The following is a 72,089-nucleotide window of genomic DNA, read 5'->3' as shown; positions in this document are numbered from 1 at the left end:
TGGAGATATATCTCCATGTCTACTCTTATATATACTCCATTCGTTCCTAAATATTTTCTTTTTCAGATTTCAAATGGACTACCACATATGGATGTGTATGTAGACATATTTTAGAGTGTAGATTCACTCATTTTGCTCCGTATGTCTTTTCAGGAAGGGGTCAGATTTGTCCTTGATTTATTTATAAGGTATCTAGATGGCACTGCACCGCAAAGAAAAGAGGGTAACATCAAAATTATGGACTACTTTCGTTAGTATGTTGGTAAGGTCCGGTCATAGTCACTTGTTGAAATCTCTAAAAAGACAAATACTCCCTCCGTCCGGAAATACTTGTCATCAAAATGGATAAAAGGAAATGTATCTAGACGTATTTTAGTTTTAGATACATCTCTTTTTATCCATTTTGATGACAAGTATTTTTGGACGGAGGGAGTAGAAAACAGAGTTGGTGATGATGGTGTGTGTGCCATCCTGCAATATAGGCCGTCGTATTTATATCTAATGGATAGGAAAAAAACTATGGCAATTTTACAAAAATATACCCACACGTCTCTCCACGTTCGCAAATAAGGCCTTCCCTCGTTCAACCTTTTCTCTCACAAGATAAACTACTCATACAAATGGATCTTGATGTTCCATGCAACGCACGGGCAGCTAGCTAATTTCTTTTAAAATAGTTGCTGCGATAATTGGGTTGAAGTGATATATTTTATGTCTGCCCCGAATGATTTCAGATTCACTAGTAGTAACAAAGAAAAGGTTGCCTTGTTAATTAACAGAAAAGAGGGTGAAAACTATCACATGAGGCCAGTAAAAACAAGGCACACTGGGTTCAGCGTCATCGTCACTACAGCTGTGCGCGCGCGAGAAGTCTACATATCGAGGGGGCTACCGAGCGAGGCACCGAGACACAATGTTTGAGAGAGAAACCAATTGATAGATTATGATCTGATCGAGTTGTCACCCTTCTGTTGTCATTGTTGGGGGGGGGGGGAGGGAGAGAAAGACGTATCGAGAGTGTGCGCGGTAGGCACAGAGGCACAACTAATGAGTGTGTGTGTGTGTATGTTTGAAAGAGGAGTAGATAGATTATTATCATGATCGATGTGCCACCCTACTCCTTCGGTGTCAGGTAGTGTGTGTGTGTGTGTATGTTTGAGAGAGATGCCAGTCGATAGATTAGTATCAAGATCGAGGTGTCACCCTACTCCTTCGGTGTTGGGAAGTGTGGGTGTGTGTGGGGGGGTGGGGCAGTGACACTCACATATCTCTACTCATATAAAAAAACAGAGTTGGTGATGATGGTGTTCCTGCCATCCTGCAATATAGGCCATCCGATTTATATCCGACGGACAGGAAGGAAACTATGGCAATTTTGCAAAAAGATACCCACACCCCTCTCCGCATTTGCAAATAAGGCATTCCCTCGTTCATCCTTTTCTCCCACAAGATAAACTTCTCATACAAATACATCTTGATGTTCCGTGCAACGCAGGGGCATCTTGCTAGTAGGGAGAAGGAGTTTGTGTGACACATATCTAGCTATATTAAGGGATAGGTAGATAGCATATGTGTGAGAGACATTATTATACTTTGAGACATTAGTGGCTGTGGGTGGGCGGAATTAAAGGGGTGGGCGTGTTAGACATAGAGAGCCTGTGTGTTTCTGTGAGAGAGACTTGTAGGACGGGGTAGAAAGACGAATTTAACCCTGACGGAGGGAGAGAAATACATGAAGTGCGCGTGTGTGATTCCGATGCCCACGGGGAAATGAGATATGTATGCGTCTGAGAGAGATTGCACAATTCATTCACGTATCACTATCTAGCGATCATGGACGTGCATCGCTTGAACATAAGTCAATATCTACTTCGTATTGTGGCCAAAGGTACAATATCGATTCAATGCTATAAAGATTGGACACTCACATATCACATTTTTTCTATTTAAATAAACCTTTTCAGTTGTGCATGCCAAAGTTACAGTGATGTTTCTTCAAACAACCAATGTAGCTATCATGTATATGCACCACTGTTACACTTGCATTCAAATTCATTAGTCTTGGATGATTTAAGTGTCTATTTTGAAGGAATATATGTAATATTCATATATGAATTCAACGGGTACGCAATTTATGAAATGGAGGCTATGTAATCATATTTTGAAGTAATATATGTAACACTTTTAAGTAGCTGACTACAATATCCATTTCTTTTTGTGCGCCTCTACACTAACACGTCAATGCATTATGTTTAAACTAAATAACCAATGGCACTAAATTATCTATTTACACGAGAAATACATAGGCTGAGCGCTTGATTCCTTTTTTTGTGAACGCGCCACTACACTCGTACGATTGGCCGCGCCCGTGTGAACGTCCAAGTTATCGGCGCATCATCCCGAGTTATTGTTTTTTTTTCTGGGGTGGACTTCACACCAGTTACTAACTGCTAACGCGTGCCCCGTGTACACAGTCTAGCATGACCTTCCCGCTAGCACGGTCCAAACTTAGTTGAAACTGGATACGAACGATCCCGCGGGCGGCAAAATCTCCCGCCTCCTTCTAAAATTTCCGCCACCTCAGTCTTTAGCATGCGAAATCCCCCTTTTGTCCTTGGTGCATGGAGACCAACAGTTACAATACCGCCCTCATCTACATGATAGGTCGGGGCTGCTTTGGTAACTTCCGGTTCCCCCACTCACTACTACAAAAACAGCTATAGCCAATATGGACACTAATGGCGCACTGTACATGTGGTGCGCCATTACTAAATACTAATGGCGCACCATGTGTTGGTGCGCCATTAGTGTGAAAATACTAATGGCGCACCACATCCACGGTGTGCCATTAGTAAATTTTTTTCAATTTTTTCAAAACTACTAATGGCGCACCGTGGGATGGTGCGCCATTAGTAGTTCAACTAGTAATGGCGCACCATCCCACGATGCGCCATTAGTAATTATGTGTCAAATTTTTTTTTAAATTTTTTTTATTTTTATTTTTTAAACTACTAATGGCGCACCGTGGGACAGTGCGCCATTACTAGTTCAACTACTAATGGCGCACCACTCCCACGGTGCGCCATTACTAGTTGAACTACTAATGGCGCACCACTCACAGGTGCGCCATTAGTAATTTTGTTACAAATTTTGTTTCAATTTTTTTTTTGAAAAACTACTAATGGCGCATGGTTGCGGTGGTGCGCCATTACTAGTTGAACTACTAATGGCGCACCACCCCCACGGTGCGCCATTAGTAACTTGGCCCATTCCACCGAATGCACCCCCCCCCCCACGTGGACCGCCTTTTCAATTTAAAATAAAAATAAATGAAAATGACGGAAATGTCAAAAAAATAAAATAAAATAAGTTTCCCATGTGATATGTGGTCTAGTTGTTGGGAAAATTAACAAATATGAATTTCGACTTTATTTGCAAAATCTCTCTGGAATTTCTTAAAATGGGCATAACTTTTGCATACGAACTCGGATGAAAAAGTTTTTTATATGAAAAATCATCTACTCGAAAAGTTACATCCGAATTTAACCGGGGGAACCCCGTTAAACATTTTCAAAATCCTCAAAAACCTAACAGAAAAAAATACGGGGCTTTCAAGATCTAGAGGCAAAAAAATTCAAAATTTTTCAAACTTACTAGTGGCGCACCGGTTGCTAGGTGCGCCACTAGTAACAGAACAAAATATTGGTTTTGAAAAAAAATTGGATTTTTTTTCCAAAAAATGATTCGTAATATGACAGGGAAGTTTGAAATATTTTTCAAAATTTCATCATACTCATGAATATGAACAAAGTCCTAGACATCAACAAGGTTTAATAGGATTGATATGATAGATATATCAACAAGTGGCTGTTAAGTGAGGTGGTGCTAGGGTTGGATAGAACCGCGAAGTTAAGCGTGCTCGGGCTGGAGTGTGTGAGGACGGGTGACCTTTCGGGAAGTTTGACCACTTAGTGCGATTTGACTTGAAATTAAGCATATTGACCTGAGATTAAGCCATAGTGACCTGAGATTAAGAAAAAATTGAAAAAAAAAAATTAATTTTTTTTTTAAAATAATATTTCTGAAAAAAAAAATTTGAAAATTTTTTTTTGAAAAAAATATTTCTGAAAAAATATTTGAAAAAAAAATTGTTACTAATGGCGCACTTCTATGTGGTGCGCCATTACTAAGTCAGATAGTAATGGCGCACCGTGGCATATACTAATGGCGCACCACTGGTGCGCCATTAGTATACCAGATACTAATGGCGCACCAGCGGTGCGCCATTAGTAAAAATTACTAGTGGGTGATGCTAGTGGCGCACAAGTAGTGCGCCATTAGTAGGCAAAACTGGTGCGCCACTAGTAGGCCTTTTTCTAGTAGTGACTACACGGCACCCCCATTTCCTCTCCCCCTCCCGCAAAAACGACTAACTCCATAGCACCAGATCATCTTACATCACGCCGTCCGTACTTCATCGCCCTTTCTCCCCTCCCCTCTCGAAACCCTAGACTGCTCATCCACCGGCATACCATAGCCCATTCACTACCAGCGGCGTCCACCTCGTCGGATCTGCTTCTGCGGCCGCATCTACCCCTCCCACCACCCCTAGAAACAAGTAGACTGCTCATCCACCACTGTACCACAGCCCATTCAGTGTCGGCCTTGTCCACGGCGCCGGATCTGCTTCGCCGGTACTCTCGTCAACCGCCGCGCATCTGCAGCGGCTCATTCGTACTCCCCACCGGAGACGCTTCGTCGACACCCCCCGGAGCCGCCCCACCGACGCCCCCGTCGACGGCCTCTGATCCTCTTTGCCGACACCTTCCTCAACCCTACCAGAGCCGCTTCACCGACACCTTCCTCAACCCTACAAGAGCCGCTTCACCGACACCATCGTCAACCCTACCGGAGTAGCTTCGCCTATACCATTCTCAACCCTACCGGGGCCGCTTTGCCAACTCACAAGTCCACGGCCTCAGATCCGCTTCCTCGCAGCCTCATCCAACCTACCGGAGCAGCTTCTGACGCCCCGTCCATGGCCGCAGATCCGCATCGTCTACACCACCCTTAACCCAACCACCGGAGCAGCTTTTGACGCCCCGTCCACGGCCGCAGATCCGCATCGTCGACACCATCCTTAACCCAACCACCAGAGCAGCTTCTGACGCCCCGTCCACGGCCGCGGATCCGCATCGTCGACACCATCCTTAACCCAACCATCGAAGCAGCTTCTGACGCCCCATCCACGGCCGCAGATCTGCGTCGTCAACACCATCCTTAACCCAACCACCGGAGCAGCTTCACCTACGCCCTCGTCCACGACCACAGATCTGCTTCGCCCACACCGTAGTCCACCCTACCGGAGCCGCTCCACAAACACCCTACTCAACGGTTCTAGATCTCCTTACCGGACCCCGACAGCCAGCGCAGCATCATCACCCTCTACGTTTCTAACCTGATTCCCACCGTCTGGAGAGATGCCAAGCACCTGCCACGGCCTAGGTACTTGTCACCTTTAAACCCGTCCAGCATCACCTGCCCGATGTACTTCAAATATACCAACCGTTCGCTGTTACTTGTTATGCAGCTAGAATAAACTACAAGGACGATGTTTCTTCTGGATCTAACAGCTTCGCCAACCAAGATCCTGGACTGAGGCATTTGCTATGATCTTGTAAGCGCGTCTCTCTCTCTTGTATTGTTCTGTGCCTGCCAGCGTGCTTTGCTAGGATTTTCGACCAGTAATCCCTTTGTGCAGACAATGATTTCTACTACTGGCTGCTAAATTAGATATGTAGATGTCATACATGATACTACCTCGTACCTTCGTTCCTAAATATAAGTCTTTCTAGAGATTCCACTATAGGCTACATACGGAGCAAAATGAGTGAATCTACACTCGAAAATGCATCTATATACATCTGTATGTGGTCCATACTGGAATCTCTACGAAGACATATATTTAGGAACAGGGGCAGTACATTACACAAAATCGTAGGTGGCATGTAGGAATTCCAGTGCACTACATTAGGATCCCTTAGAGTGCCTGCTAGTCCAGCATACAGAGTCATGGCTAGTTTATGGTACGCACACAATCGTTAATTGGTGGTTTAAATATGCGCAAGGGATATGCAATGTAGTATCATGTACAGATGTCTGAAATTAGCCGTGTCAACTTGCAGATAGGGTTACACAATGAAAAAGTAAAAGATGTATGTGGCAATTTCATGGAACATCGCAAAAAAGGAGAGGCAGCGGTGAGCCTATACAGTGTGCTATGGTACGTCACTCCTCCATTGCAATCATCGTGACATGTTATTTGTATGCCAGTTCTATTAGCCAAGTTTCTTAGGGACAGTTATTACGAGTTATCCTAAGAAAATAAGCACCTGTGAATATAAGCTCCATGTAATAAGCCAACCAGTTCTTTTCATTGCATTTTCAGCTTATCTTTGGTATGATCAGTGGAAAGTCTAGATTGCATTATATTTTTTCATTTTGCTGCCCATATGGAAATTAATTTGACTTGCAAACATCACAAATTGAACCCAGTGCCGTAATTAATATGATAGGAAAACAGACCATCACTATTTGCTCAAAATGCAAATACAAAGATATCATCTACTTGGCACAATCTACTTTGGTCAATGTTTTCCATAGAGATCCCGTTGCCTAATTTAAACGAAGAATGCATGACCCACGTTTAAATGAAGAACAATTATTTATCGAAATTCGATGGTCCAAGTGGCTGGTTATTATCGTATAGCAGCACCACTTGAAAGCATCATATAGGAGCAGCAGCAGCTCATAGCAACTCATCATACAGCAGCAGCAGTCTGTAAATCATCATATACCAGCAGCAGCTCATAGCAATTCATCATATAGCAGCAGCAGGAGCAGCTCATAGCAATTCATCATATAGCAGCAGCAGGAGCAACTCATAGCAATTCATCATATAGCAGCAGCAGGAGGAGCTTGTAGCAACTCATCATATAGCAGCAGCAGCTCATAGCAATTCATCATATAGCAGCAGCAGCTCATAGCAACTCATCATACAACTGCAGCAGCTCATAGCAATTCATCATATAGTAGCAGCAGGAGCAGCTCATAGCAATGCATCATATAGCAGCAACAGAAGCAGCTCATAGCAATTCATCGTATAGTGGATTAGAATGAAAATTTGGCAAAAAATCAGAGGAGATCCTCACCTTTTTGGAGGAGCTCATCCTTCAACAGCACCTCAAGGTCATGGCCTGGGAGGAGGGGAGGGGGAATAAGGTGCCTTCTGCCGCAGTGTGGCATCAGCCGTAGTTGTGCAGCGCCCGCCGGAGTAGTGCGTTGGACGAACCACAGTGGAGCAGCTGCTGGAGACCATGAGAATGAGGGGCGACGCCAGAGGGAGGAGCAGCCAGGAAGATTTGCCCCTACCCACTGGCCATGTAGCCTAGCTGGACATAGCATCGTCGAGGACCAGGCCAGATGGGACCAGTGGTGACGGCTCGCTGGAGGAACCCTAGTGCTGCAGGCAGGGGATCGAGGTAGAGGGAAAGGGGAGAGGAGATGCAAGCGGGCAGGGCAATGAATGCTTGCAGGTTTGTTTTTACTTGAGGGTCAGGTGTGACACGGGCGTCAGCAGTTGCATTCTGAGTGTAATATAGGCAGACAACAGAGTCATTTCACTATTCCCCTTCCCTTCAATTTTTAGTGAGGTTCTACCCGAAACACCCCCTCCATAGCGAAATTAGTTAAGCCCAAGCCCATAACTCAAAAATGACTTTTTTACATCTTTTATGGCTTATTTTGACAATATGCCCTGAAAAGGCGGAATTGAACTGGCCCTTAACCTGCAATTCAATTGTGCGTGCAATGATGAATCACTCCTGCCTGCTATCTGTACATTTAGGCATCATCAAACATGGCATAACCTAATGCATGTGCATTCCATTGTAGAATCTGGAATATGCAATGTTTATGTTAGTTCATATGTTGCACATGACGTTTAAATGCCCCTTAAATCTGGTCAGTCAAGTGATGGTCTTTAAGCCTCCTTCTTTGCTTCTTTTCTTGATGTGTAAGATTTGCTCACACATCTGTTCAATTGCTTATTTGCATCAGCCAGCCATACTAGGACTGTTTGCTCTGATTACATGTTGTTCTTGACCTAACACTCTAACAGAGCTTGTCAACGATTTAAACACTAAGGGCTGCTGTAGTGGGCCTTGTCTAACTCATAGGTGACATAAAGGTTTGGCTGTACACTACAGTAGGCTCTCCAAGAGTACCTGGAGATCCAGTTCGAAGGTATGCCTAGTTTCTACATAGTGCAGACATAGTAAATGCTCATTTCATTGTGTGCAAGTGCAAGAGATGCGGCATGTTTCATTATGTGGTGTTGTTTTGTTATAATCTCACCCTTTTGTGTTCACAGACTGGAAAGTATGCATATTTATCTTCCAAGGAGACGAGTAACTAGTTTGTGTCACCTTGCAGAGGGGGTGCAATGAAGATAAGATTGAGGATTTCCAAGTACAAGATGTTAGGAAGGAGCCTTGCAAGAGAAGTAGGAGCTGCGCTGAGCCTCTTCAACCTGCTAAGGTAACTCACTGTATGCAACTCAACAGTTCAATTCCTTGTTTGTTTCAGGCATAGTTAATTTTCTCTTTTCAATTGCTTTATTTGTCCTCAGTTAATGAGATGCCCAAATAACCATGCCTGATGTTCGGTACTTGTATCACTATTAGTTGACATAATTAAAGGCCTTACCATTTAATTACTCTGCCGAAGTGTGCCTGAAGCTTTGAACTCTATTAACCAACTATTATTGCATGAGGCTCAACAGGTAACTCTAGTTTATACTACGCTAATGATTGCATAGTTTTGCCTGCTGTAGTATGTTTGTATGAAACCCTCTGCTGTTCATTATGCTCCCTAAGACTTTAATTGAGGCACAGAATGGCCAACTGCTTGCTTACTTATACGCAACGTGATGTCTAAATTTGTAACTTGTCTGTGTTTTCGATTGGGCCCCAACATCATGCTCCTCTGGTGAGCTAAGAGGGATTTCTGTATGCAGGCTGCACAGACTATCTTTTTTATACTTTTTAAAATATCACATGCTTATGCTTCATGACGTGTAACATTTTTTTTTGAAAGTGACGTGTAACATTATTGTTAGTCCTGTTTTGCCATGTAGTACATAATAGTGTCTTGTTCGCTTCACTCTTGTAACTATATTTTTGCCCTAGTCATGTGTACTTACAGAAACATTTCAGGATGAAGTGACATCAACACAAAGATCTGCGAGCAGTGCGGCATGGGCGTTACCGAATGATTATGGATTGGAATTGGAATGTGCTGATGTTCTCGAGCATCAACTAGAGGTGGCAAGACAACGTGTACATGATTGTCAACGTATAATCAACAAGTTGAGACTAGATATGCAGGTATTAGATGCAGGAGTCAAAAAAATGAAACAAGACACTGAGGTAACCATGAAGGAATTGGAGATTTTGCAGACTGAAATTTGTGCTATCTGAATCTGGCCAATCCTATTTTCTGAAGAGATTATAGTTCAAATGGAGTTAAGTTGATGCGCGTCCATGATGTATGAGCTGTATTTGCCCAGTGTATGTAATTTGATGTTTGTGTATGCTTTATTATCACCTGTGCTGAACCATAATGCCCAGTGGGTATAATCGGCTATAATTTCTTTATTGTATAGTGTAGGATAATTTTACCTTTCTATGCCTTGATCTCTTTGTTGTATAGTGTATGCTTTTTAGAGGTGATAGTATTGAGTAGGATAATTCTTTGAATATGCTATATCTTTCAAACGGGGGCCAACTCGCTCGACCATGGCCCTTCACGGGCCGTCGGATCCATGGGCCTTCTACGTCTCGTAGGATCCATGGGCCTTCTACGTCTCGTAGGATCCATGGGCCTTGTACGTCTCGTAGGATCCATGGGCCTTCTACGTCTCGTAGGATCCATGGGCCTTCTACGTCTCGTAGGATCCATGGGCCTTCTACGTCTCGTAGGATCCATGGGCCGCCGACTCATTTATGGGTCCTGTACGGGCCTTTAATGGGCCGTAGACGGGCCTTTAATGGAAATCGTACGTTTTATGGGCTAACCATAACGAGCCGTTAATAGGCCGTATATGGTGATGCTATGAAAATGGCCCAACAGACTAATGGTCCACAAACGGGCCGACTGTAACGACGGGCTAAATTTGGCCCACGAGCAGAAAATGACAGTAACGGGCCGTAAGTAACCGAATGCTACAAATGAGCCCAAGAATAAATGGGCCCTCAGAAGGCCGAAAGTTAACTTGGGCTGGAAACGGCCCAACGGAATAACAGGCCGTTAATGGGTATAAAGTGATACACTGTTCATTACGGGCCAGTTTCACCACGGGCTGTTAATGGGTGTAAAGTAATACACTGTTCATTACGGGCCAGTTTCAGCACGGGCCCCTAATGGGCCAAGAGTTACAAAGGGCCTCATATGGACCGAAAGACGTCATGGGCTATACATGGGCCAGAAGTGAAAACAGGCTGGAATCATATTGGATGGCCCAGATGACGCTACTGGGCCTAATTCGGATAGGGCGTAACGGGCCTTGGGTTAGCGGGCTGTAAATGGGCTATATGCGAACATGCCGTTGACAGGCTTTCCATGGGCCGGCCCGCCAGCTTTTGACCAAGTCAAACGGGCCGGCCTTTTCACAGGAATGGGCCACTGTTGGGCCGTGCCACGTGTCGACGTACCATAGGCGCCTTCTGTCCAGTGAGTGGATGACATCTGTCCCAACGATGAGCCGACACGTGTTTCCTCTAGCCAATGATGATTTTACACGTGGAAAATCCCCATTGGTCGGGGCTGTTAATGGGTTATCGGATCCAAAACCCGACCCGGTAGCTTAACGGCGTTCCATTACGGTGGATCCCACGTGTCGGTCACCCTTGACGAAAGCACTTCTGTGACACGCGATTTATCGTCATGGAAGTGGACACTTCCGTGATGACAATTTTGGTAATGTCATGGAACACTTCTACGACAGCACATGTATGACTATCTTGATTCTGTCATAAATTTGTCATGCATGTACATGCATGACAAAAAACGCGACCTACTGTGACAAACACGTATCATCACGGAAGTGTATTTTTTTGTAGTGTATACCATGCTCAATAAAAAGAAACTATGTTAGAACTGCTTTATGTGATCTTGGAGCCGGTGTTAGTGGTATGCCCCTCTCTTTATATCGTAGACTTGATTTGAATAAGTTGACACCTATTGAAATATCTTTGCAAATGGCCGACAAATCAACTGCTATACCTGTCGGTATTTGTGAGGACGTGCCTGTTGTGGTTGCAGACGTCACTATTTTACCGGACTTCGTTATTCTTGATATTCCTGAGGATGATAATATGTCTATTATTCTTGGATGACCCTTTTTGAATACAACAGGGGCTGTTATTGATTGCAATAAAGGCAATGTCACTTTTAATGTCAATGGTAATGAGCATACGGTACACTTTCCGAGGAAACAACCTCAAGTCCATAGTATCAATTCTATTGGAAAATTTTCAACTATTACTATTGGAGGTTTTGAATTTCCTCTTCCTACTGTCAAAAAGAGTTATGATATTCTTATTGTTGGGGATGTGCATATCCCCATTGAGGTAACATAGTGTTATTCGAAATTTCTCCGGTTCCATGTTATTCGGAATGAGTTTGTTAACAAGACTTGATCAACCTTGTTAGTGGATTCCTTTTGATGAGCATGAGATGGATGAAGTTAGAAGGCACAACCTTCTGTAGCCTCCTTTTATTTTCCTTTTGATGAGCATGAGATGGATGAAGTTAGAAGGCACAACCTTCTGTAGCCTCCTTTTATTTTCTGTTATTTAGATTAAGTAAAACAAAAATAGTATATTCTATCAGTTTTTTGATTTATCCGTGCAATAAAAAATACCCCAAAAATAAAATTTCTTCAAATGCCCCGAAAGTGGAATATGATTTTTTTCTGGAATATTTGAGAATATCTGGCACAGAGAACACAGCAGGGGAGCAAGCACCTGGCCACGAGGGTCCAGGGCGCGCCCACCCCCCTGGGCGCGCCCCCTGCCTCGTGGGCCCATGGTGGCTCCCCTCCACTTATTCCAGCCACCACACACTCCTTCCTCCCAAAAAAATCACCAACCAGCTCAAGCACGAGTTCTAGCTCATTTTGCTGCGATTTTCGATCTCCTAGTTCAAAGCTCCACTCACAAAATTGCTTCGGGGGATTGTTCTTCGGTATGTGACTCCTCCAATGGTCGAAATATTTTTTGTTCTAGTGCTTTATTCATTGCCAATTTTTGCTGCCTAGGTGACCCTGTTCTTGAGCTTGCATGTCAAATTTATAAGGTCCCAAGTAATTCTAATGCATGATATAGTCTCTAGGCACTTGTGGGAGTAGTTGCTATTAATTTTGTTGAGTTTGGTTCACTTTATTTGAAGTTACTAAAAATTTCAGAAATTTTTCAGAGGAAGAAATATGTTTAGGAAAATGTACCAAGGTGGTTCTTCAAGGAAGCAAGGACCCAGACCCGCAATACGCGATGCGGACGATGAACCACCGAGGGAAGCTCAAGTGCGGCCTTGTGAATGGCCGTTAGACGATTTCATGGTCCAAGCAAGAATTAAGGAGGAAATTTATGCATATGTGCGTAATGCTGAACTCGAGGGCTTCATGCTAGATAAGTGCCCTCAATACTATCACCTAACTGATTCCTTTGTGAGAAAGTTCAAATTTTCATCTTCACGTAATTCTCACACTGTCCTATTTGATATCTATGGCCAATCTTACACTATGGACTTAGAGGATTTTAATACTGCTTGCAAACTTCCACAATGGGGTAGTGCTAGTGAACCTCGCAAATCTGAGCTTACAGATTTTCTTGCTGGTATTACAGTGGGGGAGTGTAGATATATAACACAAGCTACCATAGGGAGCATTGATTTTCCTGCTATACATTATTTTGCTTTCTTCATAGGTACGTGCATAAATGGTAAGGATGAAGCATGTCCCATGTGTGTCCCTGACCTTAGTGTTCTCAGGAGTGCTATTTTAGTAGATAAACACTATAACTTGGGGGCCATTGTTGCACGGAGGTTGCATAATAATGGTTTAAGTGGAGACTTTTTTGGGGGAATTTATGCAGCCCGTGTAGCTAATTTTCTTGGGATACACATACATGAGAGTGATATAGAATTGCCTCCCACTTATCTAGGATATGAGGCTATGGTTCGCCATCAGTTTATTGAGAGGAATGAACAACCTCTCCAGTACCGACTAATGTATGACAGGCGCAACATTTTCCATGTTGCTCTCCCTCCTTGTAACGCCACGGATTCGATGCGCCAGGTGTCTTCCAGTTATTCGTCGTTGTTGCCATGTCATTTGCTTGCGTGTTGCATTTGGCCATGTTGTGCTCCTTCTCGATACTTCCCGTTTTGTTGCAATCGTGAGGATTCGTTCATCTACACTTGTTTCGTCTTCGTGGCTTCATCTTCTTCATGGACTCATTCTTCTTCCTAGCGGGATTTCAGGCAAGATGACCGTAACCTTGGATCTCATTACTATCATTGCTATGCTAGTTGCTTCGTTCTATTGCTATGCTGCGCTACCTATCACTTGCTCTTCAAGCCTCCCAAATTGCCATGAAACCACCTCTAACCTTTGTCACCCTTCCTAGCAAACCATTGTTTGGCTATGTTACCGCTTTTTGCTCAGCCCCTCTTATAGCGTTGTTAGTTGCAGGTGAAGATGAAGTTTGCTCCATGTTGGATTATGTTTATGTTGGGATATCACAATATCTCTTATTTAATTAATGCATCTATATACTTGGTAAAGGGTGGAAGACTCGGCCTTATGCCTGGTGTTTTGTTCCGGTCTTGCCGCCCTAGTTTCCGTCATACCGGTGTTATGTTCCTTGATTTTTCGTTCCTTATGCGGTTGGGTGTTATGGGAACCCCTTGACAGTTCACTTTGAATAAAACTCCTCCAGCAAGGCCCAGCCTTGGTTTTACCATTTGCCTACCTAACCCTTTTTCCATTGGGAGTCGCGCTCCCGAGGGTCATCTTTATTTTACCCCCCCCGGCCAGTGCTCCTCTGAGTGTTGGTCCAAACTAGAGCCCTTTGCGGCGCCACCTCGGGGAAACTTGAGGCCTGGTTTTAGTTGTACGGATTGCTCATCCGGTGTGCCCTGAGAACGAGATATGTGCAGCTCCTATCGTGATTTGTCGGCACATTCGGGCGGCTTTGCTGGTCTTGTTTTACCATTGTCGAAATGTCTTGTAAACCGGGATTCCGAGACTGATCGGGTTTTCCCGGGAGGAGGAATATCCTTCCTTGACCGTGAGAGCTTATAATGGGCTAAGTTGGGACACCCCTGCAGGGTATTATCTTTCGAAAGCCATGCCCGCGGTTATGTGGCAGATGGGAATTTGTTAATGTCCGGTTGTAGAGAACTTGACACTTGACTTAATTAAAACGCATCAACCGCGTCTGTAGCCGTGATGGTCTCTTTTCAGCGGAGTCCGGGAAGTGAACACGGTTTTTGGGTTATATTTGACATAAGTAGGAGTTCAGGATCACTTCTTGATCATTGCTAGTTTCCCGACCGTTCCGTTGCTTCTCCTCTCGCTCTTATTTGCTTATGTTAGCCACCATACATTGCTTAGTCACTGCTGCAACCTCACCACTTATCCTTTCCATACCCCTTTAAGCTTTGCTAGTCTTGGTACCCATGGTAATGGGATTGCTGAGTCCTCATGGCTCACAGATTACTACAACAACAGTTACAGGTACAGGTTTTGCGATGATCATGACGCGAGAGCGATGTTTCTTGTTTTGGAGTTCTTCTTCTTCGATCAGGGGATAGGTTCCAGATCGGCAGCCTGGGCTAGCAGGGTGGATGTCGTTTGAGCTTCTGTTTGTGTTTCATCCGTAGTCAGATGTTGTTCTCATGTATATTGATGTATTCTTGCGGCATTTGTATGCCTTGTATGTATCCCCATCTATTATGTAATGTTGATGTAATGATATCCACCTTGCAAAAGCGTCTTCAAGATGCGCTTCTATCCTTGGTGGGACCTTCGAGTTCCTTTAGGATAGGGTCTCATCTTGGGCGTGACAAGTTGGTATCAGAGCCTCGACCGACCATAGGAGCCCCCTTGATTGATCGTCTAGTTTGGCCGTTGTTGAGTCTAGAAGAAAACTATTTCTGAGTCTAGCTATATCGGAGAGTAGGAATTCTTTTTACTCCTCAGCCCCTTCACCGCTCTGGTGAGAAATCTTGACATAGGTGTTTTGAATTACTCCTCTTCCCCTTCAAACTTTCCTTAGGATCACGCGGTTAGTTTTTCGACCGTTGGTTCTCAGCTCTTTTCATCCGGTGCATTTTCTCGTCAAGTCGATTCGACCTCTTTGTTTTTGCAAGTTCAATCCTCAGTTCTCTCTCAACGAAGTTGTTTCTCTGTCCTCATTTGTCTTCTTTTCCCACCCACCCTTTTTCTTCTCGGAGCCGGAGCCCGTAATCGAGTATCGATCCTACTAGTGCGAAGCCTTTGCATTCTTTCCTCAAATATTTCAACCGGTGCTTTCTACTCAAGTTATTCGTCGGTTCTACCTTCCAAGTTGCCTTTATTTCCCACCCTCCCACCCTCTTCTTCCCAGAGTCTGAGTCTCTTTCGAGCATCAATTTCATTCATACAGAGCCTCTTCAGTCTTCCCTCAATTATTTCAACCGATGAATTCACGTCTCGTTTGACATTCTTCATCTCTTTTTCTTTCCCGTGGATTCAATTCAAGTTTTTTGGGTTGATTACATTATTTCCCTCAAATCAAATGTTTCCCTTTGATCGCTCTCCTCTCGCCATTTAATCCTTTCGGAGTGCTCAAGACATCTCAGAAGATTCGTGGTTGCCTTCAAAATTAATTCGAAGTTGTCACCTCATTCAAATACTTCAATTGTTCCAGTGCATCATCTCCTCTTCAATCCTTTCCAACGGTGTTTTCTTTTTAGTGGGCCCTAACCCACAGGTCTTTTCCCAGGATCTTACCTGACTCTTCTAATTATTCCGGAGCCATTCCCAATTCTTTCAATTCTTCCGGAGGCTTTGCGTTGTTGCTCTTCTCTTTGCGTTTCCTGTTTCACCTCATCCTTTTCTCTTCCGTCTTGTTCTTAAGATCTCGGGACGAGATCTCTTGTTAGTGGAGAGTGTGGTAACGCCCCGGATTCGATACGCTAGGTGTCATCCAGTTATTCGGCATTGTTGCCATGTCATTTGCTTGCGTGTTGCATTTTGCCATGTTGTGCTCCTTCTCGATAGTTCCCGTTTTGTTGCGATCGTGAGGATTCGTTCATCTACACTTGTTTCATCTTCGTGGCTTCATCTTCTTCATGGACTCGTTCTTCTTCTTAGCATGATTTCAGGCAAGATGACCATAACCTTGGATCTCATTACTATCATTTCTATGCTAGTTGCTTCGTTCTATCGCTATGCTGCGCTACCTATCACTTGCTCTTCAAGCCTCCCAAATTGCCATGAAACCACCTCTAACCTTTGTCACCCTTCCTAGCAAACCATTGTTTGGCTATGTTACCGCTTTTTGCTCAGCCCCTCTTATAGCGTTGTTAGTTGCAGGTGAAGATGAAGTTTGCTCCATGTTGGATTATGTTTATGTTGGGATATCACAATATCTCTTATTCAATTAATGCATCTATATTCTTGGTAAAGGGTGGAAGGCTCGGCCTTATGCCTGGTGTTTTGTTCCACTCTTGTCGCCCTAGTTTCCGTCATATCGGTGTTATGTTCCTTGATTTTTTGTTCCTTATGCGGTTGGGTGTTATGGGAACCCCTTGACAGTTCACTTTGAATAAAACTCCTCCAGCAAGGCCCAACCTTGGTTTTACCATTTGCCTACCTAAGCCTTTTTCCCTTGGGAGTCGCACTCCTGAGGGTCATCTTTATTTTACCCCCCCCCCCACCGAGCCAGTGCTCCTCTGAGTGTTGGTCCAAACTAGAGCCCTTTGCAGCGCCACCTCTGGGAAAATTGAGGCCTGGTTTTAGTTGTACGGATTGCTCATCCGGTGTGCCCTGAGAACGAGATATGTGCAGCTTCTATCGGGATTTGTCGGCACATTCGGGCGGCTTTGCTGGTCTTGTTTTACCATTGTCGAAATGTCTTGTAAACCGGGATTCCGAGACTGATCGGGTCTTCCCGGGAGGAGGAATATCCTTCGTTGACCATGAGAGCTTATAATGGGCTAAGTTGGGACACCCCTGCAGGGTATTATCTTTCGAAAGCCGTGCCCGCGGTTATGTGGCAGATGGGAATTTGTTAATGTCCGGTTGTAGAGAACTTGACACTTGACTTTATTAAAACGCATCAACCGCGTGTGTAGCCATGATGGTCTCTTTTTGGCGGAGTCCGGGAAGTGAACACGGTTTTTGGGTTATGTTTGACGTAAGTAGGAGTTCAGGATCACTTCTTGATCATTGCTAGTTTCCCGACCGTTTCGTTGCTTCTCCTCTCGCTCTTATTTGCGTATGTTAGCCACCATACATTGCTTAGTCGCTGCTGCAACCTCACCACTTATCCTTTCCATACCCCTTTAAGCTTTGCTAGTCTTGATACCCATGGTAATGGGATTGCTGAGTCCTCATGGCTCACAGATTACTACAACAACAGTTGCAGGTACAGGTTTTGCGATGATCATGACGCGAGAGCAATGTTTCTTGTTTTGGAGTTCTTCTTCTGCTTCTTCTTCGATTAGGGGATAGGTTCGAGGTCGGCAGCCTGGGCTAGCAGGGTGGATGTCGTTTGAGCATCTGTTTGTATTTCATCCGTAGTCGGATGTTGTTCTCATGTATATTGATGTATTCTTGTGGAAGTTGTATGCCTTGTATGTATCCCCATCTATTATGTAATGTTGATGTAATGATATCCACCTTGCAAAAGCATCTTCAAGATGCACTTCTATCCTTGGTGGGACCTTCGAGTTCCTTTAGGATAGGGTCGCATCTTGGGCGTGACACTCCTCCTACTTTCTTTGACTTTCAGACAAAAGGGAGATTTATTATAACGAGGGAGGAGGCGAACGAGTATAAGAGGAGGATGGAGACAACTCGTCTCCAAGCGGTAGCTCATGAGGCAATAGCTGCTGCATCACAGTACGACCCCAACTATAACTTTGGATATCCGCCAGGCCTGCCATGGCCATAGACCAACTTAGGCCAAAAGCCTAAGCTTGGGGGAGTACATATTTCTCACTAACATTACATTCATATTCACACACTCATGATAGTTGTCGGTGCTCATACTTTTTCACTATAATATCCATGCTAGTTTATTATCCTTTTTTATGCTTTCTTCTTGTGTGTTCGAAAAACCTTAAGAAAAATAAAAGAATTAGTTTGTAGCTTTTAGCTAGTTTACTTTTCCTGCTGTAGTAGTAATAATTAAAAGAAAACCCAAAAAGATTTCCTGTTCTTCTTTTGTTTGTTGGGAGCTTTCCCGTGTAAATAGTTTTATATCTTTTCTTTTCTTTGGGGGTCGATAGGATAAGACCATAATGAAAATGTTGAAGTGGCTCTTATATACATTATTGTTGATTTAACCAAGAGCCCATATTACCTTGTCTTCTCCTTTGTCTTAAGTGTTTGCAGATTCCAGCTTAGTCCAAAGCAGGTGCACTATTATTATTATCATTGTTCGGTCGTGCAAGTGAAAGGCAATTATGATGATATATGATGGACTGATTGAGATGAGAGAAGCTGGTATGAACTCAACCTCTCTTGTTTTTGTAAATATGATTAGTTCATCGTTCCTGATTCAGCCTATTATGAAGAAACATATTTGCAATGACAATTAGAGATTATAGTTGCTGATGCCATGGTTAATTAGCTAGGAGTTTATAATGGTTTACCTTGCATGCCAACATGCTATTAAAATGGTTGTGATGTGGCTTGACTTGGCACATGTTCACGCAAGTAGTTGAAACAAAGTCAACATAGCCTCCTGTCAGGACCGGATTTTCAGGATATTAATTTCCCAGAAAATGGCCCTTGTGCTCACTAGCCCCAGGATTACTGTTAGCTGATGAGGCACCAACTTGATACAGGAATTCCAAGCAAAGTACAAAATATGTAGTACAAGACCATTGTGGCCTCTGAGTACAACAATTGGTTTCTAGTGGTTGAAGGCGGAAGCGGTTTGGAGTAGGGTATTACAACATAACGGTGGCCCGAACCAGTATAAATCTTGTGTTCTTTATGTTGCGATTTCGTCGAGTTAGCCCTTGAGATCTTAGCAAAGGTAGGACGTGGATCGGTAGGGGGAGAACTTCGCGTGCACCCCAGAGTTCGAACCTTAAGGGTTTTGCCGGAACCCGAGATCCGACATTTGGCGCGCCAGGTAGGGGTGAGCCGAAGCTTCCCTTCCGTCACTCTGCGTCCCATCGCTTCATCGTCTCCATGGGGGACGCACGCCGCACTCGCGCCGAGTGCCGGGCTGTCCTTGCCACCCGCGTTGCTCAGGTGGCTCCCATCCGCGGGCCACTCCGTTGTTCTCCGTCACCTGCAGCCAACGCCGCCACCGGCCCGGCGGGGAACGAGCAGCAAGCATCCTCGCTGCACCCCTCGGTGTGGCGGGACGGCCGCACCGCCACTCCATCACTAACCCCAGCCAGTTCGTCATCCCACGCTCGTCGCGCTCCTGTGGACGCGCAGGCTGCGCTATGCATGGCGCGCGAGCTCCTGCGCTACCGCCTCGTGGACGACCTCTACGGGGACCGGCTTGACCACATCGCCGAGCTTGTCAGCGCCGCAGGGGGCTCTCCTGTGTCGTCCCTCTCACTGCCTCGCTCCCCGCCAGCCACGGGCGGCTTGGCCCATCGAGCGCCTCCACCACCTCTGCCCCAAGACGGTGTCTTGGCGCCAAGGCGCGCGGTCCCATGACGCGACCTACCGCGTCCGGCTCCCGCGCAAGAAGAGAGAAGCTGCCAAGAAGTCCCTCGACCTCAAGAAAACGCTCCAGCACTCCCCGCACCGCCATTCCAGGATCGCTTGCTGCGGGAGGGCCCCGCGCAACTTGCCGTGGTGGCGCGCGGGCGCCAAGACCAAGCCCCACCTCCAAGACGGGCCCCGGTGACCACGGCCGGCTGCCGCGCCTTCACCCCCGAGCTGCGTAGCGTCGCCTGGCCGAGCGAGTTCAAGCCGGATCTGCCTCCTCGCTATGACGGCACCCCCGACCATGTGGAGTTCCTACAGCTCTACGAGCTGAGCATCGAGGTGGCCAACGGCGATGAGAAAGTCATGGCGAACTGATTCCCTATGGCTCTCAAGGATGGCGCCCGCTCCTGGCTCCTAAACCTGCCTCCAGGCTCGATCTCCTCCTGGGACGGGATGCGCGACCGCTTCGTCGCCAACTTCCAGGGCACTCGCGACTGCCCACTGGCCGCGGGTGACCTACGCCGTGTTAAGCAACAACCAGGAGAGACCCTCCAGAAGTACATCCAGCGCTTCAACAACGTTCGCCTCAAGATTCCCAAGGTGATGGATGAGGCCATCATTTCCGCATTCTCTGATGGCGTCCGCGATGTCAAGATGAAGGAGGAGCTCGCCATCCACGAGGAGCTATGCACGTCTCTGGAGCTGTTCAACCTGGCGACCAAGTGCGCGAGAGCTGAGGAGGGGCGCCTCTCCCTCCTTGAGCTCCCGGCTGCGGACCCGGAAGAGAAGAAAGACAAGGCCAAGGACGTAAAGCGCAAGGGAGCAGCCGTGCTCGCGGCGGAGCCAGACACCAAGCGCGGCAGGGACCAGCCCGAGTCATCCAAGAGCAGTCGACCATTCTGTGCCTTCCATAACCTGCATAGCCACATCACCAGCGACTATCAAGAGCTCAGAGTCATTCGAGAAGGACGCTTCGGTCCACACCTAGAGCGCAACGACCGGGGTTATGGCAGAGTAGGAGGACGTGGTGGCGGACGCTGGGATGACCGTGGCCCGCACCAGGAGTGGCGCGAACGGCCTCGTGAGGACCGCTGGCAGGATCAGCCTCGCGAGGGTGCCTGGAAGGATCAGCCTCGTGAAGATCGTCCTCTGGGCAATGCCGGTCTTCCTCCACTACCGCCACCACCAAGAAGGAATGACGACCACCATCAAGACGAGGGGGCTGGGGGCTTCCAAGAGCCGCGTGCTATCGCCTGCATCTTGGGTGGAGCTCAAGCCCCAGCCTCTCAGCGTGTCTTCAAACAGTTTGCTCGTGAGTTGAACGCAGTCCTCCCCAAGCTCGAAGCCACACGCCCGCTCAGGTGGTCCAAGTTCGCCATCACCTCCAGTTCGGTAGATCAGCTCAAGTGTGCGGCCACTGCTGGCGTTCTCCCGATGCTTTGTTCACCAGTCATCAGCAACATGCAGGTCACCAAGACCCTCATCGATGGTGGCGCAGGGCTTAACATCTTGTCCATCGACACGTTCGACAACCTTCAAGTGCCCTACGACTAGCTTCAGCCTACCAAGCCTTTCTCAGGAGTGATCGACGGTTCCACTACACCGATAGGGCATGTTCGCCTCCCTGTCACCTTCGGAGAATGCAACAACTACCGCAGCGAGCTCATCAACTTCGACGTCGCGCACATCCGTCTGCCATACAATGCCATCCTTGGGTATCTAGCCCTGGCCAAGTTCATGGCGGTGACCCATCACGGCTACAATGTCCTCAAGATGCCAGGAAGCGGCGGAATAATCACAGCCCCATGCGAAGAAAGAGACGCAGTGTGCTCCCTCGAGCGTGCCTTCCAAGCTGCAGCAATCGACGACCCCGACAGCAAGGGCGAGTGCCCTCCTGAGGCCACCCCCAAGAAGAAGAAGTAGCCGCTCCGCACAGGACCTCAGGAGGGTGGCGTCGCAAGTAGAACCTCGTCAGGATCAGCGCCCGCACCTGGGGCGCCTCCCTCCCTCGCATAGGAAGGCGCGCCCGGTGCCCTCCTGCCCTCCTCGGGCAGGGCTCAGGGGCTCCCTTCTGGAGGGCCTCAGACCTTGCCAACATCACGAGGGAGACGCTCGGGCACCACTTGGAGGCGTGCTTCACGACACGTTTCCCTCAGGAGAACATAGGGCGAGGAGGGCCCACCGCTCAGGAGTTCATCTCCAGGACCACTCAGGAACTTCAAGACGCAAGGACCATGCGTGGTGACCACCGCTCACCAGGCGCAGCTCCCCATCCAGGCGAGGATGTCGGACTGCGCGTCTGCATTGACGTCCCAGGGCTCAACAGGGCTGCATCTTAGGAGCTCTTCTGGCCTTCGCGCGTGGGAAGCTGCGAGGGTCCACCGCACAGCTACATTCGCATGCCTTTTGGCCTACAGAGCGTGGTGTCTTCCTATCAGCGTAACCTGCGGCGCGCCCTGGCGACTCAGGAGGCCAGGCACCACGCCGTCCTGAAGGAGATGGAGATGGTCCTCAAGGAACCGCCTGGACCCCCAGAGCCTCCCGAGGCTCAGGGTCCCGGCGGCTCGTGAGGATCAACCCCTTCACTACGTACTTCCTCGCGCACCTTCAGCTGCCCCAACATCCCTTCATCAATACAACCAGGTGACATCTTTCAAGTTTATTTAGCTGGGAGCGCCCCCCGGGCTGCATCATTCCTAGGCCACGTGGGTCCGTCCCTGTGGCGTGTATCCCTTTTTATATCTTTAGCTTACCTTGCTGGGGGCGCCCCCTCGGGCTGCATCATCCCCAAGCCGCTCGGGCCTGACCCAGTGGCATGTATCTTCCCTGCATTTACTTAAGCCAGTATGCTTTCCATGTTTAATCTACCTATGACTATTACCTGCTCGATCGCCACCCACCACGGGAGCCGCGCGCCGACCGTCTTTCTTCAGGATCCTTCGTGTGAGTAGGTTAAGCACGGTGTATGTGCTCGGGCCCGTCCCTACAGTGTCGATAAATCCAGCGGCTGAGCTCTGTCTGGTGGGCCGGCCCTGTTCATGTCACCTCCTGGGGCCGTTGGTCGTTGGCCTTCTCACGCGATAACCTCAGGAGATTCGTTCGGTGCAGGTTGTCTAACCACCTCGCAGGACTAGCACAGCGAACAAAAACCTAGACCAGGCGCAACCCGCCTTGAGGTAGGGCCTCGTGAGTCCCGCACTAGCTCACGAGTGCCCAGATACACCTCGTCTAGCCCTGCCGTGCAAGTCACGTGTCAGGGCGGGGCTGTACACGCCCCGGGGGCTCTCCGCAGTAGGGAGTCCCCCTCCCACATACCAGTGGAAGCACCATGCTCCGCACTGGCCGTCGACACTGCCGAGGAGCGGCTATGCCCGTGCACAAGCGGAAGCACTATGCTCCACGCTGGTGATAAACAACTGAGGGCGGCCTCGCGGCCGCACCAACCTCAGGGAGGCCTAGAGCTCAGTGCCGGTCTCACCACAACACCCTCCCCTCGGGAGAGTCGCGCGAGGGGGCTGGGCACGGGGGCTGCCCTCGGGTCACGCCCAAGCGTACGCTACCCAAGCCAACTCCCACAGACCTGGTCGTCGCACGTCCCTCCTGAGCCGAGCCTCAGCGAGGGCAAAGGTATGGAGATTGTTTGCACGTCAAGGGGGACTACTGAGCATCACGACTCAGGAGCCTAACTGGTCACGTAGCGCCTCACTTCTTGGGTCCGTCCTGGTCTCCAGTCGGCCCAACGGAGGCTGAGGTATGCGCGGGGCCGGGCTCTCCCGACATAGAACAACGAACCTATCCCTGCATCTCGTTCCTGTAAGTTGTTTGCGCGTCAAGGGGGACTCCTGAGCATCGCGACGCAGGAGCCTGACTGGTCACCTATCCCCTCACTCCTTGGGTCCGTCCTGGTCTCCGGTCGGCCCAACGGCGGCTGAGATATGCGCGGGGCCGGGCCCTGCCGACGCAGACCGCAAAGCAAATAGGAAGAAAAATCGCAAAATCTCAAAGCAAATATTAGAAGACATATTGTTCTCACAGTATCAAACGTAAGTTTAATGCCTCCACGAGGCATGGTGCATGTTACAGGAATAAAACAGGAAAGGAGCCGCAGGTCATCCCTGAACACCATCGACGCCTGCGAGAGGCATCCTCCCTTGATGACGTCGCCTTTGTCTTGGCCACGGGCTGGAGCTGCAGAAGTGGCGGCGCCTCCGGTCGAAGGCGCGGAATCGAAGCCGCGGAACTTCTCCAGCAGGGCCTCCACCTGACCTTTCACGGCTGCGGCGGCAGCCGTGCAGTGTTCATCAGCCACAGGCTCCAGCAGCTCGTCAAGACGAGCGCTGGGGTCACGACGGTGCAGATGGCTGAAGACACGCGTCAGTGCAGCTGAAGAAAGGACACGAGCCTCTGCCTCTGCCATGGGACCAATGCCGTCCACAACTTCCTCGAGCACCTTCACCAAGTAAGGAAGTAGCTGGGCGGGGCCATCCTCATCGGTGGCCAGTGGCCTCTCCAAGCCCTTTTCATAAAGTGACTTTAGAAGCGCGAAGGCCGCGCGGTCCTAAGCCAGGATCTTCGCCTTAGCGTCAAGATCGACCTCCTTCGCCTTCACCTTCCGCTCCAGCTTCTCTAGCCGGTCGCGCTCCGCGGCCTGTGCCTTCGCCAACTCTCCCAGCTCGGCGTCGCGGTCCGTGACGGCGTCCTCCCGGGCCCTCATCTCCTCCTCCTTCGCCTGGCGGCCGCGGGCTTCTTTTGCACGCTCATCACACAGAATCTTCAGCTCGTCCTCCAGTGCCCGGCAGCGGTCATCGGCGGCCATGGCGTCCTTCAGCGCCGCCTGGCGATCGGCTGCAGCCTGTGCAGAGGCTCGCTTCTTCTTCTCAGAGGCCATTGTGGCCTGGGTCAGCATCGCTTGGACCGCCGCATCAGACTGAAGCCAGCCGGATGCCAGCTCTAGGCGCCCGGCTACCAGGCGCGGATCCGCGCCCAGGAGATCTTCCCGTAGCTAGGTCATCTCTGAAAGGGCACGCTCCAAGACACCAGAGGAGGCAGAAGAACCTGAGAACGATGGAGCGGCAGGAGAAGGAGGCGACACCGTCACCAGGGCCTGGGAGACCAAGGGCTCCCACGCCTTTGGGACCTCGGCGGCCGAGCTGGACATCAGCACTTTCGGAGCCAGCGGGACCTCGGAGGCTGACTCCTCGTGACGACGCCCCTCCTGGTCTCGCGAGGGCGACCGGGCCGGGGAGATGCGAGTGATGTCGCCTCCGTTCTTCACGGAGGGGGGCGCGGCCGCTGCATCCTCCTTCCTCTTCCTCGCTGAAGGCAGCGACCTGGTCAACCAAGGATGAACGTTAGGAGGCAGCAACATAAGCAAGGGCAAGGCGAAGCTCGAGCACTTACTGGTCCACCGCGGCGTAGTCCACCCTCCGCTTGGTGAGATTGAAGCCCGAGAGCCTTGAGGCCTGAGGTGTGGGCGCGCAGGCTCCGGGAGCAGAAGGCGGCACAGCAGAGGGGCCGGTCGCAGCTCCAGATGGCGCCAAGGCGAGGGTAACGTCTCGAGAGACCAGAGACGATCTGCCCCTTGTCGGGATAACGGGCAGCTCCCCCTTCTCCTGGCGGGTGTCGGCCTCGGCGTCGTCAGGAAGGGCGCGGAGGATGTCAGCTTTTCTCAAGGGGGAGGTCTCCCCCGTCCCTTCGGGGGTCACCTATGAGTCTTCCTCCTCCCCCTCTTCCTCCCCGTGGGACTCGTCAGAAGACAGCGGCTTCGGCGCTGCAGGGGCCCCGGTAGGCGCCGGCGGCACCAGCCCGCGACCGTCAAAAGTCGGCCTGGAAGCCATGATCTGCTCCCAGTCCTTGCGGTGGAACAGGGGAACGAAGGTGCTCGGCAGGTGAGGGAGTCCTGGATTAGGGGGTCCACGGACGGCCGGACTATATACTTTAGACGGACTGTTGGACAATGAAGATACAAGATTAAATACTTCGTCCCGTGTCCGGATGGGACTCTCCTTGGCATGGAAGGCAAGCTTGGCAATACGGATATGTAGATCTGCTCCCTTGTAACCGACTCTGTGTAACCCTAGCCCCCTCCAGTGTCTATATAAACCGGAGGGTTTAGTCCGTAGGACAACAACAATCATACCATAGGCTAGCTTCTAGGGTTTAGCCTCTACGATCTCGTGGTAGATCAACTCTTGTAATACTCATATCATCAAGATCAATCAAGCAGGAAGTAGGGTATTACCTCCATCGAGAGGCCCCGAACCTGGGTAAACATTGTGTCCCCCGCCTCCTGCTACCATCCGCCTTAGACGCATAGTTCGGGACCCCCTACCCGAGATCCGCCGGTTTTGACACCGACATTGGTGCTTTCATTGAGAGTTTCACTATGCCGCCACCGTAAGGCTTGATGGCTCCTTCAATCATTAGCAACGATGCGATCCAGGGTGAGGTTTTCCTCCCCGGACAGATCTTCGTATTCGGCGGCTTCGTACTGCGGGCCAATTCGCTTGGCCATCTGGAGCAGATTGAAAGCTACGCCCCTGGCCATCAGGTCAGATTTGGAAACTTGAACTACAATGCCGACATCCGCGGAGACTTGATCTTCGGCGGATTCTAGCCCATGTCAGGTACGCCGCACGATCATGACGAGCATGATTTAGCTCTGCCGTCGGACAGTGTTCGGGAGATCACGCCTGCAACTACTTCGACCCTTAATCCGGAACAAATTACACCATCGAAGGACGGGTGGATAGACCCCGCCACGAAAGCCGCACTCTCAGTGGCGATAGAGCCGAATACTGACTTCACTTCCCACGAGACCCGTGTTGCCGAATCATTGGATTCGTCCCCGGCCACGGACTCCGAGCCGCTTGTGTCCGTGCCCATCGAATCTGATTGGGCGCCGATCATGGAGTTTACCTCCGCGGATATCTTTCAGCACTCGCCTTTCGGCGACGTGCTAAATTCATTAAGGTCCCTCTCCTTGTCAGGAGAACCTTGGCCGAACTATGTCCAGCTAGAATGGGATGCGGATGATGAAGAAATTCGCTCCACACCCACCACCCCCTTAGTAGCCATTGTCGACGATTTAACCGACATGCTCGATTCCGACTCCGAAGACATCGACGGCATGGACGACGATGCAGGAGAGGAACAGGAACCATCGCCCACAGAGCGCTGGACAGCCACTTCATCACATGACATATACATGGTGGATACACCCAAAGAAAACAATGACGAGGAACGGAAGGATGTAGCGAAGGATAGCTCCCTCGAGAAGCAAACAAAGCGTAAGCGTAGGCGCCGCTCCAAATCCCGCCTCAACAAAAACAGCGATAACAGCGCAAGAGAAAATAACACCCCAGTCGACTCCAGAGGAAACGACGACCACATTGACCCAGCGGCAGAGCAGGATGAACCAGCAAACGGCGAACATAGTACGGATCCGCTGTCCGAACACGGCGACGCCGAGGATAAAGTTCATCAACCTCCCTCTGGAGAGGAAAACGGTTCGGACAAAGATGCACACATCATCCCGGAAGGGCACTTGGAACAAGAGAACCTCCGCAGAAGGCTTATTGCCACCGCGAGGAGTCTGAAGAAGCAGAAGCAAAGGCTTAATTCCGCGCAGAATACGCTCAACAGTAAATGGGACAAAGTGCTCGAAAATGAAGAAAAGTATGGTGGTAGTTACCACACAAAGAGCTATCCAAAGCGCAAGCTGTTGCCTGAATTTGATGATGAGGCCTTAGAGCCCACACAGCCGAAAAATAAAACGGTGGCCAGTCGATCAACCACCTTGTGGCCGCGATAGAGTGGCTAACAAGGCCGCACATAAGTTAGCACATGCTTCACGTGAGGACTTGCATCAAAAGATCGGCGCGACCAGATCCATCTACGGATCAAGGAAACACGCTCCAGCGCACAACCAAAACTGAACACTACAACAGTCAGAACGCCACGAGACATCCAAATACAAGGGTGCCGCACACCCCCTATGTTTCACCGATGAGGTGCTGGACCACGAATTTCCAGAAGGATTCAAACCAGTGAACATAGAGGCGTACGACGGAACCACAGACCCTAGGGTCTGGATTGACGACTTTATCCTCCATATCCATATGGCTGACGGAGATGATCTCCACGCCATCAAGTACTTGCCCCTCAAGCTGAAAGGACCAGCTCGGCACTGGCTGAAAAGCCTCCCCGAAAACTCAATTGGAAGTTGGGAGGAGCTTGAGGATGCGTTTCGGGCTAATTTTCAAGGGACCTATGTCCGACCTCCGGATGCAAACTATTTAAGTCATATAATTCAACAGCCCGGAGAGTCAGCCCGAAAGCTTTGGAACAGATTTCTCACTAAGAAGAACCAAATCGTCGACTGCCCGGACGCCGAAGCCTTAGCAGCTTTCAAACACAGTGTCCGAGACGAATGGCTCGCCAGACACCTCGGCCAAGAAAAACCGAGAACAATGGCAGCCCTGACAAGCCTCATGACCTGCTTTTGCGCGGGCGAAGATAGCTGGCTAGCCCGTAGTAGCACTAGCGACCCAGGCACATCCGAAGTCAGGGATGGCAATGGAAAACCACGACGGAGTAAAAGCAAGCGTAAAAATAAAGAAGACATCCCAGATAACACGGCGGTAAACGCCGTATTCAGGGGCTCTCGACCAGGTCAGCGGAAAAAGCCTTTCAAAGGCAGCAGAGATGGACCGTCCAGCCTAAACAAGATTCTAGACAAACTATGTCAGATTCATGGCACCCCCGATAAACCTGCAAATCACACCCATAGAGAATGCTGGGTCTTCAAGCAGGCCGGTAAGCTAAACGCCGAACACATGGGGAGGGAGACACCAAGTGAAGACGAGGACGAGCCTCGCCAGCAAAGCACTGGGGGACAGAAAAAATTCCCACCAGAGGTCAAAATAGTGAACATGATCCATGACGAAAAGGAGAAGCAAACATGCACTCTGAGACACACGCGCCGTAGAGCCCGTCACCCCTAAGTTCAACCCCTGGTTGGCCTGCCCGATCACTTTTGATCGCAGGGATCACCTGACAAGCATCCGGCACGAAGGATTGGCTGCCTTGATGTTAGACCCAATAATAAACGGATACCATCTCACACGAGTCCTTATGGACGGCGGCAGTAGTCTTAATCAGATATATCAGGACACAGTCCGCAAAATGGGGATAGACCCTACAAAAATCAGCCACAGTAATACTACCTTCAAGGGAGTAATACTAGGGCAAGAGGCCCACTGCACGGGCTCTTTAATACTAGAGGTTGTATTCGGTTCTCCCGACAACTTCGGAAGAGAAAAGTTAACCTTCGACATCGCTCCATTCCGAAGTGGCTATCAAGCACTAATCGGAAGAGCAGCTTTTGCTCGTTTTAATGCAGTACCGCATTACGCTTCTCTCAAGCTTAAGATGCCCGGTCCACGTGGCACCATCACAATTAGCAGAAATATTGAACGTTCCTTACGCACGGAAGAATGTGCGACGGCTTTAACAGCCGAACACTAAACGGCCCCTCCAACCAGAATAAATGATCGGTCGTCAAGACCGTGGACACGGCTAGACGAGTACGGTGCATTACTAGCTATCACAACTTAGATAAACCCGAGATTGGTTTGATGGTTATACCCTCATAGACGGTACCAGGGGCTTCCCGCGTGTAAACAGGGCTAGTTCGGCTCAACTTTACTTATCTTGAATTTTAATGGTTTATTGAGAATAACGAAATTTTCGCACGACAACTTTCACCTAAGTTCTTCTCTTTTACAGGTGACAATCGTGCTACACCCTTCCAAGATACGGCACAACAGAGACACAGGCGCAGACGTGCAGCAGGGACCCGCTCAAAGGTTTCTTTTTAGATTAAGACCCTGTGTAAACCTTTTTTACTGTCTCTTGTTGTTCACATCCTCCATATACTCAGTACAACCGAGAAGGATGCTGACGTTATTGGCATTTCGCCACGTCAGAACATTGCACGTACCTGGACACTCGGGGTTCATTATCAAGGGCATTGCTCAGCCCAACATATGTTATAAAGACCGAATACCTTAGGGAGTGTTCGGCGTCGCAAGTTTGGCCTTATATGCATCAGCTCCGAATCATGTCTTTGGTCAAATGTTGGGTTTGCCCGGCTCCCTTGTTTTGCTACCTTACGTTCCGCTCTATCGGCTAAGGTGGCACCGGGAGAACTACTGCGATTGTGCCCTGGTTCATACGGATGAGCACCTGAGTAGAGAAAGCCGAAAACTGACTGTCATGATAAAGCGTGAGACTGGTCAACCACTCGATGACTTAGCGGAATATTCGGGATTCCTCTGCATTAACGAAGGGCCGTTTCTCGGTCATGTATGTACGCGCCCCGTATTCGGACGAGCGCGGAGGTACCAGGGGCTATATAGTAGTCCCACCGTCAAACTCGTATGGCTAAGTGAAAGTGTTAAAGCAATGTAATCCGATTGCCTCGTTTGCTGTGCTATCACCTCCTTAATGGACCAAGACGTTGGATCAAGTGTGAATACGCGTTTTTTGCGAACACCCTCGCATTATATGCGTGGGGGTTGAAGCCGACGACTGCAAACTTTCAGGTTATATACATATATACATAAACGGCCGCACAGGAGGCATCATAATACTTTCAGGCAAAAGTATAAACACTGCCTTTATAATTTAATAAACATTGTTGTTACAATGGGAATACATGTCACTAGAACATAATATTCTTCGAGCACTGAGCCTCTATTAAACGAGCGCCTTCAAGGACTTCTTCAAAGTAGTGCTCGGCCGATACTCGGCCCACGGCCGAACTTTGGGTTGCAATAGCGGTGGCCTCCATCTCTACCCAGTATGTCTTGACACGGGCAAGAGCCATCCGTGCGCCCTCTATGCACGCCGACCTCTTCATAGCGTCGATGCGCGGCACAACACCAAGGAACTATTGCACTAAACTAAAATAACTATTCGGCCTTGGCCCTTCCGGCCACAGATGATCCACAACAGACCTCATGCCAAGCCCGGACAACCTATGGAGCTCGGCCCACTCGGCCATTCTCTCATTCAACAGCAGCGGACGCACTGGAACATGGAACTGTGACCAGAACAGCTTTTCCACTTCACGATCTTTTTGATCTTTGAAAAACTCGGCCGCATCAGCAGCACTTGCTGCCAAATCCACGTATGCGTCTGTAGAACTCCATAGTTGATCAAGAGGGGCATACTTAGGATCTCCGAACTTCATCCGCAACAAAAAGGGCTTCCCAGCCGCGATATCCCCGGCTTGACGCAGCTCCTCCTTCGCCGCTCTGATTTTAGAGCGGGCGTCCTTGGCCGCTACCATGGCCTTCTCCAGGTCCGTCATCTTCGTTCGATTTTCCTTTTCAAGAAGCTCATAACGGTCGGCGGCATCCTTCAACTCAACAGCCATCTTGGCTATTTTATCCTTGCTTTGGCAATGCGCAGCCTGTTCGGCTCTCAGCTCTTCGACCGCCTTTAGAGCGGCCACTTTACTCTTCCTGGCTTGTTCCTTGGCTCGGGCAAGTTCCGCCCGAAGGGTCTCCACGGCGGCAGCCCCATCTGCAGTCACAACATATTAAAAATACTAGCATCATGCTCCTCTTAATATGTGTTGATCGCTGGAGAAAACGCATACCCTATGCCTCGTCAAGCCGCTTGTTTACAAGCACGATGTCGGCATCAGCCGCATCAAGTTGCGGCTTCAGTTCGGCAAACTCACCAGTCCGGCTAGCCACCGGACCTCCAGCCACCTGCACAGGAAGGCGGCCTGATTATTACCTGGGACTATGATCCACTGTTTTCCGCCGTTCTCGACAGCAACCAGAGTCTCAGGGGCTACTATCTGCATAGGGCACACCTAATGTGTGCGGTACCGTCAAAAACATACACTATTTCACGTACCTCAAAGCCTTTCAGCAGACTCATAAAAGTTGCATGCAACCCGCTTTCGGCGGATGAAATCCTCTCAACCACCGTGCCCATTAGAGCACGATGCGTTTCCGAGACAGCCGCTTGCTCCAGAAGATTCATCAGTGCGTCCGATCGCACACCGGACGGTTCTGGACTCTTTCTGTGGCTCTCCTTAGGAGCCGAATACTCCGGACTTCGGGGGGGCCGAAGGGTTACCGTCTGGCCTTGGCGGATTAGGGGAAATCCTCCGTGACGACACCTCAGGGTCGCCTGCCTCATGAGGCGGGGAGGCATGGGGAGGTGTTTCGCTCTCCATCATCTCCGAAAGAAGATCCCCCGAAGACGAACTCTGTCGAGAAGGGCTACGATCCGAACTACAAGATATATGGTTCGGTTATTTTCCTCAGAAGTAAAGCAGGATATTTTTATTAAGTACTTTTTGTTTACTTACAGCTCGGTGGAGGGCTGATCCCCTTGCGGGCACTGTGCGGCAAGGGTACCCCCCGGGGCCGGACCCTCTGGCAAAGATTTCTTCCCTCGTTTGGAAACCATTGTTTCCAAGTCATCAGAGGTGGTCCTCTTCCTTCCTTGGGGAGAGGGAATTTAGGATTCTTCTCCCCGGTTATCCTCCTTCGCGGAGGCGCTAATTCCCCCGGTTTGGATGAATAATGAGCGAGGCCCGCTTTCAGCCTCTTTATTCCCCCCTTTATCTTCCCCTGAGGGCGCCTGATAAGGCGCCAGCTCAAGCATTCTGGCCAATACTGGATCTGCTGAGCCTTCGGGAAGGGGGGCCGAACACCTGATCATCTTCGCCTTTTTTACCCAGTCCTGGTCAAAGAGCGACTTTTCAAAATGATGTTGTGATAAATAAAGAGACAACGTGTTCGGCCGAAGGACTACTTACTTGGGTATCTGGACGATTGTAGCTCTGACCCGCATCCTCGGTGGTGTCCGGACACCTTATTTGTGGTCTGAAGAACAATTTATACATCTCTTCGAGCGTCATGCCGAGGAAGTGCTGAATAGCTCGCGGTCCTTCCGGGTTGAACTCCCACATACGGAGGGGTCGACGTTTGCAAAGCGGGACTCGACGAACTAGCATGACTTGCATTACCGTGACCAGGCTGACATCTCTCTCGAAGAGATCTCGGATGCGACTCTGCAATATCGGCACATCATTTACTGGCCCCCAGTCCAGCCCCTTGTTGATCCATGATGTCAGTTGTGGCGGGGGGGCCCGAGCGAAAGGCAGGGGCGGCCACCCACTTAGTACCACGGGGGGCTATGATGTAAAACCACTCCCGTTGCCATAAACTGGACACCTCCGGGAAGGAACCCTTTGGCCATGGAACATCGGCGCCTTTGGTTATTATACCACCTCCGCACTCTGCATGTCACCCCTCAATCATCTTCGGCTTCACATTGAAGGTCTTGAGCCATAAGCCGAAGTGTGGGGTAATGCGGAGGAAGGCTTCACACACGACGATGGACGACGAGATGTGAAGGATGGAATCCGGGGCCAGGTCATGGAAATCCAGCCCGTAATATTACATGAGCCCCTAACAAAGGGATCTAGAACAAGGCCTAGCCCTCGGTGGAAGTGAGAGATGAATACGATGCTCTCGCCGGGTTCGGGAGTGGGAATGACCTGCCCTCGAGCAGGTTGCCTGTGCGAGATTTCGGCGGTCAAATACCTAGCCTCTCTTAGCTTCTTGATGTCTCCCTCTGTGATAGAGGAGGGCATCCACCGACCTTGAAGGTTGGATCCGGACATGGTTGAAGGTCCGAAGCGCCCGACCTGAGCCTTGGGTGTTGGAACTCGAGGTGGGGGAAGGATTCGATTGAGTGCGAGAAGAAAAAGGACAGGCCTTGGCCTCTTTATAAGGAGGGCGAATATCAAGCGTCCTCCGCGTGGCCGTTTGGAACTTGCCTAAAATCGAGGGGTCATACCAACGGGCATGATTGGGTTACCCACATCCGTATTGATGAGAATCCCGTAATAAGGGGGACACGATCTCTGCTTCGACAAGACATGCCAATAAAATTGCCTCACAAAACATGCAGTGGCAGGCTGATTGAGAAAAACGGTTCGAATAATGATCAGGCCATGGTGTGATGTCACATCATGAAAAGTTGTGAGCAGATTAGATTTGTGGAAATATCATTCTCTCTACGGTGGTATGTGGAGTTTGTTTTGTAGAGCCGGACACTATCCTTGTGTTCAAAATCTTCTATGGAGTATTCGGAGGAGGAACCCGCCTTGCAATGTCGAAGATAATCTGCACGCCGGACTCATCGTCAATGAAGCCTGGTTTAGGGGCTACTGAGGGAGTCCTGGATTAGGGGGTCCTCGGACGACCGGACTATATACTTTAGCCGGACTGTTGGACTATGAAGATACAAGATTGAATACTTCGTCCCGTGTCCGGATGGGACTCTCCTTGGCGTGGAAGGCAAGCTTGGCAATACGGATATGTAGATCTCCTCCCTTGTAACCGACTCTGTAACCCTAGCCCCCTCCGGTGTCTATATAAACCGGAGGGTTTAGTCCGTATGACAACAACAATCATACCATAGGCTAGCTTCTAGGGTTTAGCCTCTATGATCTCATGGTAGATCAACTCTTGTAATACTCATATGATCAAGATCGATCAAGCAGGAAGTAGGGTATTACCTCCATCGAGAGGGCCCGAACCTGGGTAAACATTGTGTCCCCCGCCTCCTGTTACCATCCGCCTTAGACGCACAGTTCGGGACCCCCTACCCGAGATCCGCCAGTTTTGACACCGACAACGGGTACTCTTGGTTATCCCCGACCAAGAGGCGCAAAACTGCGGACAGCTCATCATCAGGCAAGGCCTTCGGATTCAGGCGAATCTTGTCCTCCTCATCTCCAAGCCTCCACAAGGGGCGCGCATGCGCCTGAAGTGGAGCAACACGCAACGTCAAGAATTCCCTCAGGAGCATGGCCCATGCCACTTTGGCCGCCCTCGCGTTGCCCGGCTTCAAGTCGGCCTTCATCTGTTCGAACACCGACGACGCCCGCTCATCAGTAAGCTTCGCACAAGACCACTGTCGGTGTCAAAACTGGCAGGTCTCGGGTAGGGGGTCCCGAACTGTGTGTCTAAGGCGGATGGTAACAGGAGGCGGGGGAAACAATGTTTACCCAGGTTCGGGCCCTCTCGATGGAGGTAATACCCTACTTCCTGCTGGATTGATCTTGATGATATGAGTATTACAAGAGTTGATCTACCACGAGATCGTAGAGGTTAAACCCTAGAAGCAAGCCTATGATTCTGATTGTTCTTGTCCTACGGACTAAACCCTCCGGTTTATATAGACACCGGAGGGGGCTAGGGTTACACAGAGTCGGTTACAAGGGAGGAGATCTACATATCCGAATTGCCAAGCTTGCCTTCCACGCCAAGGAGAGTCCCATCCGGACACGAGACAAAGTCTTCGATCTTGTATCTTCATAGTCCAACAGTCCGGCCAAAGTATATAGTCCGGCTGTCCGAGGAACCCCTAATCCAGGACTCCCTCAGTAGCCCCTGAACCAGGCTTCAATGACGATGAGTCCGGCGCGCAGATTGTCTTCGGCATTGCAAGGCGGGTTCTTCTCCAAATTCTGAGTACCTGTCGAGTAGTGTCCGGCTTCCCATGAATGTTGCACTCCTCGGCTTCTGTGCCTAATAATGGCTATCCTCCACGTGTCGAGCGAATGCGAGAAGTCGGGGCATTTTTACACTTGCCACCCTAACCATTTAGCAAATCGTCTATTTAAAGAGACGGGGATCCTTAGATCCAGATCACACCATCCTCCCACAGCGAGTATCCATCAGAGCGCGCCCGGAAAAGTCCATCCCATCATGGCCGGCCATCGTAGCTCCTCCTCTCGCTCCCGCAGTCCTAAGCCAAGCAATTGGAAGAAGTGTTCCGTCCCCCACAGCCAATTAGTAGAGTTATAGACCCAGGGGTTTCTCCCTCCAGCGTATATGGTCCCCGTTCGAGCCTGTCTCGCCACCTACAACAGCGGGGAGCAAGCGGAGAGCTTTCCCAACCCATCCATGGGGGAGCAGGTATGCCTTGTCCCTTACTTATTAAGGGGGCTCGAATTTCCAATCCATCCGTTCCTCCGCGGGCTCCTGGAGTTCTATGGCCTCCAGCTGCATAACTTTACTCCCGCCTCCATATTACACATCGCTGGCTACGTCGCCCTTTGCGAGCTGTTTTTGGGCTGCGAAGCTCATTTCGAGCTATGGAAGAGGCTATTCTGCCTCGTACCCCGTACACAGGAGGGGTCAATATATCAAGTGGGCGGAGCCGAGATATGGCGCATCGCCGAGACCGGATACCTGTCCGGTACTCCGAACAAGACATCCGAAAACTAGCCTTCGGAGTGGTTTTATATGGAGGACGTCCCCCTTCTGGAACCTATTCGGATGGGCCTTCCTGAGTTCGATAACGCCCCTTTGAAGAAACGCCGCAGCTAGCGCCCTCGGAGCCCCCAGGAGGAAGATAACGGAGAAGTCCTTTACCTGATGGGTCGGTGTCACGGACCGGATTTTCGGGATATTAATTCTCCAGAAAATGGCCCTTGTGCTCACCAGCCCCAGGATTTCGGTTAGCTGATGAGGCACCAACTTGATACAAGAATTCCAAGCAGAGTACAAAATATGAAGTACAAGACCATTGTGGCCTATGAGTACAACACTTGGTTTCTAGTGCTTGATGGCGGAAGCGGTTTGTGGTTCATCTGCGTCTATGGGACTCCATTTCCCACAAGAACAGCTGACCAGGATAACTCCTATCTTCGTGAGGCTGCTATCAACACTGCGTAGGTTCCTGGGCCGTCGTCGTAACGCTCTTCTCCACGCATGAAATCTGGCCAAGACAATAGCCAGGGACAAGCCAGTGAGTACGTTTGAATGTACTCGCAAACATCAGGAAGACGGGTATAATTTATCAAAACATGCTCCGAAATATTCTACGATCATAATGTCTGTCACGAAATACACGAAATCCATGATGTACGCATGCGGGTAAAATATGAATATGCAATATAGAAAAATAGAGTGTAGTGATCGAGTGTTTGAAGCGACGCCTCGAAAGAAGAAAAAAAATAAAATAAATCATGCCTCAGTCGGGCGTCTGAGCGACCCCACATAAAGGGCTTATGAATAAAAGAAAGTAACAAGCATGCCACAGTCGGGCGTCTGAGCGACACCACATAAAGGGCTTATGAATAATAAATAAATAACAACATGCCGCAGTCGGGCGTCTGAGCGACACCACATAAAGGGCTTATAAATAATAATCGCAGTGAGTATCCAGGAGGTAGAACCGTCCCAGGGATACTTAATAATTCAAATAATGTAAATGGTTAGTCCATAATAATAATAAGCATAATCCTCACATGTCATAGGTCATAATCAAAGTTATAGTATATCCGTTTCTCCATCCGAAGACCGTCACTATGTTCTAGCTTAGCCGTTTCTCCATCCGAATACCGTTACTATGCTCCAGTCTAGCCGTTTCTCCATCCGAAAACCATCACTAGACCCATCTCAGAATGTAGTCCTTACCCATGGACATGGCTATCCGAATAGATATATCCTCTGCAGAGGGTGTACTCTTTACCCACGAGTAACGGATTTATTTAGTCCATCAGGACTAATTCCGCCTACAGCCTTTTAATTGAAAACGCGCCTGACCTGCACACACCAGCTTAACTTACCGGTGTCTGGAATCACCCACGACACCTGTCAAGCAAAACTCTAAGTGGGGAGGCTACAACCTCGACGTAGCATGGGATCAAATTTATATCGCGCGCTCTAAGGGGTGCCCCCCTCTCGGTTCCAACCGGAAACACCCATGCCCCCGGACCAGGTGGCATGCCTACCGGAGGCCTCCGGTATCTTCCACCATGGCCTCTCTGTATGGTGTGTGCTTTGGTAAGGGGTTGACAACTTACTGAACCGTACCCTACCTGCGGCAGGGACATGTGGTAGTACAAAACAAGTAGGGGAAGTTACTGAACGAGACTCGACCTACGGCCGACTCAGGAGGTCCAAGTATTCTCCATAGGACAAATATATTTCCATTAAAAGATAAAGTCACCACCCATCAAACCTCACCATGCCATACCGGACACACTCGTCTCGACAAGGAACTAGGGACAAACTCGTGTCTACCCAAGACAGCGACCTTCCCGGCTTCCTTCCGGTATGCATGAAAAGCTCACGAGGATGGCTACTATCATCAGCATGACCATTACTACCAGCAAAGAATCTCCATTGTGCATTCATGCGAATGATTTTTATCGTCACAAAAAAAATCACGTATGCTCCAAGTCAAGTGGTGTTGTAACCGTATCAAAACACCTCACAAAGATATTATGCCAGAGTTCAGAATGCTTGCCTTCAAGTGTATGCATGTGGGGGTGCACTTTTTGAAGGTTGCCTTTTTCTCCAAAATCATATTTTGAGAAATATTCAAATAACACATATTTCAAAAACAGTACAAAAAGTTGTCCCAAATATTTTTTAAATAAATTTTAAAATAAACTAGATGAAATTTGAAAGAGGTAGGAAAAAGAATCAACTCATTTGGAGTTTTATTTTAAAAGATATAGCCAGTCAAAGATTAGTCAAAGTTCTGTTTTAATAAAACCAGAAAAGAAAACGTTTCGGGGAAAAATACGCTTTCGAAGCAGAGGAGACGTACTCGGGACTTTTGCGCTTTCACTTAACCAGAGTGGATGGGCGCGCGGGTCACTGACAGTGGGTCAAGGGGGCCCACTGGTCAGGTTTGACTGGTCTTCCCTCCTTCCTCTCTCTCTGCCCGAACGGTGGCGGGACTCCGGCGATCGCCGTCGACGAACGGCAGCTCCCCACGGGGCCCCGAGGGCAGGGATGGATCCGCCAGTCTAGGGCGGTCCTCCCGGTGGGCACTAGGCAGGTGGGGACGGAGGAAGACACCGGCGGCGAGCTCCGCGGCGGACGGTGGTTCGGGAGCAAAGGGGGCTTCGGGCTATGGTGGTCCTTGGTCGAGGCTGAGGCGCTAGGCAGCTCCGCAGGACTACGGGGAGACGGTTGGTGGCGTTGGATGGACGGGGGAGGGTCCGATTGCGACGCACTGCACTGGATTGCGGCGGCGACCGAACTAGCCGGAGGCGGGGAAGAAAGCTTCTTCCGGTCAATCCGCGGCTAGGGGAGCACTAGGGGGAAGGCCTGAGGTTGCTTTAATGCTCGGAGGGGCTCGGGACTTCCTTATATAGGCGCTCGAGATCGGTCCCGCGGCGGTCGTGGATAGCATCGCCGGCGACCGCTGTTCTGTAGCTGCAGGACTACGTGGCGGCGACGAGCGCGTGCCGACGGCTTGTGGATAGGCTCGGGCTGTTCCCAGGGGGCAGCTGGCGCGTGCGGGTGGTTTGGGCGGCGCCGTCCACGGCAGAGCCCGCTGCCTACGCCGGCGTGCCGCCAAGGGAGCCCTGACGACGGCGCTGTAGGGCGCCAGGGGGGGCTTGGAGGTTACTGGTGAGTGGGCGAAGACAGGGTGCGGCTCTGCAGGTGAGCAAGGGCCAGGGGTGCGACGCGGCGACCCGTGCGCGCGCACGTGCAGAACGCGCGCTCTGGCCGCGCCCGGAGCACGCACACCAGATGCTCGACAAAATGCCAGCGCGTGCTAGAGAGCTTGGACGATGCTGGTAGTTAACAGGCCAGGGTTAGGGATAGCTAGAAGCTTAGTGGACAAGGTTGCTGGGTCAGTGGATCAAATCCATAATGCAAACTAGAAAACATGCCAAAATTGTTCCTGCACACAGGGTGTTCGACAGAATGCCATGGGCATCTAGGCAACTCTTGGGGTGGCCAAAATCTCCAGTTCCTAGTATCTTTAGGAGCTAAAGAAGGTGGCAAGGTTAGTTTGGCAAAAACAGAAATTTGTTAGTGCAAGTTTTTGAGAAAACCAGTTTTGGGCAGAAACTAAAGGCTATCATTGCATGCACTAAAAATACTCCAACGGGTCCAATCTCCTGGACTTAAGGGTTTGGTAGGGAGGACTACAAGTACGAAAAAGCTCAAGGGCACTAGAGCAAAAAAAATAGGGTTGCAGTACAAATCACCAAACTGGACCAGAATGAAAATGAGGTTGATTCACTTAATTTTTTCAAAGAACACCATTGGGTTTTCATAAGGTTGAATTATATGCATCTACTGACATCTCCAAACACTTGGAAGAATTTTTAAGGGAATATCTAAATAGGTTGTAGTGTAGAGATGCCTACTGGACCAGATTTGAAAAGTTTGTGTCGAGCTCAAAATCTCCAATAACCAAACGATATTTTTGCATAAAAGTGATGTGGAAACCTCACATGACATCCCCAAATTTTGGTGAAAATTTTAATAGCATTTATCAAATGGTTGCAATGAAAAAGGGGCTTCAAATTTATGAAAGATCATTTTAAAAGAATAAAGCTCATGAAAAACAATTATGCAAATAAATCCACTGATAAAGAATTGTTTTTATAAAGAGGGCATACAAGTCCAATAATACTTTTGGAAAGTTTCCACTTGAGGTAAAAACCCACAATATTAAAGAGAAGGGGGTTTCTGAAATAAAAGGAGAAATCCAGAAAAATAAAAATTTAATTTCCTGGCAAAATTTTAATTAATAAAACAGGGTCAAATTTTTGGGGTGTTACAACACTACCCCCCTTAAGAAAAATCTCGTCCTCGAGATTTGCTAAGGGTTGTTTTAAAAATAATACTCCCATTAGTTGAAACCAAGAGTTTGCTCATAGCACGAATTTAGGGTACAAACATAAGCTGCAACACACAAATAAACATAGCTATGACGTTTATAATGAAGACGGCAAAAGAACAGGGTCCTGAGAAAACGTCTCTGGTACTGGGGCGCACAAGCAGACATCCTTTAATAATGGTGATACAGAATCACGCAATTACAAGGCGTAGAAATAATAAGGCTCGTTACTACTCGAGTGACTTAGTCTACTCCGTTAATATCTAAGCGGGCTTGCCTAGTGGACGTCGAAGCTTCTCCACGGGTTTCACCGTCGGGATTAGCCGGATGAGGTTGAGGGGCTGCAGGGTCGGGGTAGCGATGATGACCATCGCGGGGGTTGTTGGCTACAGTCCCGTTGGAGTGTGTTCCCAAAAGGCAACGAAGCGCTTCTGGGGACACCAACGTATTTTGGTCGATGGCTGGGGCAGACCTCAAGGGCTCGATTGGGTGTTCGAACAGGACGACTGGGTTGTCGGCGTCGGGCTCCACTTCTCCTCTCGCCGGGGTTCGGCGAAACAGTTCTCCACGAGCTGCGATCAGATCAAGGGTGATTTGATCGAACAGTTCCTCTAGTGCACTTACATAGCGCACCAGATGCAATAGTGCAGGATCCGTCTTGTGATCTCCGTTGGCAACCTGGAGCGGCCTACCATACCCGTTACGACTGCGGTAGTAGTAGAACGAGCGACAGTTAACTCTGGGCGACAAGTGCGAAGTTGAACTATAGCTTCTCGAGCTGCCAGTTGGATGGCCTGTGGCTCAAAGGGAGTGGTCCTTCCAGTGAACCTGTAGGGGCGTTCTGGCGATAGACCCCTACCATAAATGTGTACAGTGGCCCAGAACTGAGGGCTCTCACCGCTCATGAGTTCTTGGTACACAACATATTCTGGGGGCTCTTCTAATGCATAGGCACGGCGGGTGAGGTTTGCGAGCACGGTCACAAAACCTCCAAGGTTGGTTGCTGTGGTCTCATTGTGAACAATGGGGCCGGGCATCGTGACTTGGTTTGGGAAAGAGGCTGTGCTGTGCTGGCTTGAGGCTAGCATGCCCTTTTTTATAGGAAAAAGGGGGCGGAGTCTTCCTTCGCACGCTTGCGAATGAGACAAGTTAGGTGTCGGTCACTGGCGCATGATCGACAGGCTAAGCTGATAGGTTGGGTACCGGCTGTCAAAAGCGTCGGGGTCACTGTGTGACTATCTTACACGAGAAGCTTGGCCGGGGTTAGGTTAAGGTCCGCTGGGTTGGTTAACCTAGGTCTATTGACCTGGCTAAGATAGGATTAGCCAATGGTCAGCCTGGCTCTGATACCAAGTCTGTCACGGACCGGATTTTCGGGATATTAATTCTCCAGAAAATGGCCCTTGTGCTCACCAGCCCCAGGATTTCGGTTAGCTGATGAGGCACCAACTTGATACAAGAATTCCAAGCAGAGTACAAAATATGAAGTACAAGACCATTGTGGCCTATGAGTACAACACTTGGTTTCTAGTGGTTGATGGCGGAAGCGGTTTGTGGTTCATCTGCGTCTATGGGACTCCATTTCCCACAAGAACAGCTGACCAGGATAACTCCTATCTTCGCGAGGCTGCTATCAACACTGCGTAGGTTCCGGGGCCGTCGTCGTAACGCTCTTCTCAACGCAAGAAATCTGGCCAAGACAATAGCCAGGGATAAGCCAGTGAGTACGTTTGAATGTACTCACAAACATCAGGAACACGGGTATAATTTATCAAAACATGCTCCGAAATATTCTACGATCATAACGTCTATCACGAAATACACGAAATCCATGATGTACGCATGCGGGTAAAATATGAATATGCAATATAGAAAAATAGTGTGTAGTGTCGAGTGTCTGAAGCGACGCCTCGAAAGAAGAAAAAAATAAAATAAATCATGCCTTAGTCGGGCGTCCGAGCGACACCACATAAAGGGCTTATGAATAAAAGAAAGTAACAAGCATGCTACAGTCGGGCGTCTGAGCGACACCACATAAAGGGCTTATGAATAATAAATAAATAACATCATGCCGCAGTCGGGCGTTTGAGCGACGCCACATAAAGGGCTTATAAATAATAATCGCAGTGAGTATCCAGGAGGTAGAACCGTCCCAGGGATACTTAATAATTCAAATAATGTAAATGGTTAGTCCATAATAATAATAAACATAATCCTCACATGTCATAGGTCATAATCAAAGTTCTAGGATATTCGTTTCTCCATCCGAAGACCGTCACTATGTTCTAGCTTAGCCGTTTCTCCATCTGAATACCGTTACTATGCTCCAGTCTAGCCGTTTCTCCATCCGAAAACCGTCACTAGACCCATCTCAGACTGTAGTCCTTACCCATGGACATGGCTATCCGAATAGATATATCCTCTGCAGAGGGTGTACTCTTTACCCACGAGTAACGGATTTATTTAGTCCATCGGGACTAATTCCGCCTACGGCCTTTTAATTGAAAACGCGCCTGTCCTGCACACACCAGCTTAACTTACCGGTGTCTGGAATCACCCACGACACCTGTCAAGCAAAACTCTAAGTGGGGAGGCTACAACCTCGACGTAGCATGGGATCAAATATATATCGCGCGCTCTAAGGGGTGCCCCCCTCTCGGTCCCAACCGGAAACACCCATGCCCCCGGACCAGGTGGCATGCCTACCGGAGGCCTCCAGTATCTTCCACCATGGCCTCTCTGTACGGTGTGTGCTTTGGTAAGGGGTTGACAACTTACTGAACCGTACCCTACCTGCGGCAGGGACAAGTGGTAGTACAAAACAAGTAGGGGAAGTTACTGAACAAGACTCGACCTACGCCCGACTCAGGAGGTCCAAGTATTCTCCATAGGATAAATATATTTCCATTAACAGACAAAGTCACCACCCATCAAACCTCACCATGCCATACCGGACACACCCGTCTCGACGAGGAACTAGGGACAAACTCGTGTCTACCCAAGACAGCGACCTTCCCGGCTTCCTTCCGGTATGCATGAAAAGCTCACGAGGATGGCTACTATCATCAGCATGACCATTACTACCAGCAAAGAATCTCCATTGTGCATTCATGCGAATGATTTTTATCGTCACAAAAAAATCACGTATGCTCCAAGTCAAGTGGTGTTGTAACCGTATCAAAACACCTCACAAAGATATTATGCCAGAGTTCAGAATGCTTGCCTTCAAGTGAATGCATGTGGGGGTGCACTTTTTGAAGGTTGCCTTTTTCTCCAAAATCCTATTTTGAGAAATATTCAAATAACACATATTTCAAAAACAGTACAAAAACTTGTCCCAAATATTTTTGAAATAAATCTTAAAATAAACTAGATTAAATTTCAAAGAGGTAGGAAAAAGAATCAACTCATTTGGAGTTTTATTTTAAAAGATATAGCCAGTCAAAGATTAGTCAAAGTTCTGTTTTAATAAAACCAGAAAAGAAAACGTTTCGGGGAAAAATACACTTTCGAAGCAGAGGAGACGTACTCGGGACTTTTGCGCTTTCACTTAACCAAAGTGGATGGGCGCGCGGGTCGCTGACAGTGGGTCCAGGGGGCCCACTGGTCAGGTTTGACTGGTCTTCCCTCCTTCCTCTCTCTCTGCCCGAACGGTGGCGGGACTCCGGCGATCGCCGTCGACGAACGGGAGCTCCCCACGGGGCCTCGAGGGCAGGGATGGATCCGCCAGTCTAGGGCGGTCCTCCCGGTGGGCGCTAGGCAGGTGGGGACGGAGGAAGACACCGGCGGCGAGCTCCGCGGTGGACGGTGGTTCGGGAGCAAAGGGGGCTTCGGGCTATGGTGGTCCTTGGTCGAGGCTGAGGCGCTAGGCAGCTCCACGGGACTACGGGGAGACGGTTGGTGGCGTTGGATGGACGGGGGAGGGTCCGGTTGCGACGCACTGCACTGGATTGCGGCGGCGACCTAACTAGCCGGAGGCGGGGAAGAAAGCTTCTTCCGGTCAATCCGCGGCTAGGGGAGCACTAGGGGGAAGGCCTGAGGTTGCTTTAGTGCTCGGAGGGGCTCGGGGCTTCCTTATATAGGCGCTCGAGGTCGGTCCCGCGGCGGCCGTGGATAGGATCGCCGGCGACCGATGTTCTGTAGCTGCAGGACTATGTGGCGGCGACGAGCGCGTGTCGACGGCTTGTGGATAGGCTCGGGCTGTTCCCAGGGGGCAGCTGGCGCGCGCGGGTGGTTTGGGCGGCGCCGTCCACGGTAGAGCCCGCTGCCGACACCGGCGTGCCGCCAAGGGAGCCCTGATGGCGGCACTATAGGGCACCAGGGGGGCTTGGAGGGTACTGGTGAGTGGGCGAGGACAGGGTGCGACTCTGCAGGTGAGCAAGGGCCAGGGGTGCGACGCGGCGACCCGTGCGCGCGCACGTGCAAAACGCGCGCTCTGGCCGCGCCAAGAGCACGCACACCAGATGCTCGACGAAATGCCAGCGTGTGCTAGAGAGCTTGGGCGATGCTAGTAGTTAATAGGCCAGGGTTAGGGATAGCTAGGAGCTTAGTGGACAAGGTTGCTGGGTTAGTGGATCAAATCCATAATGCAAACTAGAAAACATGCCAAAATTGTTCCTGCACACAGGGTGTTCGACAGAATGCCATGGGCATCTAGGCAACTCTTGGGGTGGCCAAAATCTCCAGTTCCTAGTCTCTTTAGGAGCTAAAGAAGGTGGCAAGGTTAGTTTGGCAAAAACAGAAATTTGTTAGTGCAAGTTTTTGAGAAAACCAGTTTTGGGCAGAAACTAAAGGCTATCATTGCATGCACTAAAAATACTCCAATGGGTCCAATATCCTGGACTTAAGGGTTTGGTAGGGAGGACTACAAGTAGGAAAAAGCTCAAGGGCACTAGAGGAAAAAAATAGGGTTGCAGTACAAATCACCAAACTGGACCAGAATGAAAATGAGGTTGATTCACTTAATTTTTTCAAAGAACACCATTGGGTTTTAGCATAAGGTTGAATTATATGCATCTACTGACATCTCCAAACACTTGGAAGGATTTTTAAGGGAATATCTAAATAGGTTGTAGTGTAGAGATGCCTACTGGACCAGATTTGAAAAGTTGGTGTCGAGCTCAAAATCTCTAATAACCAAAATATATTTTTGCATAAAAGTGATGTGGAAACCTCACATGACATCTCCAAATTTTGGTGAAAATTTTAAAAGCATTTATCAAATGGTTGCAATGAAAAAGGGGCTTCAAATTTATGAAAGATCATTTTAAAAGAATAAAGCTCATGAAAAACAATTATGCAAATAAATCCACTGATAAAGAATTGTTTTTATAAAGAGGGCATACAAGTCCAATAGTACTTTTGGAAAGTTTCCACTTGAGGTAAAAACCCACAATATTAAAGGGAAGGGGGTTTCTGAAATCAAAGGAGAAATCCAGAAAAATAAAAATTTAATTTCCTGGCAAAATTTTAATTAATAAAACAGGGTCAAATTTTTGGGGTGTTACAGTCGGATAAAAACGCTGGCCAAATAAGGATTGACAATAATCAAGGTTATGTCAATATGTATAATGCGGGGGGTGCAACCACTTCAGTATCGGGGACAACCCGTGTGGCACTTCAATGGAGAAGACGATGCCACCCGCTGCGGTCGTAAGGGGCCGGGCTCCGTCGCTGCTCTAGCGAAAATATTGATTTATATAAAGGAGAGGAAGAGGAGTTCATCCGCATTAAGCCACCGGATGGATTCTCCATGTACAACCCCCAAGCTGGGTGAGCTGCTACTTTTTACTCCGAACCTTCCCGCATTCTTCATCATAAGTATTTACCTTGCTATTTCATAGCAGGAACTGCGAAAAGCTGTGAGGGAGGTCCACAGCGCCTCCACAACCAGAGGACCCTGACCGGGCCCTCGACCCCGGACTCGAAGAAGATCCAGACACATTTGTGGAGCTCATCGACAGGACGTTCTATCAATTAAGCTGCGACGGTGCCTTGGTTGCCATCATAGTCGATTATCCTGGACTACTCCCTCCATTGCATGTAAGTAAACCGGAGTCCCAACTTCCGAGAAGGATCCCTTTTTTGCACTTCACCTACCGCACACATATGGTGTCTTACAGGGAAGGTCCTCGGGACGCCATGCCGAACCCGCAATGACTCACCAACAAGGGGCACCGAAACCGGGTAGGCTTAAAAGGAAGGCGGTCAGGACTGAGACGCCGTCGCAGAGGAATGAAAAAGAACACCACTCCGTGGTTGTCGTCTTTTAAAATGTAACAACGTCCATGTTTCCTAGCAGGAAAAATGCTCGCCGGACCATATCCGAAGAGCCTGCCGGCCACGCCTCTACCAGCCGGGCTCCAGAGCCGGACTTAGAGGCAGACGCTAACGTGGGGCTAACACCGGATGTTCCTCCTACAGAGGATGCAGATAAGCTGTCCGCCACGAATTCCGAAGTGGAGAGTGCCATGAATCGCAGGCGTCGCTGGGCCGTACTCCGCGACGCTTCTTTCTCTCAAGAGGCGTTTGATGCCTTCAACTCAGGAGGCGCATACATCTGAGCTGCTCAAAATGGTCTTGCCAGAGGCACAGACAAGTATGTAAAGGATATACGGCTAAGAAAATCTAATAATTATGTATATCAGTAGCCCCTGAGACTTGAAACAGTTGGCACAACTGATTTAAGGATCGTTGTTTTCGTAGGTTCTTATGGAGAAGAATACCCAGTTGTCTCGAGAGCTGGAGGAGTGCAAAGCCCAGCTACGGGGCGCAGTTGCCGCAATGAAGGAGGCCGAGAAGGCCCCATCTGGTAACACTTGTTTCTATCAAAAAGAATGACATGTACCAGTTAGTATTCGGCATGCATGCAAATTTAACAATAGATTTTGCAGATGACCCCGGAGTGAATCTGGAGGTCGTGCGAGGGGATGAGCAACATGCTCAATGACAGCTAAAGGCTGGCGAGCGCGTTAGGCGGGAGAAAAACGATCTCCAAGATGCCAATACCCGGCTGGGCGTTGAACTGAAAGATGTTCGAGCCCAGCTTGCTGACTCCGTAAAGGAGAATAAGAGGCTTCGACGCGGCCTTTTTTGTAAGTGCTTGAACGAACCTTTATAGAGTTCAGCGAAGAAACCGGCTAACAGAGTTATATCTATAGGTATGTTGACGGGTCGTCCGGCGGAGGAGATGCCCAGGTCTGCTGGTGATCTTCTGCCAGAGCTCTCACAACTGCACGAACAAGTACAGTAGGTGATGCAGGGCATTGCCCAAGCCTTGTGGCCATCCGCCTCCCTGCCGGGAGGCATGGGGGAGCTTGTAGAGATGCTCAAGGGAGCGCGGCGGTGCTTCCGATTATGGAAGATACCAGCCTGCCGACAAGGTGCAAGGGAAGCCTGGGCCATGGTGAAGACGCGATATACCAAGGCTGACCCGAACCACATGGCCGAGGTCGGACCTGTGGGGTCTGATGGGAAAGAGATCCCCGTCAGTTTGGTGTATGACCTGGTGAAATTAGCCGCAAAGTATTCCCAACAGGATTGTAGGCTGGACCGCCTGTTGGATGGTATAGAAGAAGAATTTAGTCAGTCTAAGTGACTGTGTACTTCAAGTGACATATATTGTCCCCAGCCGGATTGTAAATCATTTGTCATGGCAGACCTTTTCGCTTCGACCTCTGGACCCGACAGTCCGGAGTGTATCCGAATACCCGCTCAGTTATGTAAAAACCGGGGTACGCGTGGAAACCAGGCGTAGGGGTCATAAGTGTTTGAACAGACAAGTACCCAACTAGCTATGTTATATTACATGGATAGTAAGAAACATATTCCAGGGAGAATAGTTCCGTTAAGGGTTCCTTTCACTGGGTACGCATGCATTAATGTGCATGTCCGAACTGCAAAAAGAGACACAGGATATAAACATCTGGGGGCATGTATTACAATAAATAAAAGTCATCTTTTGTTCACCGACCGAATATTCCCTTAAGAACGCTAGCTTTCGGTTTCACCCAGTCTGAGGTACACATCCGGCTGACCCGACAGTAACAATCGCAGAGGTGCTCCCCTTATGCCCTAGGCGAATTAACGGGAACGTAGGGCATAAACACAAGAGCCAGGCAACCCAGCTTGGCCAAAACTTAAGTCATATCGATGCATATAATGGCGAAGAAAATGTACATGTGGAAAAGTAACACATGTGCGGGGGAAATGAAGCCCGGAACATAATTATATTAAGCTTCTGTATAAGAAGCCCCCAGGTATAATGAGCACATCTAGCGCGTCAAGATTGTGTAGTCAAGACACATTTTAACCTTTTAAGGCTGTGAAAAAAGGGAAGAAAGAAAGAAAGAAAAGACAGATAACGGATATATAAAAAATTGACGGAGGTAAGGAGACGAACACATAGTCCGGCACTAGGCATAGAACCTTCGGAGTCTGGCTGCGTTCCATGGGTTTGGCTCGAGTCTATGTCCAATGCATCCCGCAGACGGTACGCTCCACCTGTCAGAACTTTGTCAATAACGAAGGGACCTTCCCATTTGGTCTTGAGCTTGTTCTTTTTCTTCTCCGGTAGGCGTAGAACGAGTTCGCCAATGTTATAAGTTTTGGCCCGTACTTCTCTGCTTTGATACCGTCGAGCCTGTTGCTGATAGAATGCGGAGCAGGCTTTTGCCACATCACGCTCCTCCTCCAGGGCGTCCAAACTGTCATGCCGATCAAGCTCGGCTTCTTTCTCTTCATACATGCGCACTCGAGGTGAGTCATGAATTATGTCGCAGGGCAGTTGTGACACCCCAAAAATTTTGACCTTGTTTTATTAATTAAAATTTTGCCAGGAAATTAAACTTTTCCATTTGTCTAGATTTACCTTTTGATATTGTGGGTTTTTACCTCAAGTGGAAACTTTCCAAAAGTATTATTGGACTTGTATACTCTCTCTATGAAACAATTCTTTATCAGTGGATTTAATTGCTAGATTGCTTTTCCCTGAGCTTTATTCTTTTAAAATGATTTTCATGAATTTGGAGTCTCTGTTGCACTGCAACCATTTGATTAATGCACTTAAAAATTTCACCAAAATTCGGGGATGTCGTGTGATGTCTCCACATCACTTTTATGCAAAAATATCTTTTGGTTATTGGAGATTTTGAGCTCTACATCAACTTTTCAAAATCTGGTCCAGTAGGTATTTTTGCACTACAACCTATTTAAATATTCCTTTAAAAATTCTACCAAGCGTTTGGAGATGTCAGTAGATGCATATAATTCAACTTTATGCTAAAACCCAGTGATGTTCTTTGAAATATTTGAGTGAATCAACCTCATCTTCATTCTGCTCCAGTTTGGTGATTTGTACTGCAACCCTATTTTATTTTGCTCTAGTGCCCATGAGCTTTTTCCTGCATATAGCCCTCCCTACAAAACCCTTAAGTCCAGGAGAGTGGACCCATTGGAGGATTTTAAGTGCATGCAATGAGACCTTTTTCTTTCTGTCCAAAACTGAAGTTTTGCAAAACTTGCACTAGCAAGTTTCTGGTTTTGCCCAAATGATCTTGCCATCATCACCTACATCCAGGGTGACCCTGATCTGGAGTTTTTGGCCACTCCAAGAGTTGCCTAGATACACTTAGCATTCTGTCGAACACCTTGTGTTCATGGACAGTTTTGGCATGTTTTCTAGTTTGCATTATGATCTTGAGCCCCTGACCCATCCAGCATGTCCACTAATCTCCTAGCTATCCCTAACCCTGCCCTGTTAATTGCTAGCCTCCCTCTAGCACTCTAGGCTGCCCTGGCATTTTGTCAAACACGTCCCGTGCGTGCTCTGGGCGCGCCCAGAGCGCACGTTTTGCACGTGTGGGCGCCCGAGCCGCCGCGTCGCACGGCCGCCTCCCCGCGCCCGCTCTGGCCTTCCCCACTCGCCGCCAGCATGCCCGCCCCCTCCCGCATCGCAGAGCCGCCCCTGGCGCACTACAGCGCCGCCGTCAGAGCCTTTGGAGGCACGCCGGCGTCGGCAGTAGGCGCCTGCCACGGACGGCGCCGCCCAAGCCACCCGCGCGCGCCAGCTGCCGCTTGGAGCAGCTCGAGCTTATCCTGGAGCCCGTCGGCACGCGCTCGTCGCCGCCACGTCGCCCTGTGGCTACAGAGCGACGGTCGCCGGCGTTCTTATCCACGGCCGCCGCGGGACCAACCTCGAACGCCTATATAAGGGGACCCCAAGCTCGTCCAAGCCCTCAGGCGACCCCAGGCCATCCCCCTAGTGCTCCCCTAGCCGCGGATTGACCGGAAGTGGCCATCTCCCCCACCTCCGGCAGGTTCGGCCGCCGCCTTCCTCCGGTCCCGCTAGTCGCCAGCAAAGCCTCCCCGGCTCATCTAGCTCCACCATCCCACTCCCCTCGACCTCACGGTGCCGCCCAGCCTCTCAAACGCGACCAAGAACCACCGCAGCTCGGAACCCCAAAACCAACCGGAACCTCCACCGCCGCAGAGCTCGCCGCCGGCGACTCCTTCCACCCCCGACGACCCAACGACCACCGGAAGGACCGCCCTAGACTGGCGGATCCATCCCCGCCCTCAGGACCCCGCGGGGAGGCGCCGTTCATCGACGGCGATCGCTGGAGTCCCGCCTCCGTTCGGGCAGAGGAAGAGGAGGGAGAGGGGGACTAGTCAAACCTGACCAGTGGGCCCGCTGGACCCACTATCAGTGACCCACGCGCCACCCACGCTGGCTTTAGTGGAAGTGCAATATCCAGAGTACGTTTCCCCCTGTTCGAAAGCATATTTTCCCCGAAACGTTTTCTTTTTCTGGTTTTATTAAAAACAGAACTTTGACTGGCTATATCTTTTAAAATAAAACTCCAAATGAGTTGATTCTTTTTCCTACCTCTCTCAAATTTCATCTAGTTTATTTTAAGATTTATTTCGAAAATATTTGGGACAACTTTTTGTACTATTTTGAAATATTTGTTAATTGAATATTTTCAAAATAGGAAATGGAGAGAGAAGAAAACTTTCAAAAAGTGCACCCCCCTTGCATACTCTTGAAGGCAAGCATTCTGAACTCTGGCTTAATATTTTTGTGTGGTGTTTTGATACGGTTACAACACCACCTTGACTTGGAGCATACGTTATTTTTATGTGACGATAAAGTCATACGCATGAGTGCACAATGGAGATTCTTTGTTGTTAGAAATGGATATGCTGGTGATGGTAATCATCCTCGTAAGCTTCTCATGCATACCGGAAGGAAGCCGGGAAAGTCGCGGTCTTGGGTAGACACGATCTCGTCCCTAGTTCCTCGTTGAGACGAGTATGTCCAGTATGGCATGGTGAGGCTTGATGAGTGGTGAGTTTATCTGTTAATGGAAATATTTTTGTCATGCTAATCCTACGGAGAATACTTTGACCTCCTGAGTCGGCCGTAGGTTGAGTCTTGTTCAGTAACCCCCATACTTGTTTAGTACTACCACTTGTCCCTGCCGCAGGTAGGGTACGGTTCAGTAAGTTGTCAACCCCGTCCTAGCACACACCGTACAGAGAGGCCATGGTGGAAGATACCGGAGGCCTCCGGTAGGCATGCCACCTGGTCCGGGGGCATGGGTGTTTCCGATTGGGACCGAGAGGGGAGCACCCCTTAGAGCGCGCGATATAAATTTGATCCCATGCTACGTCGAGGTTGTAGCCTCCCCACTTAGAGTTTTGCTTGACAGGTGTTGTGGGTGATTCCAGACACCGGTAAGTTAAGCTGGTGTGTGCAGGTCAGGCGTGTTTTCAATTAAAAGGCCGTAGGCGGGATTAGTCCCGATGGACTAAGTAAATCCGTTACGCGTGGGTATAGAGTACACCCTCTGCAGAGGTTATATCTATTCGGATAGCCATGTCCATGGGTAAGGACTACAGTCTGAGATGGGTCTAGTGACGGTTTTCGGATGGAGAAACGGCTAAACTGGAACATAGTAACGGTATTCGGATGGAGAAACGGCTAAACTAGAACATAGTGACGGTCTTCGGATGGAGAAACGGCTATACTAGAACATTGATTATGACCTATGACATATGAGGATTATGTTTATTATTATTATGGACTAACCATTTACATTATTTGAATTATTAAGTATCCCTGGGACGGTTCTACCTCCTCGATACTCACTGTGATTATTATTTATAAGCCCTTTATGTGGCGTCGCTCAGACGCCCGACTGCGGCATGTTTGTCATTTCTTTATTATTTATAAGCCCTTTATGTGGCGTCGCTCAGACGCCCGACTGGGGCATGTTTGTCATTTCTTTATTATTTATAAGCCCTTTATGTGGCGTCGCTCAGACGCCCGACTGCGGCATGTTTGTCATTTCTTTATTATTTATAAGCCCTTTATGTGGCGTCGCTCAGACGCCCGACTGCGGCATGTTTGTCATTTATTTATTATTCAAAAGCCCTTTATATGGTGTCGCTCAGACGCCCAACTGTGGCATGCTTGTTATTTTCTTTTATTCATAAGCCCTTTATGTGGTGTCGCTCAGACGCCCGACTGAGGCATGATTTATCTTATTATCCTTTGAGGCGTCGCTTCAGACACTCGATCGGTGCATTCTATAACCCTACTCCCGTAATTGCATATTCATAGTTTACCCGCATGCGCGCATCACGGATTTCGTATATTTCATGACAGACGTTATGATCATAGAATATTTCGGAGCATGATTATCCCTTATTATATTATACCCGTGCTCTTAATGTTTGCGAGTACATTCAAACGTACTCACTGGCTTGTCCCTGGCTATTGTCTTGGCCAGATTCCTTGCTTGGAGAGACCATTGCGATGACAGCCCCGGAACCTACGCAATCGTGATAGCAGCCTCGCGACGATAGGAGTTATCCTGGTCAGCTGTTCTTGTGGGAAATGGAGTCCCATAGATGCAGATGAACCACAAACCGCTTGCGCCATCAACCACTAGAAACCAAGTGTTGTACTCATAGGCCACAATGATCTTGTACTACATATTTTGTACTTTGCTTGGAATTCCTGTATCAAGTTGGTGCCTCATCAGCTAACAGTAATCCTGGGGCTGGTGAGCACAAAGGCCATTTTCTGGGAAATTAATATCCCGAAAAACCGGTCCTGACAGTAGTACCACCTCTGCGCCGTACACCATAAAGAACGGTGTGTATCTGGTAGTGCGATTCGGCATGGTCCGCGGCCCCCATAGTATGGAGTCGAGCTCCTCGACCCAGTGCGGATCTGATTCCTTCGAGGATCACACTAATCTGGGTTTAATGCCGCTCATAATGAGACCATTTGCCCGCTCGACATAACCGTTTGTTTGAGGGTGATAGACGGAGGCATAATCGAGCTTAATGCCCATGTTGCCACACCAAGTTTTTACCTCATCGGCTGTAAAGTTGGAGCCATTATCGGTGATGATGCTGTGGGGGACGCCGTAACGGTGTACAACTCCAGATATGAAGTCTATCACAGGTCCGGACTCGGCCGTTTTAACTGGTTTGGCTTCTATCCATTTGGTGAATTTATCCACCATGACCAATAGGTATTTTTTCTTATGGCTTCCCCCTTTAAGGGGTCCGACCATATCAAGCCCCCAGACCGCAAAGGGCCAAGTAATGGGGATTGTTTGGAGAGCGGTAGGTGGCATATGGCTTTGGTTTGCAAAAAGCTGGCAACCGACATAACGTTGAACGAGGTCCTGTGCGTCTGCTCGGGCCGTCGGCCAGTAAAAACCTGTAAGGAAGGCCTTGCTTACAAGGGCCCGAGCTGCGGCGTGGTGGCCGCGAAGTCCAGCATGAATTTCTGCCAAAAGTTGCCATCCTTCCTCTTCGGAGATGCACCTTTGAAGTACTCCGGCAGCGCTTTTCTTATAAAGCTCTCCCTCGTGGACCTTGTAGGATTTAGACCGCCGCACAATGAAACGTGCCTCGTTTGGGTCCTCAGGGAGTTCTTGCCTAATTAGGTAGGCCAAGAAGGGTTCTGTCCACGGGGCGATGACAGCTATAATCACGTGGGCCGAAGGCGTTATTTCGGTGGCAGAGCCTCCGATTACGTCAGAGTGTTCGGTATCTGGTGTCATGGTCAGGTCCGGACTGTTGTTGCCGGTCTCTCCTTCGCATACCACGGATGGCTTAAACAACCTTTTCAAGAAGATATTAGGTGGGACAGGGTCGCGCTTAGCGCCGATGCGGGCGAGGATATCCACTGCTTGATTGTTTTCCCGGACCACATGGTGGAATTCAAGCCCCTCGAACCGAGCTGACATTTTGAGGACGGCGTTGCGGTAAGCCGCCCTTTTTGGGTCCTTGGCATCAAAGTCTCCATTTATTTGAGATATTGCGAGGTTCGAATCCCCACGCACCTCTAGGCGTTGAATGCCCATGGAGACCGCCATCCGGAGACCATGCAACAGGGCCTCATATTCTGCTACATTGTTGGAGTCTGTGTATAATATTTGGAGTACGTATTGGACTGTATCTCCGGTGGGGGATGTCAAGACGATGCCTGCCCCCAGACCAGCCAGCATCTTAGAGCCGTCAAAGTGCATGATCCAATTGGAGTACGCGTCGTACTCTTTAGGGAGTTCGGCTTCTGTCCATTCCGCGACGAAATCAGCCAGTACTTGTGACTTAATGGCTCGCCGTGGTTTGTATGTTATGTCGAACGGGAGGAGCTCAATAGCCCATTTGGCAATCCGGCCCGTGGCATCGCGGTTATTTATTATGTCGTTGAGTGGTACTTCAGAGGCCACCATAATTGAACACCCTTGAAAGTAGTGTCGTAGTTTCCGGGCTGCCATGAAGACCGCGTATGCTATCTTTTGATAATGTGGGTACCATGATTTGCATGGAGTAAGGACAGTGGATACATACTATAGCGGCTTTTGAAGCGGGAACTTATGTCCGTCCGTCTCTCGTTCGACGACGAGCACTGCGCTTACAACTTGGTGTGTTGCCGCTATATATAACAGCATTGGTTCACCGACAGTTGGCGCGGCCAAGATTGGGTTGGTGGCCAAAACGGCTTTTATTTCTTCCAATCCAGCCATGCCCGCATCCGTCCATTCGAAGTATTCGGTGCGTCGAAGAAGGCGATAAAGGGGTAGTGCCTTTTCTCCTAATCGGGAGATAAAGCGGCTTAAGGCAGCCACGCATCCAGTTAATTTCTGGATTTGCTTGAGGTCTGTTGGGATAGCCAACAGTGACAGAGCTCGGATTTTGGCCGGATTTGCTTCAATTCCTCTACTGGAGACGATGAAGCCCAAGAGCTTTCCAGCGGGCACGCCGAAAACGCATTTTTCCGGATTGAGCTTGATGTCATATATTCGGAGATTGTCGAACGTGAGCCTCAAGTTGTCTATTAAGGATTCGACGTGTCTTGTTTTAATGACCACGTCGTCTACATATGCCTCCACTGTTTTGCCGATTTGTGTTTCCAAGCATGTCTGAATCATGCGTTGATAGGTTGCACCGGCGTTTTTGAGCCCGAAAGGCCTGGTGTTAAAACAGAAGGGGCCGTATGGAGTGATGACTGTCGTTGCGTCTTGGTCGGACTCCGCCATCTTAATTTGATGGTATCCAGAGTATGTGTCAAGGAAACACAATGAGTCGTGTCCTGCGGTAGCGTCGATAATTTGATCGATGCGGGGGAGGGGGAAGGGATCCTTGGGGCAAGCCTTGTTAAGGTTCTTGAAATCGACACATAGGCGCCAGGATTTGTCCTTCTTTAGTACCATCACCAGGTTTGCTAGCCAGTCCGGATGTTTTTTTCTCTAATGAATCCGGCCTCGAGTAACTTGGCTAGCTCTTCTCCCATGGCTTGTCGCTTAGGCTCAGAGAAACGCTGAAGAGTCTGCTTGACCAGCTTGAACCCCTTTAGAATGTTAAGGCTATGCTCGGCCAGCTTGCGTGGGATTCCTGGCATGTCTGAAGGATGCCAGGCAAAGATGTCCCAATTCTCACGCAAGAACTCCCGAAGTGCGCGTCCACTGTGGGGTGTAATTGTGCCCCGATGGATGCTGTTTTTGTAGGGTCCGTTGGGTGGACATGGAATTTGACTATTTCGTCTGCTGGTTTAAAAGAGGTGGACTTGGGTCTTTTGTCGAGTATCACGTCTTCCATGTCCACTGCGGAGCGCAGCGCAGCGCAGCGCAGCGCAGTTAGTTCTTCGGCCGCAAGGGCTTCAGATAACGCCTCGAGGGCTATGCGGCGGTTTTATTTTCGGTGCGGAGTGCTATGTCCGGATCACTAGCTAGAGTGATGATTCCATTGAGTCCGGGCATTTTGAGCTTCATGTACCCGTAACGGGGTATAGCTTGGAAGATCGTGAATGCCTCCCGCCCTAAAAGGGCGTGGTATCCGCTACTGAACGGGGCCACTTGGAATGTGATTTCTTCGGACCTATAATTTTCCGGCGTGCCGAATACCACATCTAGTGTGATTTTTCCTGCACATCGTGCCTCCCGACTAGGGATGATTCCTCTGAAGGTCGTGCTGCTTTGCTCGATGCGGCTCTTGTCTATTTCCATTTTTCGAAGAGTCTCCTCGTAGGTGAGGTTTAATCCACTGCCACCGTCCATGTGCATTTTAGTAATCCGAAAACCGTCCACAATTGGACTAAGGACCAAGGCGGCTGGTGCTCGGGCTGTTCGAATTTAGGTTCGTCACTGGCATTGAAGGTTATAGCCGTATCGCTCCATGGATTTATTGCTGCTACGTGGCAGACTTCGGCAATGCTGCGGAGTGCTTGCTTGCGCCTATTATTTGAGGCAAAGGTCTCAAAGACTATTAATATTGTATTTTTATTTTCCACGGGATGGTGCTCTGTTGTATTGTTGATGAGGATATCCTCGCCGCTCTTGGCCACCTGCCGAAGTATCCAACATGCTCTAAGGCAATGCGTCGGCATGGTATTCGCTGTACTATGAATTTTGCATGGCCCATTGAGCCATCCTACCAATACGGTTCGACGTCCTATAGTGGGATTTTGTTTCTTTGTAATTGGATCGGGTGACTTACGAGAGTACACCCTTTTAGTTTGGACGGGGGGTTTAGTGAGAGCCGGAGGATCCCAGAATTTTGTTTGGGTTTTCCACGCGCTTTCCATCGCACAGTACTTCGGTACTATGGCCGCCAAGTCAGCGAAGTGTGCTATGTCACGGCGACTTATGGCGTTAAGGATTCCCTTGTCCGTACAATTTTTGCAAAAGTGAAATTGCATCTTCCTCGCGACAGTTCTTGACCTTGCTCATTACAAGGAGGAATCTGGCCCAATAGTGATGTATTGTCTCTTGGGGCTCTTGTCTAATGTGGGAAAGATCACTTATATCTAGGTGGGTGGGTAGATTTATGTCCGAACCCTGACCCAATCAGAGACCCAGAGGCAGAGGAGTTTCCGAGCTTGGTAGTTCGGGCTCCAGGATGTTGCCCAATAGGTCTGGCCCGCAGTCTGATTCTAGGTTCAAAGCTTGGGCCATGTCCTCCCGTAGACGGGTATCCGGCTCGGAGAGCTCGGGAATCCGGACATAGTTTGTCCTCAAGATAGAGGAAGAATCGCTGTGTTGCTCCTCCACCACCACTATCTGATGGGTGATCGGCGGAGAGTTAATCTCCCTTTGGTCGGGTTTAAGCCCGATCCAATCATAGTCTGTAGCGACTCCCAAGGCGGCGATGCGATCCAAGAGCTCGTTCAAGGAAGAGAGCTCCATTGGATCCATTTGCTCGGCGAATCCCGAGCCGACGTGGAGGCTGTTTTTGATGACCCAAGAAGTCATCGTCGGCGCAATGGCCGAACGGGCGGTCATGACGAAGCTGCCTAGTCGGAGGGTTTGGCCTATAGCCAGGGCTCCCCCAGAGGTGATGTTGTCCCTGACAACAAGACAAGCCGTCAAGACTTATGATGACGGCATAGTGGAACTCTCAATGAAAGCACCAATGTCGGTGTCAAAACCGGCAGATCTCGGGTAGGGGGTCCCGAACTGTGCGTCTAAGGCGGATGGTAACAGGAGGCGGGGGACACAATATTTACCCAGGTTCGGGCCCTCTCGATGGAGGTAATACCCTACTTCCTGCTTGATTGATCTTGATGATATGAGTATTACAAGAGTTGATCTACCACGAGATCGTAGAGGCTAAACCCTAGAAGCTAGCCTATGATTCTGATTGTTCTTGTCCTACGGACTAAACCCTCCAGTTTATATAGACATCGGAGGGGGCTAGGGTTACACAGAGTTGGTTACAAGGGAGGAGATCTACATATCCGAATTGCCAAGCTTGCCTTCCATGCCAAGGAGAGTCCCATCCAGACATGGGACGAAGTCTTCAATCTTGTATCTTCATAGTCCAACAGTCCGGCCAAAGTATATAGTCCTGCTGTCCGAGGACCCCCTAATCCAGGACTCCCTCAACCACCCCTTGCCAGACTGGGGCATCTCCGTCGGCAAAGCCAAGCGCGGGTGGACGCACTTGGCATCCACCATGACCCATTTGGCCCTAAGGTTGTCGGCCTTCTTCCCGGTATTCGAGATCGAGTTGGCCTTGCCGGCCGCGATGAAATTGGCGCACCCGGAGATATGACCCTAGCTGACGCGGAGGAAGAAGAGGTGGCGCAGCAGAGCCACGGAAGGCATCACGCCCAGATACGCCTCGCAATAGTAGGCGAAGATGGACAAGAGAAGGATGTAGTTGGGATGAAGGTGCAGCGCGTGCAACCCGTAGTGGCCAAGGACCTCATAGAAGAAGTCAGAAAAGGGGGGAACTAGCCCCGCGGCGATGCTACTCATGAAGAAGGGGAAAAGGTACTCCCCTCAGGTTCCGGCGCGTCGGAGGCAACCCGGAGCTCCGTCTTCCCCCTCTCGTTGCTCTCCGCCGCCGTCAGCAAGCGCGTGGCGCGCGAGGCTCTTCTCCGAGACGTTGGGCGCGTCGAGAGCTGGTTCGTACCAAACCGGCGACGAGGAGGGCTTGACCTTGCGCGGCGCCATTGGTCGCTGATGCGGTGGAGGATGGAAGCAGATCTGGGGATTTCGGAGGCAGGGCGCAAGAAAGGGGATCTGAGCAAGGCGAAAGGAAGCAATGAAGGCAAGCACTGTCTGCGCCAGCCTTTTGACAGTCGGGCAGTTGCCGAGGCAGCGTGGGGAAGCGGAGACGCCCACATCCAATCAACCGCCACGCGTCGATCAAGGCCGTAGGCTATTGGGGCCCGCGGCGCTCCACACTTGACCTTTAGCTTCGCCTCGAAGCCAAGCCCGAGCACACCTTGGGCCCGGGGGCTACTGTCGGCGTTCTGGGAACGGGGGTCCCTAGACTTGCCTGCCTGCGGCCCATGCCATGGCTCTGTGAGCGGGCCCATACGACCCATCTTCACCAGCAAGCATTCAAGACCCTCGCGAGGGGCCAAGCCTCACGAGGCGGACAATGAAAGGCCTCCTCAGGAGTGGCCTCATCAGGTTGGCTCACGAGGGGCGGAGAGATCAAGACAAGGCAAAGCTCACGACGTTCTAGTGACGTGAGCCATGATGATCGAGACCAGCCGGATGCCAGGCGAGCGCCCGCGCGCATAGTGTCCTTGTTTCCTCTTTGGTGCTAAGGAGGCAAGTACAAGCGCGGAGTACCAAGGCATCAAGCAAAGGTTTCCATATCAGTCCAACGAGACCAAGACCAGCAGGACGGCAAGACGGACGTCACCATGGAGCCCAAGGCGGCGTCACCACCAGAGCCTTTGGCAGGCGAAGACTACTTTTGTCAGGATAAGCTGTACTAGCAGTCCCCTTTCAAATTGGCCGTTGTTGGCTCCCTTCCCGCTCAATATTTGGGAAGAGGACCAGGGCCTCTATAAATAGGACTAGCCACCATAGTAGGAGGCAACTGAGTCTCAGGCATCTAATCTTTAGCCAACCCTTAGCCACACACCAAGCACAAGAACACCTCAACCTCAGGAGGCTGTTCTTCCCCTTGTAACTTTTCATCCTTAGCCCAAGAGGCAATCCACCACCACACACTTGAGTAGGGTATTACACCACAACGGTGGCCCGAACCAGTATAAATCTTGTGTTCTTTGTGTTGCGAGTTCGTCGAGTTAGCCCTTGAGATCATAGCAAAGCAATGACGTGGATCGATAGGGGAGAACTTCGCGCGCACCCCAGAGTTTGAACCTTAAGGGTTTTGCCGGAACCCGAGATCCGACAACCCCGAAGTGACAATAATCGGGGGCACTCCCGGTGATGACCGTAGTTTGAGGAGTTCATGTATTCACTATGTGTTAATGCTTTGGTCTGGTACTCTATTAAAAGGAGGCCTTAATATCCCTTAGTTTCCAGTAGGACCCCGCTGCCACGGGAGGGTAGGACAAAAGATGTCATGCAAGTTCTTTCCCTAAGCATGTATGACTATATTCGGAATACATGCCTACATTACATTGATGAATTGGAGGTAGTTCTGTGTCACCCTATGTTATAACTGTTGCATGAACAATCGCATCCGGCATAATTCTCCATGACTGATCCAATGCCTACGAGCTTTTCACATATTGTTCTTCGGTTATTTACTTTTCTGTTGCTACTGTTACAATCACTACAAAACTATCACTGTTACTTTTGCCACCGTTACCGTTACTATCATACTACTTTGCTACTAAATACTTTGTTGCAGATATTAAGTTATCCAGGTGTGGTTGACTTGACAATTCAACTGCTAATACTTGAGAATATTCTTTGGCTCCCCTTGTGTCGAATCAATAAATTTGGGTTGAATACTCTACCCTCGAAAATTGTTGCGATCCCCTATACTTGTGGGTTATCATCATTGCACCGATATGGAAACCTTTGCCTGATGCCTCGGAACTCCTCGCGTGCGCTTGCCTCCTTAGCACCAAAGAGGAAGCAAGGACACTATGCGCGCTGGCGCCCGCCTGGCGCCCGCCTGGCCTTGGTCGTCATGGCTCACGTCATGAGAACCTCGCGAGGTTTGCCTTGCCTTGATCTCTCCGCCCCTCGCGAGCCAGCTTGGTGAGGCCGCTCCTGAGGAGGTCTTGTGGTGTCCGCCTCCCGAGGCTTGGCCCCTCGCGAGTGTCTTGAGTGCTTGTTGGTGAAGATGGGTCGTACGGGCATGCTTGTGGAGCCACGCCATGGGCCGCAGGTAGGCAAGTCTGGGGACCCCCGTTCCCAGAACGCCGACAGTGAGTAACTTGGACTAGTAACATGCATATGTTACTAGTCTATGTTACTACTTTCATAGTAGGTAGTAACATATGGATGGTACTCCACATGCAAGTCTTCATTAATTGAGATATAGAGTCATTTTACCTCGGCGTGTGTGTGTGTGTGTTTAACAACACGTGTGTGTTAGAGAGAGCGACACATCGACCTACTCCTACATAGAGATGGTGTGTAGTGTACGATTTAGCCGCGAGAGTCGGTGCATCCTCTTGTTTTCGGGCGTCCGGTCGGGACAGGCGGGACAGCTGCCACGCCCGCTCCTGACCAGCATAGCCCACCCAAAGCCCCTACATCGCCCGCGCGTGCTTCCCGCCTGATACTGTCAGCGCCGCTCCAAAGAATTGGTGCCGCATTCATGCCCGGGCAGAGCAGACGCGACCTCTCACTGGCGCCTGCGTTGAAGGGAGAAGCGGATTCAAGAGTGATGGTTGCTTCGTCCGTCCAACTTACTGTTGGGTCTATGTGATTTGACGGCTCATTGGTCATTATTACTGAGGTGGTAGGACTCCTGGATGTCCCACGCTTTCGACCAAAGGAGGTATTACTAGATTACAATTTTCTCCATTCTCAGCGAAGGAGTGCGAGAGCAGTGAAAACACGCAGGCTCAGTGATTACATGGCCCACCTCAGATTATCACCATATTTACTGGACTCCGTGCGACACCTAACTCTTTACATAGTACTAGTATAGTACGTACTGTAATTTATCAGCGAGATAAATTTGTACAATGCTATGAAGCTTCCAGCTTCTGTTTCATGTATCTTGCGTCCAAGGTTGCCCGTTGGAAGATTTCATCAAATACAAAGGAGAATAACATGCATGGTATTGCATCTCAATGATTGACAGATCATAGCCAATATGTACTCCCTCCGTTCCAAAATAAGTGTCTCAACTTTATGCAAACTTTAGTACAAAGTTGTACTACTACTAAAGTTGACACTTATTTTGGAACAGGGACAACTAAAGAAAAAAATGATCCATGCAGTCCCTAGCCCTTGAACCGTAAACCCTAACCAGGCTTTAATTTGCTGGCAACGTTGGAGCTTCCGAAGAAATGAAGTTTGCAACCATTTGACCATCGGATCATTTTGTGCAGTTTCACCAAATTCGAGATGAGCATCCCTATGGCAAAGAAATTGAAGAAGCGTGATTAGAATAAGATTATTGGGACTAGTTGGTGAGACATAAACTCATCACAAATACAGTACATAGAAGCCAGTAGAGGTATGTGCGGGGCAAATAAGTAGAGAAATATCTACATGTAGTGATGTGGGCAGCTAGAGTAGTGGTGCAAGCTGGCTGTAAAGGGAGTTGTACCTAAGGGATGTCGGGACGTAGCTCAACCTAGAGGAGGGCGGCGGGAACGCAACTGCCCTGTTGCAGCAGTGAGCAATGGACGAAGGCAACCTCACCGGCTTTGTGAGAAAGAACGGCGGGGACCCCTGATCGGGACGTGCCGACAGTGGGTTTTCGCCGTCGGCGATGGCGACCGCATCTACACTAAGCATCCACCCCTTCTCCCGTCGGATGTGATCCGCCGGGATGTTAGAGATGTGGCCACAATCATTTTGTGCGAGAGAGTGTCAAGACTGAAGAGAGTAACCCCAGCAAGCAACCGTGTAGGCTCGTCCTGCCTATGTATATAGTGGAGCGGTTTCCTTTTCTCTCCATATGAACCTATTTCTATTGTGTACGTGCCACTGAAGAAAAAAAAACTTTATTTATAAATGACGCGGCACCTACTACTCGTTCTCCTACAAACCTTGCGCTTGGCATCTCCAAAATATTAACCTTGCGATTGGCTCTTCGCCTCTTCGGGAAGTCGAGCAATAATGGTACTGCAGTATATATTGTTCTAGCTATATGAAACCGAATGAATTGTTGCACGTCCACCACGTGGGCGAGGGTCGAGGGGCGAGGGAGAGTGCATACTATTACGTCCGTTTCAATATGGACTGCATACGGAGCAAAATGAGTGAATCTACACTCTAAAATACGTCTATATACATCAGTGTTTGGAGTATGTACTAATTGTTCATATTGAAATCTACTAAAGGACATATATTCCAAACAATATGATAATCTCTCTAACCAAGGTAGGGACGAGGAGTAAACGGAGCGAGTAGTAAAATTTTCTCCTCGTCCTGCGAGCCATCGCGCGCGTGGGCGAGGGAGCGGGCGTAAGGCGTACTAGTAAGTAGTAAGCAAGCTTCACCTGACCCTGCGAGCCACCGCGCCCGTGGGTGGGGGAGATAGCGTACTAAGCAAGCTTCTCCTCGTTCTACGAGTTGACGGGACACATCAAAAGTGCTCCAGTGTATAGAGCCTTGCCTCTAAGGTAGGCCCCACATGGTTTGCCTCTTTTTTAACATAACGCGTCAAGTTGCAATTTGTATGTTCACACGTGGTAGACGATCCTCCATCAAGTGGACAAGCAGTACACGTGTCAAATTACCACGTGGGCTGACTTTTCATACAGAAATGAGCTCCACCGTGTACCCGCGGGGGTGTGGTTGGGAAAGAGACGGGAGTATGTGCGCCGTGCGTGCACCTCTTCTCTTCATGCACGTCCCCCACCTACGTGGGTCTGTGTAAGAGAGATACAAACCTAGACAGATGGCGTGTGCGTTTGTGAGTGTTTTTTGTTTTTGGGGGGGTGGTGATTTCGTGAATGTATTTTTGGGAATTTGTGTCGATGACATCTCAAACAAAATTTTGCATGCAATGTGTGTGAAATAGAGGCATATCCATATCATATAGAGAGGGCCAGAGGGGGCGATCCATGAGAAGAGAGGGAGGGGTCGTAGATTTCGATAGAGTCGAAGAGAGGATAAAGTGGGTGGGTGCGAGATGGATGAAGAGAGCCATCAAAATTGTGTGTGTGAAAATCAAAGATATAGGGCGACTGACCTACCAGAAAGTCAAAGGGCACAGGGCAAGTTTGTGTGTGGTAGGGAGACATGACTAGAGCGCTCGATGTATCGGTGTGTGTGGGGGGTGGGGGGAGGGGGTGGCAGAGGCCTAACTAAAGAGGTAGAATGACTCGTATATGTGTTGAGAAGGGAAGACCCAACTATGTCTTGAGGGAGATGGGTCGACATCCATACATAACTGAAGGACAGGATATAGGTTGGGACAGAGAGAGAGAGAGGAGAGAGAGAGGGAGGGAGAGGGGTAGAGTGCTGGATGGGTGATGGAGTTGCTTCTCGAAGATGGTGGGAGAGGCCTACTAGTCAAACTGAGGGTACAACTGCAATATTATCAATAAGACTGGGGATGTGTTTCTGTGTGTGCCTGTGCATGATAGATCTGTCGGGACGCATGCATGGATGATGAAGGGGAACCATGTGTTTGCTCAGCAAAGCTAACTAGATCGGTAGATCAATTGTTGTTTGTTGGAGGAAGGGAGAGACATAACTAATGAGGTAGATCGATCGACGCGTGGGAAAAACGAGTTATAATTAAGGACCTAGCTAGCTATATGTATAGCGGGAGATCGGTCGGTGTACATCCATTTCTTAGAGGCAAATAAGGCCCTGCGAGACGGATAGACAGAGAGAATGGAGCTAGGAGGTGGTGCGAGAGGCCGAGCTACTAGCTAGATAGGGGGAGTGTGCGGTTGTGAGTTTGATGAAAACAGGGCGAGAGTTTACACGTGTGTGGGACCATATGAGAGACACGAGGCATGGACACAGAAAGGAGGAGATGGAAGGTGTGTGCGTATGTATGTTGTTGGCAGACACTGGAGAGGTTTATCGATCGGTGTGTGTCGGAAAGGAGTTATGGAGACTGTGGGAGAACGACCTAAAGAAAAAAATGTGCGCGATGGATAGAATGCTGAGGGAGGGGAAGGGCGAGGAGGGCGTGTGCATGCACGAGAGAAAGTTAGTGCTAGCTACAAAGGTTAGAGGATTGTGTGGGTGTAAGAGACTAACAAAGAACATAATTTGCTATGAAAGTGGATTCATATATTTGAATAGGAGATCATAGTGTTATAAACATATGCATGCATGATATAGTGGTGATACACGTGTTGTGGTTTTGCACATGTAATACCATATATAATGTGATAATGCATGGCGTTTGCAGCTCACAGCTAAATGTCGAACAATCTAAACCATACTATATATCGAACAATCTCACATTTTATTTGAATTTGTGATAATGTGTGGCGTTTGCAGCTTACAACTAAATATCGAACAATCTAAACAATACTATATATCGAACAATCTCACATTTTATTTGAATTTGTGGTAATGTGTGGTGTTTTCAATTCACATCTAAATACTTGTACGCGTAGGGGGGCGGGGCACCATACATTATGTGATAAACACATTATACATATGAGACATGGTTTAGATTATGAAGATCTAGCTAGACCTTGAATTGTACTGTGATTTGAAATCAACATAAAGTGGATTCACAAAAAATCGAGTTCGAGTTCATATAGTACACATAGTTCATTTCTAACTCGAGAGTAATCATGTGGTGTGCTGTGAAGATAATACACAAACGATGGTTTAACTTGACTATAATGATGATTGTAGATCTTATTAAAATAGAGAAACGAATTCAAATGGTTTGACTTCACAATAATCATCTTTGTAGATCTTATTCAAATAGAGAAACCAATTCAAATTTAGTTCCTATTGAGGCGGTAGTATATACCTTTGGAATGCACTAAAACGTTCATTTGAGTAGCAGGTTGCATGCATTATACACGTAGCGAAATATTTTAAATGAATAACATGAATTCAAAATTTTCAATGACATTTGTAGTGCGAATTGATTTGGTACAATACACGGGACTACACTCTCTTGTGTGCTGCGAATTGATTTCTTTTTGTTTTTTCGTCGACGGAAGTGCGAATTGATTTGGTACAGTACACGTTGGTCTTGTCCGGAAATTTCAACCCGCGCCTTGTTACCCCGAAATATTTAAGATATATCTTTGTCTCGTTGTGCTCCGACAACTCCCTCCATCTCAACTCGCGCCTTGCTATTCCAACATTACAATGCGCGCGAAAACTCCCACCTCCTGTGAAATCCCGACACGTGAAATGCCCGTGATACCCCTGAACTGAAAGAACCGCCTAGCTCAAATCGGTGGGGGTAATTTCGTAACTTACCCCACATTTTGGACAAGCGCATCCCTAAGCCGTGGTTCCCCACTCCCATCCCATCCGCCCACCCATTCGTACACCGAGGCCGCGAAAACCCGCGAAGCCCCACACCCTCCTCCATCCGCCACCCAGCCGGAGCCTCTTCCCTAAAGACATCGTCCACAGCAACACCTCGACGTCCCTCATCCACCGTACCGGATGAGGATCCGTCGTCGATCTCGTCGTCCTGCCGGTTCAGCCACCCCGTCCTCCACCTCCAAGGAGCTGCCCCGATGTTCCCCTCGTCTTTCGCGCCACCTCCACTCCCACACCGCCGTCTTCATCTGCACCACCGGAAGAGCATCATCATCACCGTTTCCTCGGATGAAGCTGAGGCCTAATCAGCGCCACCAAAGAGTTTGTACACTAATCGCCGCATTTTCTTCTTGGTTCGATCTCACGGTGCTTCCGGCGCTCGGTCCCGAGCCGACACGGCGCGGCTCCATCCACGGCGGCGTCGCCGGCCACTTCCTCCACGGCATCGCTCCCTCGGCGGCAACGTCCACATCAGTAGGAGCTGTTGCTGCTTTAGCTCTGGCTTGCGCTGCTGCTCTGCTCTTGCTCTCGGTCCCCTGCTTGGTCTGCTCTTTCTATTGCTCTTGCTCTTGCTCGCGTTGCTGCTCTCTCTCTTGCTCTTGCTTGCGATGCTGCTCCGATTTAGCTACACTTCAGTCGACTGAATCAACTTTCGGGTCAGTCGATTTTCATGGGGTGGGGGGGGCTCGCTGGAGTTAAGGAAGAACCAGCCGCAGCAGGGAGGGCGGCTCGCCAGAGAGGTACCCCAGTATCTATCTTAGGGTTCAGGGTGGGGGCGGTGGTCGCCGACGGTGGTGTGGCGGTGGCGTGGGGAACGTAGGAGAAAAAGCTCGGCACGGGGGGGGGGGGGCCTAGAGGGATGGCCGGTGCGGCGGCGAGTGGTTTCAGGGCGGGCGGGACGGCGCACCGCTGGCCGCAGGTGGCGGAGGGCGGCGGTTTGGTCGGTGGTGGCTGGCGGCTCAGGGGGGTGGAGGTTGAACTTGAACTGGAGGCCCTTGATTTCGTATCCAATGCTTGGAAAATCGACTGACCAGAGATGAAAAATTCAGTCGACCGGCTCTCGCACGCGTTGTTGCTGCTACTGCTTTTCTGCTACTAGCTAGTGCGTTCAGTTTCGATAGTAAAATTCAGTTTCGACAGTATAATTTAGTTTCGACAGCAAAATTCAGTTTGGACAGTTAAGTTCAGTTTCGACAGTTAAATTCAGTTTCGACAGTTAAGTTCAGAGATGAGCGGCTGATGTATTTTACATCATCTAGCACTTTGTGGTTATGTATTTTACGTCATCTATTGGAGACGCTATTAGAATTCCAGTCAGGTTAATGTTGTCTTCATGTCCTGCTTCAGCCTCGGCGTCGTACTACTCACCGGAGTTGCTCCAACGACAAAACCCTCCATCACAGCGGAGCAGTACCCCGGGATCCATCTTAAGAAGCCTAAGATCTTCTTCCCCTCCTCTGGCAGCCAAGTCAGCCGGATCAACCTCACCGACCAACCCAATCACGCTAAGATCGACATGGCTTCGCCAAAGAGGTTGTACACTTGTTGAATCTCTTTTTTACTCTACATGTTATAGATATTGTCCACTGAGCACACGCAGTAACGTGAAATACGATTAGTTTCTCCTACTATATGACAAGCAGTGAGGTACCTGGCAACTTAGCTATCCGTGATGGACTCTCTGTAACGCCATCATTATTTATCTCTGCATGTTTGAGCTATGCATTTGTCGATGGGCCTGGGAGTTGAGCTAGTACGGCAGTGGCCTGGGTCCAAAGTAGTAGAAGTAGGCAAGTAGCACAAAAACATTTTTTGAGTGTAGCTTTTCCTTGCTCAAGCCTGCCTACTAGAATCGCCAGTGATTGAAAGGAAAAGTGAAGGAAAAACATAGGAATTGGAAAGTTTCCTATGGTACTACTATTCATGAATTTGGTTCAAAAGAATGGAGCAAAGGAAAACTGTAGGATTTGTTCCTTTAGTGTCTCCTTGAAAGAAAAACCATACGGATTTTAATTTCCACTTGTCCTCCTTTTCAAATTCCTATTCATGAAGGACAAGACTAAGAGATAGTAGCATAATAGCATATAACCGTACATTTTCTTGTGGTTTGACTTAATCTCACCATGCTTCTTTGCATCCTGTGATCTTCCAATTCTTGTGAATGAAACACCCAGATTGGCAGAAATCCTATGTTTTTAAATTCTCTGTTTTGCACGTGCATTCCTATCCTATTACTGTGTATTTCCTATCCCTGCGTTGTTAATCCTCCAATTCAAATGAGCCCTTACAGAATAACTTCTCTTACAGATAGTTGTCAAAGAAAACCTTGTGTGGTTTGTCCCGCTCCTGCTGCGTCATCGTCCACCCAAGCTCAGCTACTCCAACGACAGAAGGGTCCAGCACAACAGGGGATCGGCCTCCAGACTGTCTTTCGCCGCCTCAGATCTTCTTCCTCGCCGCTGGCAGCCATGACAGCTGCATTACCATCATAAACCGAGCAGATGACCTCGAGGACTACACGGGTCCGCAAGAGAGGTTGCACTCTTTCGTGTCTTCTTACGTTATGCATCGCTTAATATTACATGCTACTTTATTGTCCTGTTCACTGATTAGACTCAGCTCCAAACTAATGGTCAAACTTGAGTTTTTAAATGGTTGTGGGGTACATATCGGGGCCACAATCAATAGTATCTATCTACTATCTGGTTAATCTCTGGTGTCTACTATGAGTTTCATGTTGGGTGGGAAACAAACAGTAAAGAAGCCATTATCTGTATTTTTTAACTGAAGCCATTATCTGCCTGCTATCATTGGTTTTGGGTCTATCCATAGGTTGCTACCATCACTCTGGATTTCTGCATGCACTCCTTACATAATCTGACTATGTTTTATTCCTATGCATGTCAGTTATTGTACACAATGGAACTAAACATGTAGAGCAAAAGAGACGAGCCTTGCCTGGCAATAAAATTTCATGCAGACGTCGCTCCATGGTAGGCGCAAAGGCAGCCCCCCTCCACCCATTTCGGATTGTAATCGAGAGGAAGATATCTGTTCTGAGGGGGATTCAGAAGGAGAAGACCATTCCTATTTACCCCCTGAGGTCTTCGCTCTAACTTGGCATGCTGATGTTGGTTATATCATGCATAAGGTGCCTTGCATTGCCTACTTGATACATCAAATATATCAACTGCTTAGTTTAGACATGCTTTGTGTGAATGTCATCTGTTTAGTTTATTCATCGTTTTTGTGAATTATGCAACGCCATCTTGTTTAGCCAGGCATCATATATGTGAATTTTGCAATGCCATCCTGCTTAGCCAGTCATCTTATATGTGAATTATATCAGGCCATCCTTTTTTTTGTTACGTATTACTTTTGTCAATAATGTTAGTACATTCAACCACTCTTCGTGTGCATCAGCGATTTGACACGGTGATGGAAAATTCTGGAGTGAAAACAAGGTCTTCAGAGCAGACTATGCTATCTGACGAAGCGCGTATCTCGCTGGTTACGGATAGCTCCTCAGAGGAGGATTCAGAGACAGATGACCAATCCTGTCCCCCCCCCCGAGGTGTATGCTCTAACTTGGCAGGGTTATGTCGCTTATATCGTGTGTATGGTGTCTTGCATTGCTATGTCATTTGATTAGTTTAGACATGCTTTGTGTGAATGCCACCTGTTTAGTGTCTAATTACCATATATGTGAATTCTGCATTGCCATCTCGTTGCAAGACATTATATATGTGAATTATGCAATGCTATGTTGTTGTAAAGGCATTATATATGTGAATTATGCAATGCCATGCTGTTGAGCCAATCATCATGTATGTGAATTATATCATGCTATCATTTTTTTGTATTACATGTTCCATTTGTCGACAACGTTTGTATATTCAAGTACTCTTCATGTGCATCAGCCATTTGAAGCGGTGATGGAAGTATCTGGAGTGAAAAAAAGGTATTCAGAGTAGACAATGCTACCTGCTGAAGCAGACATCTTGCTGGATACAGAGAGCTCCTCAGAGGAGGATTCAGAGACTGATGACCAGTCCTATTTCCCCCCTGAGGTCTATGCTCAAACTTGGCAGGGTTATATTACCCATGTCATGCATTGCTTAGTTTTTACATCATATAGGGATTTCCATCTTCTTACTTGCTTACTATATAAATCATATACTTGAATTATATCATGCCATCATGTTTACATACACAGCATCTATCTGAATTATGGCATGTCAACCCATTTAATAAAGACATCATATAGTTATATCATCTCATCCTGTTTAGTGTTTACAGTCATCATATTTTCAATTATGTCATTCTATCCGGGAATTATATCATGATATCATGTTTCCATAGGCGGCATGTATGTGAATTATGGCATGCCAACCTATTTAATAAACACATTATATAGTTATATCATGTCATCTTGTTTACATAGTCATCATATTTTGAACTATGTCTTTCCATCTTTTTTTGTTAGCCATCATAATGTGAAATTGTGTCATGCTATCCCGTTTACTTAGCCATCATATATGTGAAATTGTGTCATGCTATCATGTTTGGTTAGACAACATAAATGTGAATTATTTCATGCCTTCTTTTATTCCCCACTATCCATTGCAGTTGTCTATCATACAATGTATGTACATTCAATTACTTTTCTTGTTTATCAGCCATTGGAATTGGAGAGGGTGATGGCAGTATCTAAGGGAGTAACAACATGGTCTTCAGAAAAGATAGTGCTACCAGTTGATGAAGATAGAACCATGGTTGTACTTGCCCAAGAACCAGCCCCACCACACATAACCCAGACTCTCGCAGACTGTACCCCTACCCAGTTGGACAGAGAACCAGCTACACCCCTTCTCACCCCAACCCCAGCAGATAGTAACCCAGTTCCAGTTGACACAGCACAGTCTCCACCACAGAGCACCCAAACACGAGCAGTTAGT

The sequence above is a fragment of the Aegilops tauschii genome, chromosome 7, assembly GCF_002575655.3.
Source record: "Aegilops tauschii subsp. strangulata cultivar AL8/78 chromosome 7, Aet v6.0, whole genome shotgun sequence".
In the NCBI taxonomy this organism is placed as follows: domain Eukaryota; kingdom Viridiplantae; phylum Streptophyta; class Magnoliopsida; order Poales; family Poaceae; genus Aegilops; species Aegilops tauschii.
This window is presented reverse-complemented; position numbering follows the sequence as displayed.